This window comes from Peromyscus eremicus, chromosome 8a (genome assembly GCF_949786415.1).
Source record: "Peromyscus eremicus chromosome 8a, PerEre_H2_v1, whole genome shotgun sequence".
Lineage (NCBI taxonomy): Eukaryota > Metazoa > Chordata > Mammalia > Rodentia > Cricetidae > Peromyscus > Peromyscus eremicus.
In genome coordinates this window covers 35,099,736-35,160,683 of record NC_081423.1, presented here as the reverse complement: position 1 = coordinate 35,160,683, position 60,948 = coordinate 35,099,736, and the positions used below count along the sequence as shown (strand labels likewise).

Genomic DNA, 60,948 nt, shown 5'->3' with positions numbered 1-60,948 from the left:
TGTTTTTACTCTCTACATTTGTATTGCAAAAAGCTAGAAGTAATTGAGGTAGATTTGCATTGGGGTTTAGATGTGCTTGTGATGCAGTTCCTCAGTGATGGCTGGCAGAGAGCTGCCCACACGGCACTGTTCCCAGTACTTCGTTTCTTTACAGATCAGGCAACTAAGTACACACCAACAAGGGGTCTCACTCGGGTCAACCGGTTGGAAATTAGATGGCCTTGGAGTAGTTTGACCCTGGGACCATTAAGTAATATTCAGGGGAATTTCACTTGTGGAGAAATACTTTGCTTGATAGAGAGCTACACAGAGACTATCCAGGGCAAGTTCTCTTTGTCCTCGTTTTCCACCTTCACACACATACCCCATGTTAAAAAGTCTGGATATAGGAACTTCCCTGGTCTCTATATAAAGGACCAGTTTCTCAATAAACCATTTCCCTCCTCCAGGAAATACCCTTGAGTTGAGCTCCTGAAGCCTAGCCCTTCACAACAAAATGGTTCCATTAATGTAAATAACTCGAGTGGCTGAGATGACTTTAGCAGGTGAAGGTGCTTGACACCTGGTGGCCAGAGTCCGATCTCAGGGACCCCGTGAGTTGTCCTCTGACCTCTAACCATACATGGTAAGTGCTTTCATACACACAAACACAAAATCAGTGTAATTTAAGGTCTTTGAGGACTGATTTTAAACTCTGGAAAGTGATGAGGAAAGCTAAGAGTGATACTCTGATTACTAATGGTCTGTTTTGTGCTCAGTAAACAGAGTACCCACCTACTCAGTGTATTGTTTTCTGGTGGAACTGAGGATTGAACTAACGTCCTTGTGAGTGCCAGATAAACACTAATACTGATGAGCTACACACCTAGTTCCTATTGGCTAGTCATGGAAATAACACTGGAGGCTGGAGAGATGGCCAGTGTTAAGATCACACAGTGCTCTGGCAGGGGACCTGAAGCTTCTGACCCGTGGGCACCAGCACTCATGGACACATACACACGTGAAGATTTTAAAACAATGGGTATAATAATACGTGTGTGGTATGGTTCATGTCTATAGCTCAGTATTTGGGAGGCCAAAGCAGGAGCGTTACCATGAATTTGAGGCTAGCCAGACTACACAGAGTCCCTGCCTCTAGAAAGAAACATTTGGACTCAAATTTTAAGGTACTGGAAGTCAAAATGGCCTCAGGCACACTAGGCAAGTGTTCTGTCAGAAAGCTGGATTGTCTAGCCCCAGGATGGTTTGATGTTTCAATTTTCCTAATTTTGGGAGTAGACTGTGGATCACAGTTCTTTCTATTGTGTCCAGCCATGGGATGTGCCGTATGGGTTAAGTGTGTAAACAGAAATCTAGTAGTTCAAGCTGTTGAAGTGCAAAATTGTCAGGAGAGAGACTTGTGCCAGGGTTATGCTTAGTTCCCATCTAGTTAGGGAGGAAAGGAGCTGTTATCCAATAGAGATTATTTTCTGTCCCAGTATATGACAAAGCAAAGATAACAGAAGTCTTCCTCTATCATTTGAGGAAAGAAGAGATGATTGAATACATGTGCCATTTTTAGTAAATCCTTCACATCATTATGATAACTTAGAATAATCTTAGTAAAGTCTTAGAAAAATAATCTTAGTAAAGTCTTGAGGTTTTAATGTTTCTTCTGCTCATACAAAGGCTAGGGAATTTTTTAGTTGGGTCAAAAAGATGAATGGCCTGATTCCTTTACAAATGGGTATGTCAGCAGTCCACACACAGCTTGTCGTTAGCTCCAGGCATCCTCTTTGGTATCTAGAAGGTTCAGACCTGGATGAGGAACTTGCCTGTGGAAGGACTTAACTGCCGTTTATTACATAACTAACGCTCTGGCCACATGGCACGTATCTGACAGTGACTTGCTGAGAGCAGATAGCCAGGCTTACCGGAGAAAGAATTTACAGAGTGAGGGTTACACACCAACACCTGTGGGCTGGGTGTGTGGGTCGGCGCTGGAGCAGCACCTGCTGTAGCTAGTCTAAGGATCTGGGTTTGGTCCCCAGCAGCCTACACACACTACGCTGCTTAGCTCAGATGGAAGTCAAGCCCTAAAATGTGGTTGGGCTGGGAACGGAAAGCGGACCGGAGTGTCTGGGAACTGTTAGCCACCAACCGTAGAACCTGAGAAGGACTTCACCATGTCTTGAAAGCTGCTGGAGTTGGCATTGCTCTTTGAGCAGAACTCTTCAGAGCAAGGGCTTCCCTACAGCTGCTGCCTTTCTGAAGCCCGGAGGAGAAAGTTGCCCCTTTACGAACAAGATCTTTTGCCAAGAATACCACTGCCCACCAGCTGAATTGGCACAGTGGCACGTCTAAAGAGTGTCAAATAAAGAGGCTTGAAGCTCTGGTTGGTCCACACAAAGACATTTTTAGAAAACAGAATTGGGAATTTTCTAACATAAATGTCTCTAATTTGGTTCAGAGAAAACCAGAAACAGGAAAGCCCTCACCTACCTACCACCTCATTCCAAGCCTGAGAGTTACTCTCCCTTTCTGTAGAAAAAGATGCGTTTGCTTGACCTGATAACTTACACACCACCAGAGACAACGGAGGCCTCTGGAGAGGCTAGACGGTCACCAGCTTCAGCTACATGCTTGTATCAAGAAAAGCTGTCGGGACTGGAGAGATGGCTCAGAGGTTAAGAGCACTGGCTCTTCTTCCAGAGGTCCTGAGTTCAATTCCCAGCAACCACATGGTGGCTCACAACCATCTGTAATGAGATCTGGTACCCTCTTCTGGCTTGCAGGCGTACACGCAGGCAGAACATTGTATACATAATTAATAAATCTTTAAAAAAAAAAAAAAAAAAAAAAAAAAAAAAAAAGAAAAGCTGTCATTCGGGAGGCAGAGGCAGGCAGAGCTCTGTGAGTTCGAGGCCAGCCTGGTTTGCAGAGCGAGTTCCAGGACAGCCAGAGCTACACAAAGAAACTCTATCTCCAAAACTAAAAGCTTAGAAAAGAAAAAAACGAAAGAAAGAAAAGCTGTCGTCCTACTGTGCTGTAACAGGCCTTCGTCCTGGAAGTGCCCCCTTGTATACACACAAAGATGAGGTGTCAGGCAGAATGGGAACTGAAAGGTTTCCTTTAGCAGGAGGGCTCTTCCCTGGGGTCCTCTGCAAGGCAGCAGCACCTGCAAGGCCAACACTGATGCTCACTCCCGGCTTTGCCATCACACATTTATTTGGGTATGTGTGCTAGAAACAGTCTCCTACAGTCCAGGCAAACCTAGAACTCTAGTCCAGGATAGCCTCAGACTTAGAATCCTCCTGCCTCAAACTTCCAAGTGCCATCATGATGAGCTACATGGCTGTTTTTACATGTATGGGTATTTTGCCTGCATAGATGTCTTTGTAACACTTGTGTGCCTGATGCCTACAGAAGCCAAAAGAGGGCATTATCAGAGCCCCTTCAACTGGAGTTACAGACAGTTGTTAACCACCATGTGGGTGCTGGGAATTGAACTCAGGACCTCTGGAAGAGCAGCTAGTGCTCTTAACCACTGAGCCATCCCTCCGGCCCCACTTTTTGTTGTTTTTTGAGATAGTCTTAGCCCAGACTGGCCTTGAACTTGGTATACAGTCAAGGATGACCTTAAATGCCTGATCCTGGGGCTGGAGAGATGGCTCAGCGGTTAAGAGCATCTGGCTGCTCTTCCAGTGGTCCTGAGTTCAATTCCCAGCAACCACATGGTAGGTCACGACCATCTGTAATGAGATCTGGTGCCCTCTTCTGGTGTGCAGGCAACCTTGTATACATAATAAACACTGCATACATAATAAAATCTTTAAAAAAATAAAAATGTGTGATCCTCTTGCCTCCCTCTCCTAAGTGCTAGTATTGTAGGTGTGCACCACCACACCTGGCTTACCTACCCACTGCTGGGGATGAACTCAGGGCAGCTTGAAAAGTAGCCACCATCAGCATCAAGGATCTGGTATACCAAAGGAAAATGAGGATCGCTTGCTTTGCAGCTGGCCTCTGCAGGCACAGACTTGGCTGGACAGGAAGCCTAGAAGACGGCAGAGGATCTTTGGGGTCCTTTTAATCCTAGCACTCAGGAGGCAGAGGCAGACAGATCTCTATGAGGCCAGCCTGGTCTACATAGTGGGGCTCTATCTCAATACAACAACAACAGAATTTAACAAGTTATAAAGATAAATAAATAAATAAAAAAGTAGAGGGTACACAAATCACCGACTTAGCACCTGAGATGCTGAAAAACGATGGTTTAAGCACAAGTAGGGTCAGCCCAGAACTCTAGCCAGGTGTAGCAGGAATCCTAATTAGTCTTAATAAAAATCGGGAGCCAGATATCGGGGTAAATGCTGAAAGAACAATAAAAGAGCCAGCCACTAGAGAGACTTCTCACCTCACCAACTCCTCAGCTGAAAGGACTGAGTTCCTGTCTCCTCCCACCTTACATTCCTTTCTCTGCCCAGCCATATCACTTCCTATCTCCCAAGTACTGGGAGCTGGAGAGATGGCTCAGCCATTAAAAGCCAGGCTCACAACCAAAAATATAGGAGTTCAGTTCCCAGCACCCATGGCTGTCGCTCCAGCCACCATAAGAGAGAGAGAGAGAGAGAGAGAGAGAGAGAGAGAGAGAGAGAGAGAGAGAAAGAAGAAGAAGAAGAAGAAGAAGAAGAAGAAGAAGAAGAAGAAGAAGAAGAAGAAGAAGAAGAAGAAGAAGAAGAAGAGGAGAGGGGAGGAGGGAGAGGAGAGAGAGAGGAGAGAGGAGAGGAGAGAGATCCCAAGTGCTGGGATTAAAGGTGTGTGCCACCACCGCCTGGCCTCTGTGGTGAACTACTGGCCAGCCTTGCCCTCTGATCTTCAGGCAAGTCTTATTTGTTACAGCAGGAATGACACATCACCCCAAAGGGAAATCTGGTGTTTTGCAGGACTGTGTGGGACAGCCCTCCTGTCACAGGCTTGTGCACACAGCGCAGGGCAGGAGCATGCTGACACACCACCGGAGCTCTAGCTCCTAGACCCAGAGCTATCGGGTCCCAGGATACCCAGGGTTTGGAGCTGGGGACCGCAAGTGGCCACCAGAGCTTTAGCTAAGACCTGCCGCTTTGGAGGGTTTGTGTTTGGTGGTCGGCCTGTTGCTCAGTACCTCCCACCATCTATCAGCCTCAAGTGTCTGAGGCCCACATACATGCTACTCCCGCTCCAGAGAAAGGTCCTTCCTCTTGCAGCCCTGCGGTGGGGGTGGGAGAGCAGGGCTCCTGTGGAAACTTGTTTTTCTTTTGTGCGAGCCCAAGTTTGTCAAAAGCTTTGGTTCCAACGTGTTGCAGCTTGGCCTCCACGGAAACCTAGGACAGGACAGAAGCAGAGATACACTCATGCCAGGCCTGTGCGGACACTGGTTTCCCCAGAACCCTCCAATAAGGGGAGTCCTACTTGGCAGATGCCTCCACCAAGGGCACTGCCAATGGGAAGTGTCTACAGTCACACTCACTGTGGACAGCTGAACGAACCTCTGATGAATCCCACCCTAACCACGTGGGAGGCTGAGGCAGGTGGAGCACCAGGCCAGCCAGGGCTATATAGCAAAGACTCAAACAAAAATGGTCGGAGTGAAGAGGACACAGCCCAAGATTAATACATTTGGATGTCAATTTGAACAGCAAAGCTGCTAAGTCACCAGCCCCACATAGTGCAAGGGTGACCTCTAATTACTCCTTTATTAAACCAAGGGAAGTAAGGCTGGCTCAGTGTTTAAGAGCACTGGCTGCTCTTCCAGAGGACCTGGGTTCAATTCCCAGCACCCACATGGCGGCTCACACCTGTCTGTAACTCCAGTTCCAGGAGATTGGATACAAGGATCCAACACCCTCTTCTGACCTCCAAGAGCATCAGGCATGCAAGTGATACACAGACATACATGCAGACAAAATATCCATACACACACACACACAAAAAAAAAAATTTAAGCCAGGCAGTAGTGGCACATGCCTTTAATACCAGCACCTGGGAGGCAGAGGCAGGCAGATCTCTGTGAATTGGAGGCCAGCCTGGTCTACATAGTGAGTTCCAGGCCAGCCAGGTCTACATGGAGAAACCCTGTCTCGAAAGACAAATAAAATAATAATTTTAAACCTGAGATGGGACTTAAACCCCTAACAGTGGCAACAGTGACCTCCCTCCAGGCAAATGAGATTGGAAGGCCACAGTGAAGGATTTTTTTAAGCCTTAGCCTACCAAGGCTGGGATAGCAGAAGAGCTGATGGGCTGTATTTAGAGGCATCCCTGTCTGGCTCACATGCTCACTTCTGGAAAAAGGAGCACAAATCCACAGGAGCAGCAGACTCCTCATTAGTTTCTAGTCTGGTTCTGCCTGACTCTGAATCTGATCAGATGACGCAGTGGAGGTCCCCTCCATCACTGACGTCTGGTTCTGCCCGACCCTGAATCTGATCAGATGACGCAGTGGAGGTCCCCTCCATCACTGACGAGCACATGCCACAGACTGCCCAGCTGCAGGCAGCCACCTTTCCTCCACCTGGCCCCAGAGTATGATCGTTCAGAAAGGAAGAATGAACTTGGAAGTTCATTTCTCACACGCACACATACACACAAGGAAGAGGGTCCTTTTTTTACTGTGCACTCGGCATTTGTTGAGGGAAGCAATTTCTCTAGACTAGCATCTGGTTTGTAAGTTCTGAAATCGTTGTTTCTCAAGATCCCTGTGTACTCTCCCAAAGTAACTGGCATCACTAAACATGTCAAGAGCAAGAGCCGTGCCTGGGGTTTCATGACGCACACAAGCCTCAGACAGCAGGCTGAATCTCCATGATTGGTGCCACCATGACTAACGCCCATTCATTGCAAAGAATTCGCTGATAGTTATTTCTGCCATTGCTCAGACAGGTGAGCCAGTAGTCCACATCGACCCTAGAAAAGCTCAGAGAGAATCCTTACCTTTAACAACATCATCAGGTAGACTCTTTTTTTTTTTTTTTTTAAGACAAGGTCACATTCAGGCTAGCCTTGAACTCAGTATCAGCTGAGAATGGCCCGCACTGGTGCTGAGACTACAGGGATGCACCGTCATATCCAGTTTATGAGGTGTTAGGGCTCACACCCAGGGCTTCCACTACTGAGCCACACGCCCGGCCTGCACTGCGCTGCGCCCCAGGCTTCTCTGGCACATTGGAGAGAGCAGCTCCTGGGTGCAGCACGGCCAACCTGAGCGCCTCTCAAGCTTTGGTGCTCACTTCCCATGGCCTGATACACACTCTCAGGGCCAGTCCTCTCCTGGGCGTGCTCTGTACAGCTCACACATTCTCACTTCAAGTTTGGGAAGAAATACATAAAGAATAAAATACAGCCAATGGGTGGTAAAAATAAAGCAGAAGAAAGGCAGGCAGCCTAACTGAGAAAATGGGGGAAACTCACTATAATCAGAAAATTTAACCTGGGGGGCCTGGGGATTTAGCTCAATGATGGAGCCCTTGCCTTGCATGTAGAGGCTCTAGGTTTGATCATCAGCACCAAAAACAAAGAAAAGAAAAAAAGAGAAGGCTCGAGGGAGGAACAGAGAATGCAAGGTGACAGAATTGTGCTATGCTGGCCCCCAACTTCATGCCTGCAAGCCAGCTCCACTTCCCAGATCCTGGCTGTCCACCTACCTACATGTAAGTCAGGAAACTGAAGGGGCACAGGACGAAATCATACAACTCAAGCTTCATTTAAGGAAAAGCTGTTTTATTGGGGGTTGTACACAGAAAATAAATCACCAAGCTATGGAAAGTGCATTTTAAAGTGAACCATCACAATTGTTCATTTTGTTTTAAGCCTCACAAATCTGACAAATGATTAGAATGGAAGAGGGCAAGGATGCATTTGAGGAGGAGACAAAGCTAAGTCTCAGTGAGTACAGAGCTCAGCTCTATCAGTCACTACCTTGCCAAGGCCTCTGTAACTGGTGACCTGACCTCCATTGCCTGGGAGAGTTTGTCCAAGGTTGCAGATCAATGATCTTGATTCCTGATCTATCCTGGTCACTGGGGACTGGAGTTAGGAACCACACAAAGATGTGGCCTTCATCTCAAGCCACCAACAAGAATGTCGTCCCACTGCTCTGACACCAGATACCACTGGCCCCAGCTTCTGGGTGTCTAATTTCCTGTATCCAGAAGATAAAGCCAAAGCAGACCCCACTGTCTTACTGACCATAATGGGCCTGCCATTGATAAGTCCTGCTGTGGTACTGTTCCACTGCTGCCCACAGTTCGGGCATTTACCTGATGGGGAGACTAAGTAGAAGGAACTGGAAGGGGGTTCAGAACAGACGGATCAGCTGTCAGGTGGAATATCAATACATCTTAGAGCAAAGCAAGACTGCACTACAATCTAGAGGCGATGTGCAAGGCAGTTCAAGTCTGAAAGCCTTCTAGAAACAAAGAGAATGCAGGCATGTGAGCAGCCTAGGAGACCTAGAGTCTAGAAATCAGCTAGCCGGCTGAACAAAGCTGTATAAACTTCCAGGCATTTGTCATCTGACTAGCTATTTCTCTCTCTCTACAATACTGGGGACCAAGCCCAGGATCTCAAGATGCTAAGCAAGCACTCTCCCACTGAGCTACATCTCTGGCCCTCAGTGAACTGTACAATGAGGCCAGATGATTTCGTGTGAGCTTCCTCCTTCCTATGAGCTAGCTTGGCTACTTCAGGCCTGTAGCATGACTCCCATTTCCTACACAAAGATCTGAGCATCCAGCAGTGGGGGTGCTCCAGTGACGCAGTTGGTTAGCGCACAGTCCTTCGGTGGCCATCGGCAGTGAGGTACAAGTATAGAGTGGGTTCAGATAGAAATAAGGAGAATCTGGCTTACCTCAGGGCAAAAAATGGGTGGGGGTGGGGCAAAAACCAGAATTACATTTAAAGGTACTCTGCTAAAAAAATCAAATTATAAAAGTCATCACCTGTCATTATTATAACAACATAAAAGGCATTTCAAACAAAGTCTTGGCTTGGACGAAGCTGATGAAATTTCGGAGAGTTCGCCATTTATAAATACATCAATATGCATATGTATTTTTACAGCAACAGCTTCTGGAAGAACCAAGACGTCTTTGGAGCCCTTGTAGACACATCCCTTTCCATTCCAGCTGCTTCTATGATGCAAACACCAGGAATTCAAGAGCTGCCACGGTTCAGTCACCTCCACCCCGGCCTCCTTTCTAAGCCTGTCCCTAGGGGTGGCAATGTGACCTTAGCTCTGATGCTGGGGAAAAGAGAGAAGAAGAAGTTACACAGCCATCGAGTCCCATGAATCAAGTTTATTTTCACACATTCAAATAAAGCAGTAATGGAATATTTATGTTCGACCCAGATGGCAAGTCTACTCAGAAATTATTAATATTTTACTACATAAGAATATGCAGCTAAACATTGACCGCATGATCCATTTGGAAACCAGAACCTTCCTTCCCTGACTTGTGTTCACAATTTAAAGTGATAGCGGAAATACTTAAAGTGCTACTCCTTTCACTGGCCTCTGCTCTCGGCCGGATTCAGGGGGGTGATTTGCAGCGCTCCACAGAGTCAGGGCACTTAGGAGATGTGAAGGTTACATATTTCTGGAGTTCGCACGATTAGAAACTGTAAAAATGAGTCTGCAAACCGGTGACCTGGAGCCCAGATTCCTTCCGGGCGCTCTCTAACACTCGTGGTAAATTTAAACTTAGCTTCAGAAAACTTTCAAGGAGCGTGTGACGAAATCACTGACTGTCATCCTGTGTTTGAATGGATTCCCTTAACACTGAGCAGCGTGAGGGAAGCAACAAAGTCTTTTTAGTAATCAGAGATTTCAAGGTATGACCTATTTTCTTTTTTTTTTTTTTTTTTTTTTAAAGATTTATTTTTATTTATTATGTATACAGTGTTCTGTCTGCATATACACCTGCAGGCCAGAAGAGGGCACCAGATTTCATTACGGATGGTAGTGAGCCACCATGTGGTTGCTGGGAATTGAACTCAGGACCTCTGGAAGAACAGGCAGTGCTCTTAACCGCTGAGCCATCTCTCCAGCCCCATGACCTATTTTCTAGCTAAGCCAAAAATCCTCAGCAAAGATAAAATACCAGTCTTTCTCCTCTCAGGAGAATGCAGTATGACCAAAGAAACGTCCTGCAGTCCAGGGGAGACTCACTGAGCCATCTCACTCAGGCTTTCTTTTTAAACATTATGTATTCCACGGATATAGGTGTTGCCTATCTGTGCACCATGTGTATGCTTGAGAAGGTGCCAGGAGAGGGAGTTAGATACCCTGGGATTAGGGTTACAAAAGATTGTGAGCCACCATGTGGGTGCTGGGAATTGAACCCGGGCCCTCTGGAAGAGCAACCAGTGCTCTTAACCACTGAGCCATCTCTCCAGCCCCTTGCTCAGATTTTCAACTGGACAGACCCAGGCAGGCTACTGTTTTTTCCACACAGTGCTGTCAGGTGATCCACCTATCCTGGACTCAGCACAAGACCGGCCCACAGGGTCGGATCTAGTTCTTCTTCCTTCTCCCTCTCCCTTGACCGGATCTACACAGCCCAGGCTTGTCTCCAGCTGGCTTTGTAGTCAGCGATGACTGTGAGCCCCTGACCTTCTCACCTCTAACTCTGGAGTGCTGGGGTTAAAGGTGTCGACCCTCATGTCTGGTTATGGCTTTCATGAAAACACGGCCTCAGAGCTGGCCAGGACTGCATAGAGCCCAGAAGAACCTCGTGACATGATTTTCCCATTGTTACCTATGGTCACTTTCATGCTGTTGTCTTTCCTCATGGGATACAGATGTTCTCAAGAGAAGAACCACATTGTGAATTACTAACAACTTCTGCTGTGAACCAACAATGACGGCTTCTTTGTCCATCACTCTTGGTTTGGTTTTACTTCTTTTGAGACAGGGTCTATGTAGCCCTAGCTGACCTGGAACTAGATATATAGACCAACCTCACGTCAGACTCACAGAGATCGACTTGCCTCTGCCTTCAGAGTGCTGGGACTTAAGGCGTGGCTACCACACCTGACACCTCAGTGACAGGGCTGCAGGCTCCAGGTGAATCGTGGGGTGGTATCTGGATGGCCAAGGCATCTGCTCACTGTACTTGTGCCAAATGCCCCTCTTTCAGAAAACAGCACACTCCAACTGTTGAGCAAATCCTGTCTGTCACACTCACTCCTCAGACTAGAGAAAGAGAGTTGGACAGACAGACATACACCTGCCCAAAAGCTGCAGGAGGGAAAAAGTATTTTTAAAACTTTACTCCAGAGAGCTTATGTCTAAGTCATCATCTTGTCTGGCGCCGAGGTGCCAACGATGCTGTGTGACTCAATTCTACACGCCAGCTAACTCTAAAAGCCAGCGACCTCTAATTTTAGAGCTAAGGATCAATTCTGGCTGGCACAATGATGGGGCTTTTAGATCTCTGGCCTACTACTCCTCAGCTTCCTCTGACATGAACTGAAGGACATACTACTTGGAAGACCCTGGGCTCTCTGCAGAGGACTCTCAGGGACGGCTTCAATAGCATGCAAACCAGTCAGTGTACAGACGACTTGTCTCAGGAGGCCTTATCTACACAAGCTTTTGTTTTGTTGGAGTTACTAGAGAGTACCACACCTAGGCAAGCACTCTATTACTGAGCCACATCCCCAGCCTCCTAGAAGAATCTCTTGTTTAGTTTACACTGTTATTATTTGTTTCCAAGTGTGTGCTCATGTATGTGTGCAGGCCACAGCACATGTGTGGAGGTCAGCAGACAACTTTCAGGAGTCAGTTCTCTCCTTCCACCATGTGGGTTCTGGGTATTGAACCCAGGTCATCAAGCTCGCCAGCAAACACCTTTATCTGCTCAACCATCTCACAGGCCTAAGACTGACAAAATTCCCACTTTGTCTCCACACACTGTCTCCTTCAAAGCCCTGGAGTCCAAGTGTCAAGTGTGTTTGTACAAACACGGCTTTCACATGTGAGCATGAGTCCACCCTTTCCACATTACCCGTATCCACAAGATATTGACTTGCTGTTCTGTGTTGGGGCTTCCAGGCTCCAGACAGATACTTGAGATGCCTCTGGGAAGCCCCAGGACACAGTGGCCTGGGTTCACACTAGCTAGGTCATCATGTCCCTCTGCACTAAGTTAAGAACAAGAAGCATGTGGTGGGAGCACTGCGTAAGGTCAAGGTCAAGTTCACTAGCTGCCAGAAAACCCGTATCCCACCAAGTGGGGCTTTACCAAGTTCAATGCAAGGAACTCTGAAGACCTGGTGGCTGAAGAGCAGGTCAGCAGCCACATACATCTGTGGCATCATGGCAGGTCCTGAACTCTTGGTTCCTACATGGCTACACTATCTCCTGAATGATGCTCAGCAGTCAATCTTATACTCTACCCAAATAAATAATTTGAAATTTTATATAAAAGGCCTGGATAGATACCAAAGGGACTTTAGGAAACAAGGCAGCAATCTACTGCCTGAAGAGTCCAGAGCAGATGTGAGAAAAACGAATGTGCTGGGGTACTTAACTGGGATAGACAGCCCCATCCTCCAAAGTTCCTTCTGCCTCTCCCTGGTCCCCAGGGATCCATGATCCAGACATAAGACTCTAGGGCAAAGCTCACTGTGTACAAGGCCACAGCTATAAGACTAAGACCTGAAGAGCAGAGCATAGCTGTGGTGTCTGGACATTACATTACCCCACCACATTCCTTATCAGCAAGTCAGACAGTCCACACTAGTCTGGTCCAGCCCTGACCTGCTGAAGCAGAGATACTCTGTATGAATTAGTCTAAAATGAAGGACTTCTAACTTTAGCACTCTAAGCAAGATTAAAAATAAAAAAAAAGCAAAAATAAGCCAAATCTGGGGGCTTATTCCTATAATCCCAGAACTAGGTAGGTCGAGGCAGGAGGATCATACCAAGTTTGAGAACAGCCTGGTGCACACATCGGGTTCCAGGCCAGCCAGGGCTGTGGAGCAAGATCCTGTCTCAAAAAAACAAAACCAAAACAAACAAAAAGAACTGAATGAATGAATAAATAATGAATACGCTAGCTAGCTGTTCCTGGTGGCCAGGCCATGAGGGAGGCAGAGGCAGGAGGACTGAAGCTCCAGGCCTGCCTGGCTAAAGGACAAGGTCAGCCTGGACAAAACCCTGTGTGAGAAAGTCAAAAGAAAAGCTGTCTGTACAGCTCAGGGGTGGAGCACCTGCCTCACACACACAAAGCTCTAGGTTCAATTCTCATTAACACGAAAGTAATAGTTGCACTTAAACCTACATTTTACCTCTGAGGGAAAACATGATGCTTGTCTTTCTGAATTCTAGCTTATTTTGCTCAACATAATGATCTCCATTTCTATCCATGAACATCCAATTTCATCTTTCTTCACAGCTGCACAGAATTTCACTGTGTGTATATCCACTCGTCTAGTGATGGACACTGAGGCTGGTTACTGTGAAGAGCACAACAATAAACCCAGATGTGTAAAGTCTGCTACGTTCCCTCAGTCTGTCAGGAGCAGTACAGCTGGAAAGTGCCTTTCGTTTTTTGAGGATCCTCCTAACTGAGTCCCAGTTTATCTAGAAAAGGACCTGAGTCCAATCCCTGACACCAAGAGAAACGTGTTCTAGACAAACCAGAGGCTGAGCCTGTGTGTTACTCCACTGACAATGCATAATTTATCACGCTGAGTTGTTATCTAGTTATGAAAAGGTTTATACCAACTGTGAGGCAATAGTGAAAAGGGCTTAAGGCTGTGGAGCAGGAAACAAGAATGCTCAAAAACAACATGATCCAGTGTCAAAGCTGGGACGTCATCTCTCCTCATTACCTTTTTCATTAATTCACTTCTGGTTGTAAACTGTGGCAGGTCATCCACTTCGATCCCATCAGCCATTTCCATCACCTTGTCCAGAAGGTCTTTACTGTAACTGCACAATAAAAAGCAGTAAGGTAAAACCCTGGGAAGATGCACTGTCATGGGTTAATAAGAAAGTGTCAAGGCAATTCCTAGACTACAGACCCGTTTGATCGTTGTGAGGTCACACTATGCCATCTGAGGTGTAAGCAAGGCTCCCATTAGCCTTCTTAGTAGCTGGGACTACAGACACACACCACCATCAAGTTCTGCAAGTTACTGCTTTGCTAAGGCAGGGGAACCTACCGAGCTCGGCACAGGGTTAACAAGTGGCTTCCCCCTGCCTGTGGGTGCAGAACGAAACTTGAAGAACGCCAATATAGCACATGTTTGAAGAATTATGAAAACAGGGACTGGAGAGATGGCTCAGCAGCTAGGAGCGCTTGAGGCTCTTGCAGAGGACCCGGGTTCAATTCCTACACAGCTATAATTTCAGTTCTCAGAGATCTGATGCCCTTTTCTAGAGTCTGAGGATACTGGGTACCTATCTGTTATACACCCATACATACAAAATAAAAAGTTGGCTTTTTTTGTTTTTTTTTTGTTGTTGTTGTTTTTTTTGAAATTACAAAAACAGGAGCAGTTAAGAGCACTTGTTGCTTTTTCAGAGGATTCAGTTTCGATTCCCAGCATCTACATGGTGGCTCACAATCATATGCAACTCCAGTCCCAGGGAGTCCAATGCCCTCTTCTGGCGTCCACCATCATCAGGCACTCATGTGGTACAGACATACGTGTAGACAAAACACCCATACATATAGAATTTAAAATAGCTGTAAAAAAATAAATAAAATTACAGGGCTGAAGAGATGGCTCAGAGGTTAACAGCACTGACTGCTCTTCCAGAGGTCCTGAGTTCAATTCCCAGCACCCACATGGTGGCTCAAAACCATCTATAATGAGATCTGGTGCCCTCGCCTGACCTGCAGACACACATGCAGGCAGAACACTGTATACATAATAAATAAATCTTAAAAAAAAAAATTACAAAACAGGAGCACCATACATCTGGTAGTGCATATTCATGGACGAGATTTGAGGGCCAAAAATTTGATTATTTTTAAAACACACAGAATATTGGTCTAATGAAAACAACATCATTTATTCCTTTGTTCAGTTCTGTTATTTGTCTGAACTTGGCTCCTGTACACTAGGATTTTAGAGGGCACCTAAAAGGCAGAAGGGAGGATGGGCATATGTGCATGATGGGTGTGTCTGGCAGAGTTTCCCCACATCTTGTTCTAACAAATATCCCAAGATCTGAAACCAAGTACCCTCAGGGCTGGAAGTAGCTCAGTGGTAGAGTACTTATTTGATATCTGCAAGGGCCTGGGCTTCATCCCTAGCACAAAACCCCAAAAGCAAACCAAGAGTTTGTCCTGGGGGGGGGGGCATGTGACCAGCCAGAGGATACAGAAATCAGGTCCGAGTCAGGTTATCCTATTTTAACACAACTTCAAGAAACTCTAGAAGCCTATAGGAGCTTGGAGATGCATGCATAATCTCGGTATATGGAGTTCCAGCATTACCTTGGCTACATAAAAACTGGAGGCCAGCCTCAGTTATAAAGGACGATTGCCTTAAAAGTTAAAAAATAAAAAATGAAAATGAAATAAAAAACCATAAGGGAGTGTAAAAACCCTGGTGCTTTTCCCCGGTGTAGTAAAGGGAACACCTTGCCAGGAATCTCAGGGCCAGGTTCTTGCCCTCCTGGTGTGATCAAAAAGGTTCAGGGGGCTTTGGGACAGGAACAAGAAGAAATCGTTACTTTCTTAAGAGGGAAAACAAAGAGGAAAATGAGGAGGAAAAGATTACATCCTGCCTTAGCGGTGAAATCCACCAACCAACGGTGCAATATATCACATCCTCTTGCTAGGTGTCTTCACCTAGAGGGGGAGGGTAAAGTCTCAGTTTCTGTCTGCACTTTTGCCACGTGGGTGACAGGAACTAATGACTTCAAACACACTCTGCAAAGGCAATCTTCTGGGCTCATAAACAGGAATAAAAAATGACCACAGCAACACATCCTCCTCCGAGCCCACCTACACTGCACTCTGCATCATTTAACTGCGGCAGTCATCACAACCACTCCTTCACCAGAGGAAAGCGGGGCTCAGAGAAGAGATCCATCTTCCCCGAGGGAATGCAAAGGGGGATCAGCCAAGGCCGTAGGAGGCTGGGTCGCGTTCAGCGTGGGGCAGGGTATGGCCAAACTGAAAGTCGGCAGATGGGGACAGGGTCAGCCGGCCGGCGGGGGTCCGCACCTGCAACCCAGGAAGAGGTGGTTGGCCCAGACCATGGATAGGGACAGCAGCTGGTCCAGGCGGCCGCCGCCGTCGGGTGGGTCTCGGTAGTCAGGCAGGTGGCGCAGGATGAACTCCATGCGCGCTTTCCATTGCTTCTCGCTCTCCGAGTAGGAGCGGAACTGCTCGGCGAAGTCGGCCGCCTGCCGCACCCCGGAAACGAGCTCCTCCACTGAGGCGGCGGCCTCGCCACCCACCATAGCTCCCGCCGCCGCCGCCACCAAAGGTGGCACTAGCCCGCCGCCTTCCCGACACGCCCCGCGCCGCCACCGCACGGCTAGAGCGGCCGCGGCTGAACGCGACTGCTCCGGAGGACTGACTTGGAGCGCCCTCGAGGGGCTCGGAGGCCTAAGTGTGACCCAGGGCTGCAAGGGCCGATCCTGGGTCCACCGTGTGGACAACTGCTGGGGAAACTGAGGCCCACAAGTACCGAGTCGGCAGCTGGGTGCCCGCTGGGGCTCTGCGGTACCCCTTTTGCCCTGGGATGTTCCCAAGGCACCTCTCTATCCTCAGCCACAGCTGAGGCTTGCCTTAAGTTCTGTGGATCTCCCTGGAGAGTGATGTCCTCTCTTTTATAGATCTACTGTGGTATCAGTTCATGCCCTGCCTTCCTGCAGAGTCATCCATCCAATGAGTACCTACCTACCAAGCACTTTGATGCTCAGCGTGCCTCGCTCTAAAGAACGTTCGTGAAAGAATTGCCCAAGTAAATGGGACTTTGGCAAATCATAAAAGAACTCAGATTGCCATAGCCTGAAGAAGCAAGGGACTGACTAGAGCAAGACTGCTCCAGTCTTGGAGGTATGGAAATGGTGGTTGGAGAACTGAAGAGTGCCTGAATTTAATCTCTGGAACCCACATGGTAGAAGGAGAAAACAAACTCCTGAAAATTGTCCTTTGACCTCCATATGCAAGCTGTGGTACGTAGGTGTCCACACACACACAGGAGAGAGGGGGGAGGGAGGGAGAGAGAATAAACAAACAAATAAATAAATGTGAATATATAAAATATAAAGTTGGGTAGAGAGGAAAGCCTAGAATCCAGGATCTCAAGCTCCAATGAAGGTCTTAAGTGGTGAATGGGCCCCAGGGTAAGAATTCATTATTAAGCACAACCTTAAGATCCTTCTGCCTCAGCCTCCTCAGTGCTGCTATTTTAAGTGTGCTCCTCCGTGATATTGACTTTTGATATAAATTTTAGCATCTCTTTGTTGACTTCTAGAAAAACAGACTGTTGATATTTCTTGGGGGATTATGTTAAATATATAGATCAATTTGAGGAGAATTAAAATTTTATCATATTGAATCTTCTAGTTTACAAACATGATAATGATATAGCTCTTCATTTATTTAGGCTTTGTGTGTATATAGTTTTCTTTGCTGTTGTTTTATTTACTTGGTTTTTTAGATGGAGGTCTCTTTCTGCAGCCCAGAGTGTCCTTGAAATCTCAACCTTCCTGCCTTAACTTTCTAAATGCTGTGTAACTATTGTGGGATGTGTGTGTGTGTGTGTATGTGTGTGTGTGTGCACTCTGAGCACTTTTTAAAAGTAGGGTCTTATGTAGCCCAGGATGGCCTTGAACTCCTCTTGTAGCTGAGACTGGCTTTGAAATACAGACCCTTCCACCTCCACGTACCAAGGGCTGGGATTGCAGACATGAGCCCCTACATCTGGCTTTACGGCTGGTTGGTTGGTTTTGGATGTAAGAGTTATTAGCAAACATGATTGGCAGAATGTGGAACTCAGCACAGTGGTAGCCCTCAGGAGTGAAGGCCACCACTTGTCCAGGGGGTCACAAATGGGGATGCATCTGACCCCACAGACATCAGGGATGAGCCGCTTCTCAGCAACCAGGTCTTCACATTTACATGCATTAAACTGGGTGAAGCCCTGCTTCTTGAGATGTGGATCTCCTGGTGGCCAGGGAACTTGAACCTGACCTTTTCCAAAGCCTCAAACACATGTTCCCTATTCTGCAGCTTGAAGCAAATGGACACGATGACCTGGCTTGTGTGAAACTGGCCACTGGGTCAGGTCTGGAGCATAGAGTAGGGACAGCATGAGCTCAGAGACATGCATTTCCACCAGAAAACTCTATCTCAAAGGCCCACTGGGGCAATCCAAACAAGGTTCAGGTTGCACACTCCCGAGGAGGCTGCACACTCCCGAGGAGGCTGCTGCCTGCAACGCTGCACACAGGCCCCACGAGGAGAAGAACCTGCCTGGCTGAGTTGGCTGCAGAGGTAGTGTATTTTGATAGTCTCATGAGCCATTAGACTGACACACCCATTCCCACTTTGTTCGTTATTCCTTACATATCTTTTACACCATCTGGTTCGTTGTCTTTTTTTTTTATTCAAAACATCTATTTACTCACTGGAAATGATCAAAGTAGGAAAAGCAGTAATGTATCTTTTTTTTTTTTTTACACGATCTTCTTAAGTTCCATTACATTAACGAACAAAGTAGGCTTAACATGTCACTTAAGATAGTCAGCATTAGCCGGGCGGTGGTGGCGCACGCCTTTAATCCCAGCACTCGGGAGGCAGAGCCAGGTGGATCTCTGTGAGTTCGAGGCCAGCCTGGGCTACCAAGTGAGTTCCAGGAAAAGGCGCAAAGCTACACAGAGAAACCCTGTCTCGAAAAACCAAAAAAAAAAAAAAAAAAAAAAAAAAAAAAAAAAAAAAAAAAAAAAAAAGATAGTCAGCATTATCAGTTTCAAAAGAAGAATCCTTAGTAACAAATCAAAAATACGGAAGACTTCACAAATTTGCATGTCACCCTTGCACAGGGTATGCTAATCATCTCTGTATCCATTCTAATTTTAGCAAATATGCTGCCCAAGCAAACACAGCTTCATCTTCTTCTTTCTTCTACTTTTTAGGGTTTCTTTGTGTAGCCTTAGCTATCCTAGAACTAGCTCTGTAGACCAGGCTGGCCTCAAAGTCACAGAGATCCACCTGCCTCTTGAGTCCTCGGATTAAAGGCATGCGCCACCACCCCCCAGCTGGTTTTATCTTCTTTATACTTGAAAATTTAATATTCAAACATCCTTTTAATCACAACACTCAGAAGATAGAGGCAGATGGATCTCTGTGAGTTCAAGACCAGCCTGATCTACATATGGTGTTCTATGCCAGAAAGAGGTTTTTAAGTGAGATCCTGTCTCAAAAACAAAATTTTAAAAAAAATTCTTACTTCCTTTACTTATTTAAATTTAATATTTATTTTAAGACAGGGTCTTATGTAGCCCAGGCTAGCCCCTAACTCACTGTATAGTAAAAGCTGACCTTGGACTTTGGGTCTTGCTGCTTCTACTTCCCAGAGCTGGGGATTCAGATACATGCCACCACTTGGTATGTAGTGTTCCCCTGAACTTTTGGCTTCACCAGCTTTGGGGTTTTTCTTTTGTTTTGTTTTTGTTTTCCTTTTCCTACTCCTTCTCTTTTTTGTCTTTCTCTTTCTCCCAAGTTTATCTTCTGGAATATTCTCACCAGTTCTTTGGATTGCAGACCTGAAAACCCAGAGCTAGTTCTAGGAGACAGATTAGAAGCTGATCTTGTTCTCTCTCGGTCACACTGTTTATTGCTGTTTTTGACATTTGGTGGCATTTCACACACAGGCTTCTTCAGAATACAAAGTTTTGGACTTCATTTTTTTTTTTTTTAATTTTTAAAAATCTTGTTGCGTATGTGTGTTTGCTTAAGGCAGAAGACAATGTCAGATCCCCTGAAACTGGAGTTAGAGGCAGTTTTGAGCTGTTATGTGGGTACTGGGAATTGAACCTGGGTTCTCCATAAGAACAAGTGCTCTTAACTGCTGAGCCACCTTTCCAGACCATACTTCAATTTTTTTTTTAAAGATTCATTGCTGAATGTGGTGGGTGTCAAACACTATCAGTCCCAGCACTTGGGAGGCAGAGGCAGGCAGATCTCTGTGAGTTCTAGGCCAGCCTGGACTACAGAGTGAGTTAGTTACTTGACAGCCAGAGGTACATAGTGAGACCCTGTCTCAAAATAAAATAAAATAAACCAAAACATAAAAATAAAAACTATTTGTTCTATCCGAGGTTTCTGGGTCATCCAGCTTCTGGGTCCTGGTGCTCCAGGTAGTGTCAGGGGTGGTCTCACTCTTGTGGCATGGGTCTCAGGCTGGACCATTAATTAGTTGGCCACTTCCACAATCTCTGTGCCACCCTTAACCCAGCACATCTCATAGGCAGGACAGACAAGTCAAAGGTTATATGACTGGGTTGGTGTCCCAATCCTTCCACTGGAAGTCATGCCTGGTCACAGGAGATTTACAGTTCAGGGTACATATTAACGGTTGATAGGAGTCTTAGCTGGGTTCATCTTTGTAGATTCCTGGGAGTTTCCCTTGCACCAGGTTTCAATCTTGACCCCAAAATGCAGCCCCCTTTCCTTTGTCTTTCTCCTCTCTGGGGCTGTGGACTGTAGCATGGTTATCCATTACTTTACAGCTAATATTCACTTATAAGTGAGTACATACCATGTTTGTCTTTCTGGGTCTGGGTTACATCACTCAGGATGATTTTTTTCTAATTCCATCCATTTGCCTGTGAATTTCATGATGTCATTGTTTTTAACAGGTGAGTAATATTCCATTGTGTAAATGTACCACATTCTCTTTATCCATTTTTTGGTTGAGGGACATCTAGGTTGTTTCCAAGTTCTGGCTATTATGAATAAAGCTGCTATGAACATAGTTGAGCAAGCATCCTTGTGGTATGATTGAACATCCTTTGGGTATATGCCTAAGAGTGGTATAGCTGGGTCTTGAGGTAGATTGATTCCCAAATTTTTTGAGAAACTGCCATATTGATTTCCAAAGTGGCTGTACAAGTTTGCATTCCCACCGGTAATGAAGGAATGTTCCCCTTGTTCCACATCCTCTCCAGCAGGAGCTGTCACTTGTATTTTGAACTAAACAAAACTGGAGGAAAAAAATGTCAATGTAAAGATACGTAACAATATTCTGCTATACTAATAGATTGGTGTCTAGCCCAATTGTCATCAGAGAGGCACCATCTAGCAACTGATGGAGGCAAATGCAGAGACTCACAGACAAACATTAGGTCGCGCTTGGGGAATCCTGCTGGAGAGAGGAAGGAAGAATTTAGGAGTCAGAGAGATCAAGGACATCACAAGAAAACCCACAGAAACAACTAACCTGTTTTTGCTTTTTGTTTTTGTTTTTTTCTACTCTTTGCTCTTTGGGGGCCCACCACCCACCTCCCAAATAAATACATGGAGGCTTACTCTTACTTATGAATGCTCGGCCTTAGCTTGGCTTGTTTCTAGTCAGCTTTTCTTAAATTATCCCATCTATCTTTTGCCTCTTAGATTTTACCTTTCTCTATTCTATTTACCTTTCTTTCCTTCTTACTCCGGGCTGGCTGTGTGGCTGGGTAGCTGGTCCCTGAAGTCCTCCTCTCCTTCTCCTTTTCTCTCCTTTCTCTTCTCTCTTTGATTTATTCTCTGTTCCTGGCAGCCATGCCTATCCCTCTCCTGCAAAACTATTGGCCATTCAGCTCTTTTTTAGACCAATTAGGTGTTTTAGACAGGCAAAATAACACAGCTTCACAGAGTTAAACAAATGCAACATAAAAGAATGTAACACATCTTTGCATCATTAAACAAATATTCCAAAGCATAAATGAGTATAACACATCATAAAATAATATTCTACAACAAACCTAGGCTCATAGGAGCTCACAGAGACTAAGCCAACAACTGACCTAGGTCCTCTGCACATATGTGACAGTTATGTAGCTTTGTCTTTTTGTGGGACTCCTAATAGTGGGAACAGGGGCTATCTCTGACTCTTTTGATGGCTTTTGGGACCCTATTCTTCATACTGGATTGCCCTGTCCAGCCTTAACACAAAGGGAGATGTTTAGTCTCACTGCAGCTTAATATGCCATGTTTTGTTGATGTCCATGGGAGATCTGCCCTTTTCTGGATAGAAATGAAGGAGTGGATGGGAGGTGGGCAGAGGGAAGGTGCGGGGAGGGGCTGGAAAGAGAGGAGAGAGGAGAAACCAGTTGGGGTGTAAACTAAATACATATTTTAAAAATCTTTATTTATTTTTATGTGTATGAGTGTTGCTTCTGCACACACATACGTGTGCTACCTGCTGTGCCTAATGCCTGTGGAGGAGGCCATCAGAGGGCACTGGGTCCCTGGAATGGATTAAAGGCCGTGCTGAGTCACCATGTGGGCAATGGAAGCTGAACCTGGGTCCTTGGCAAGAGCAGCCAACGCTGAGCCATCTCTCCACAACCCCCTGTTGTTTTGTTTTGGAGAAAGGGTCTGAGCTGGAACTTGCTGTGCAGACCAGGCTAGCCTTGAACTTACTTCAGTCTTACTGTCTCTGCCTCCCAGGTCAGGGGTCACAGGTAGGAGACACCATGCCTTGCCCCTTTTGTTGTTGCCACTGCCATGGTTTGAGACGGAATCTTCTGGAACCCAAGCTGGTCTCAAACCTGCTGTGTAGCTGAGGGGAGGGGAAAAAACCAGAATTTTTTTTTTAAGTTTTGTTTTGTCTCAGAAATAAACAAAACAAAACTTAAACCATCTGTAAGTCCACTTTCAGGGGATCTGACGCCCTCTTCTGACCTCCGCAGGTATCTGCACTCACATGGCACACACACACACACCCCACAACACAATACGTGTAAACACACACACCCATATGCACATAAATAAATTGTTTAAAGGTGGAAGACACAGCGATGGCTCAGGGGTTAAGGGCACTTCCTGCTCTTTCAGAAGACCCAGGTTCAGTTCCCAGCAGCCAGGTTGGTGCACTTGCAATCACCTTGAACTTCAGTTCCAGGTTATCTGGTGCTCTCTTCTGGTTTCTGAGAACACCTGAACATACATGGCACAAACACACACATACACACACACATGCATGTAAATATATATTTCATTTGTTTAAAGTTGAAAAGTAATAAGCAAGCAGGGTGTGGTGGCACATGCCTTTAATCCCAGCATTCATGAGGCAGAGCAGATGGATCTCTATGAGTTCAAGGACAGTGTGGTCTACATAGTTAGTTCCAGGACAGCCAGAAACAGAAACAAAACAAAACAAAAAGTAAACAATTTAAAAAGAGAGAGAGAGAGAAGGGGCTGGAGAGATGGCTCAGGGATTAATAGCATTGAGTGCTCTTCCAGAGGACTCAGGTTCAATTCCCAGCACCCACATGGCATCTAAAAATTGTCTTTAACTCCAAGATCCAACACCTTCACACAGACATACAGACAGGCAAAACACCAATGCACATAAATAAAAATAAATAAATAAATTATTAAAAAAAGAGAGTTCTTTTTTTTTATGGGCCTAATGTCGCAACACCAGGGGGCAGCACAGAAGGGGATCTCTTGGCCGACTCAAAAGTATACCAAACAGCCTGCTCACACCGCCAGAAAGGGGGTGGGCAAGTGTTTGCAGTGAGGCACAATCTTTCATGCAAATGAAAGACTGTATTTGCACCAATCACGGCACAGTCCGTTCAGATGAAAGACCATGATTATACCAATCACAAGCCTTCTTCTATGCCGACAGGAAGCATTGACCCTCTAGCTTGGGTACAAACAATTGAGAATTCACCAAGGCTTGCTGTGGCGAAGAGTCTGGCGCAAGCTGTCTGAGGCAGAAGTATCTGGAGCAGTGCCTTTTGGAGCTGAGTTGTGCTTTGGCAGCAAGCAGCTGTGGTCACAGTGTAGCTTTCTCAAGACATCCGTGAAGTGTTCAAAGCAGCCTGCTGCCATGAGGGCTGGCCAGCTGGCTGCCAGATAGGGGCTGCTTGGCTAGCAAGCCTGGGCCCAAGGCAGCCTGGGCAGAAGGGAAGCTTCTAACAACTGTCAGTTAGAGAGTCAAATTGCCCTGGCCACAAGCATCTTAGTGAAAGAGAGAGAGAGAGAGAGAGAGAGAGAGAGAGAGAGAGAGAGAGAGAGAGAGAGAGAGAGAGGGAGGGAGGGAGGGAGGGAGGGAGAGAGAGAGGGAGAGAGGGAGAGAGAGGGAGAGAGGGAGAGAGGGAGAGAGGGAGAGAGAGGAGAGAGAGAGAGAGAGAGAGAGAGAGAGAGAGAGAGAGAGGCATTCAAAAGAGAGCTAACAATGAAGGCCTATCATTACCATTAACAGTGCCTATTTAACTGTATGCAGCAGTCCTAGTAAGGCCCAACTCCTGCTCTGATGCCCCAGGGAGAGATGAGTCCCTCTGATCTTCAAGAGTCAGGGAGGACCACCCTTTGTTGTCTATAAAGGACTTTTTATACATTTATTTTCTTGTCCTTATTTTCAAAATACTGATCAGAACCCACTTGGAAAGAATGGTTTATTTTGGCTCATGGTTCTATAGGGCCACAGATCATCCGTTATGGCAGGGACAGCCAAGCATAACACATGGGTTCTTGGTGGTAGTAGCTTGTAGTGGTAATAGCTTTTTATATCTTGACCAATTAAGAAGCAGAAAATGCCGGGCGGTGGTGGCGCACGCCTTTAATCCCAGCACTCGGGAGGCAGAGCCAGGCAGATTTCTGTGAGTTCGAGGCCAGCCTGGGCTACCAAGTGAGTTCCAGGAAAGGCGCAAAGCTACACAGAGAAACACTGTCTCGAAAAACCAAAAAAAAAAAAAAAAAAAAAAAAAAGAAGCAGAAAACTCAGTGCAAAACTAGAAACTAACAAAACCTTCAAAGGTTTACCTCTAGTGACCTGCTTCCTTCAACAAGACTCCATCTTTTAAATAGTGCCAGCAGCTGGAACCAGTGAAGCATAGGCTAGGCCCTATGCCCAACCCCTAGTACTGCAGAAAATAAATAATGATAATAATGATGATGATGATAACAGGAATAATGGGGATCACCACCACCACCATTATCATGACCACCATCATCACCATCACCATGACCACCATCATCACCATCACCATGGCCATCATCATCACCATCTCCATGACCACCATCATCACCATCACCATGACCACCATCATCACCATCACCATGGCCATCATCATTGCCATCATCAACACCATCACCATGACCATTACCATGATTATCATCATCACCATCACCATGGCCATCATCACCACCATCACCATGACCACCATCATCACCATCACCATGGCCATCATCACTGCCATCAACACCATCACCATGACCATCATTATCACCATCACCATGACCACCATCATCACCATCACCATGGCCATCATCACTGCCATCATCAACACCATCACCATGACCATTACCATGATTATCATTATCACCATCACCATGACCATCATCATCGCCATCATTAACACCATTATCAAGACCTCTGTGATTCATAGTTTCAACTACATTTCTATGGATACCTACTGAGTATTTTCTTCCTGATAAATTTGGTTTCTCTCTGATTTAAGAGAGGGTATACACTTTCAAAGCTTTTACTATGTTTTGACAAATCCCACTTTAAAAAGCTGATGCCAGTGTTTCCATAGCTATGGACTGTGGCTTTCCCTTTAAAGCTGGTGAATAGTTACAACAGTCACTGGTCTCGTGTTCTTGACCATCCAGGGACGTTCAGCCTATCTTCTCTTTTGTGGCCCAGAGGCTCTAACACTGAAACATGAGGCTAGCTTGCTTTTATCTATCCCCAGTACTTTCAACTCTTCTCTATTTTCTGCTCATTTGTTTGATTGTTTTTACTCGATTATCTACTCCTTACAGCACAGGTCTGAGGTTTGAATATGAGGACCCTCTGCCAGCAACATTCTGTAAAGCATTGTTTACTTTCTAATAAGATGTTATTTTTCAGGGGCTGAAGAGATGGCTTAGAGGTTAAGAGCACTGGCTGCTCTTTCAGAAGACCTAGGCTCAATTCCCAGCACTCACATGGCAGCTCAGAACTGTCAGTAACTCCAGTTCCAGTGGATCCAACACCCTCACACAGACATACGTGCAGGCAAAACACCAATGCACATGAAATAAAAATTTTTCTAAATAAAGATGCCATTTTCAGTATCAAATTGGTCGGACATTTGGTTCAACCTTTGCAAATGCAAGCTTAAGTGTCTTTCTGTTGCATTACACAAATCTCTCTCCACCAGAACCCCACAAGGGTGTTCTTAGACGATCGAGCTGGTGGCTGCTACTGCTTCCTCATTCTTCCTGGTGATCAGAGGGAGTGAAGCTGCCTTACTGTTTTGCTTGCCTCGGGCCGTACCAGGGGAACTTCAGACTGAGTGCCTTATTTTAAGCACAGCACTGATGAACTGAAGTACTCAGAGGAGGGGAAACGGAGCTGGCTTACGAGCGGGCAGAGGACCTAATGAGAGGAGCTTTGAAGAGCTGTCCGTTCTCCATCACTCCTCAAGGCAGGCATAGGGCCAGCGCATGCTCTGTAAAGCCAGATCTTGTCTCTTCCTTTCTTCCTCCCTCCCTTCCTCCCTTTCTCCTTTCCTTCCTGGTCATGGTGTGGAAATCAAAGTCAAGGACTTCTGCATACTAAGTAGATGATCTGCCACCCCCCACCATCCCCACTTCCTGAGTAGCCTATATCTTTATAATTTATTTATTGTTTTGAGGCTGTTTGTTTTTTTGGTTGGTTGGTTTGGTTTGGTTTTTAGAGACAAGGCTTCCTCTGTAGACCAGGCTGGCCTCGAACTCACAGAGATACACCTGCCTCTGCCTCCTGAATGCTGGTGTATGCCACCTTGTCTGGCTTTTGTTCTATTTTGTGGCAAAGTCCCATGTAGCCCTGGCAGGCCTTGAACTCACTGTTATTAGAAATGAGTCTGAAACCAGAGAAAAGAACTATACTATCCAAACTATTTCAGCAAGACAGTGTGTTCCTTCTTCAGGAGCCTGCAGGGCTATACTTCAACAAGCAAGCACACCCAGACAGCAAGCACACCGTGACAGCAAGCAACCAGGGGAGGGTCCCACTGGGTTTTATTCCTATAACTCCTGAGCTCCTGAGCCTCACTGACTGGTCAGAGCCCTGCCCCATCCTCTTCATGGTTGGCCAAAGGCAGGACATTCCATTCTACATTCCCCATGCTTTGTAGCCCAGGTTGGCCTTGAACTAGAGGGTATGCCCTGCTTTAGCCTCTGTAAGCAGTGGGATCACAGGAGAGCATCAACCCACATACCCACCAATATAAAGAGACTTAAACAACTATAAACAATTAGAACTGTCCAAAAATACAAAATGACACCTACATTGAATTTACCCCTACCCCCCACTACACATACCCCTCACCCTCAATCCCCACTTCCCCACCCCTCTACTGCCCCATTACTGGGAAGATTCAAATAGTGTTAACCTGCAGTTCTGAAATAAACGCATACTAGAAGTAGATCTAGGGGCTGGAGAGAGGTGGCTGCTCTTCCAGAGGAGCTGAGTTTAGTTCCCAGCACCCACATGGCAGCTCACAACTGTCTGTAACTCCATTTCCGGAAGAACTGACTCCCTATTTGGCCTTCATGTCATGAACATATATACATATAGGCAAACATACAATTTTTAAAAATTAATTTAATAAACACTAAAGATGCTTCACAGTTGTGCTCTTCTGCTTGTTTGTTTTCATTGCTTTGTGTGCTTTGAGACAAAGTCTCACATGTGTGTGTGTATGTGTGTGATGTGTGGGGAGGCATACATGCCAAGGAGTGCAAGTGTTGGAGGACCGTTCTCACCCTTCATTCTCATGTGAACTCAGGTCTTGAGCTTACATCATAGGACAGCAAATGCCTTTTCCCACTGAACCATCTTGTTGACCCAACTTCGAACTTCTGATCCTCCTGCCTCCACCTCCTAAGTGCAGGGATTACACCCGTGTGCTACAATGTTCAGTATGAGTGGTTCTGGTATCGAACCCAGGGTTTCATGTATGTAGAAAAGCACACTGGGAGCTGAGCTACAACCTCAGCCCTCTTCTGTGTTTTAAAATATCAAGCCGGGCCGTGGTGGCGCACGCCTTTAATCCCAGCACTCGGGAGGCAGAGGCAAGCAGAGCTCTGTGAGTTCAAGGCCAGCCTGGGCTACAGAGTGAGATCCAGGACAGCCAGGGATACACAGAGAAAGGCTGTTTTGAAAAACAAAAACAAACAAAAAATTTAAATATTAAAACAGAATAGATAAGTGAATATTCCCATCTCCTATAATGAAAAGAAAATGGTCAATGCTTCTTAAGCTATAAGTCCAACAAAATAGCAATATAAAAGCAGAGTTTTAAGGGCAGGCATGTCAGCACACAGGTTTGATCCCAGCACTCAGGAGGCAGAGGCAGGCAGATCTCTGTGAGTTCGAAGCCAGCCTGGTCTACAAATCAAGTTCCAGGACAGCCAGGACTATTACACAGAGAAACACTGCCTTGAAAAAACAAAAACAAAATCTAGATTGTAGCTGCTTCTCTGGCTGCATCTACGTTTGCATCTATGTAGTTCCAATGCACGTTTTTATGTATTTTAGAGATGGTTTTGTTACCCAGATCTCACTCTGTGCCCTCATCATTCTGGTCCAGATTTCCATCCAAATAATTCAGACAGCTAGGCATGGTAATGTATTCCTTTAATCCCAGCACTCTTCAGGCAGATGGATCTTTCATTCAAGGTTAGCCTGGTCTACAAAGTAAATTTCAGGCTAGCCAAGGCTGCATAGTGAGATCTGGAAAAAAGAAAGCTGGAGAGATGGCTCAGAGGTTGAGAGCACTGGCTGCTCTTCCAGAGGACCAGAGTTCAATTCCTAGTACCCACATGGCAGCTCACAACTGTCTATAAGTTTTGGACACCCTCAAACAGAGATACATGCAGGCAAAACATCAAGGCACATAAAATAAAAATAAATACATTATTTTTAAAAAAGGGATGTTAAAGAGAAAAAAATCCCGGTGAGATACACAGTATAGAAAACAGATTCTCAGGGTGAGGGTGGGTAATGGGTAAGTCTTTGTACCAACTCTATTTAGGCAGGCTTTACATTTTTGTTAAAGTTGCTAGAATCGACAACTTTCCTAGGAAACATTCTCTTCTCCAGGAGATTGACAGTCCCATTTGCCTTAACTCTCTTAAATTAAGTGTGTGTGTGTGTGTGTGTGTGTGTGTGTGTGTGTGTGTGTGTGTGTGTACAGGGTGCAAACTCCACATTGTGCACATTTGCCTTAACTCTTAAGGGAGGAGACAAGGTATGCCTCCTGCTAGGTTCAGATCTCCAATCTTTTGGACTGTTCATCTCCACCCAGAACCTGAGATACAATTCACATGCCCCTGTTTTGTCCAGCCATCAAGTCCTGCTGTTTTAGGGCCCCGGGTTGGTTAGCCACTGATTGCAAGAAAGGGACCCATCCTAAGGACCTTCACGTTGCTGACGTCTGACTAGCCATCTGGCTTCATATATTCAGAGGTATGTATGTCTGTCTCCCCAGACTTTCACCCCCAGGATGCTGGAGATTGGATCCAGCCCCTTACACAATGTCAGGCAAGTGCTCCAGCACTGGCCCCCATGCCCAACTCCGATGTTTTGTTGATGGGAAGTCAGCAGTGGCTCTTGTGGTAGGAGCTAACATTCCGGCCACAATCCCAAATCACCATCAACTCGTGACCAGGAAGTGTGGTCAGTTTCTGTCCACATCTCTCACATTGTGAGTATTTACTAGAGTGAAACTTTGCAGTTTACTATTGTCTTTTTGGTCACAGTTCTAACCTGTGGGGCTAGTGAAGGCATCCCCTACATTTAAGGCCCTGATGTATCCAGTGCGACTACAGGATGGGCTTTAGGGACGTCACTCAGTAACAGATTTCCCTTAGTGTCGGTTTCCATCACTAACACCACCCCTGCCCCTCCCCAAAGAAAAACACTTCAGCTTCTTTTCTTCTTCTTTTTTTCTTTTTAGGGACAGGATCTCTGTCCCTAAATGTGTTGGATCTCATTACATAAATCAGTCTGACCTCAAACTCACAGAAATCCACCTGCCTCTGTCTCCTTAGTACTGGGATTAAAGGCGTGCGCCACCATGCTTGGCTCAGTTAATTTAAATTTAATTTAATTTGACTTTTTTTGAAGCAGAGTCTCACGGTGTAAGTCTATCTGTCCTGGAACTCACTATGCAGACCAGGCTGGTTTCTCTACCTCACAGAGATCCTCCTGACTCTGCCTCCCGAGTGCTGGGATTAAAGGCATGTGTCAGCATGCTTGGCTCAGTTAACCTAAAATATGGAACACTTCATAAATTTCTCTGTATCATTTCAACTGAAGTCTACATGCTGCTGAAGCACAGTTAAACTTGAATTTCAGATAAGCAGTGATAATTTTTTTAGTGTAAGTAATATCCCAAGTGTATTTTATCTGGCAACGTTACCTCATTTTCCAGTCAAGATTTAGTCTTTGAAAGAAAGAAAATAAACAGAGACAGAGATGTTGACGTAAAACAGTTCTCACCCCCAAAGGGAATATAAGAGATTTCACTCTGGGCCAAAACTGAGTGACTGTGGCCCTGAATGAGGACCCGGGTTTCTCTAAATAACACAGGCCACCACAGAAGCAGTCACAAGAACTTTTAGGTCACAAAACAAAAGAAAACCACGTATTGAGGCATTTATCAAATATGTTGGTAGGGACCTGGTGCAGGTCACAGCAGAGCAGGGAAGTCTCTGCTGTAGGTTGCAGATGCTACATTTTTGTGTTGTTTTGTCTTCTTGAGGCAGGGTCTCACTTTGTAGCCCAGGCTGGCCCCCAACCAACAGTCCTGCCTCAGCCTCTCAAGTCCTGGAGCTGCAGGCATAAGACACCATTGCTGGCTACAGACACTATCTTGAAGCCTGGTTTGGTAAGAAGACATTCCAAACGTTTTCACTTGATAATCAAAAGGATGTTAGGTTAGATGCAGATCTGGGCAATAAATGGCTATTAGGAAAACTTCAGATGGCCCAAGATAGTGTTGGCTCTCCATGTGGAACATTCCAGGTCTCCTCAGTCACACAAATTCTAATCCATCCATCAGACTGAGAGAGCCCTAAAGCAGACAGACAAGGTCAGCAGCAGAACACCAAACTAGAGATAATTAACTCACAACAATCTCTTTAGGCCCCCCCTTTTTTTCTAAGAAAATTAATTAGGGTGAGGGGGCGGGAGATGAGGACTAACCCCAGGGCTTTGTGTACATTAGGCAACTATTCAATTAATTTTTATTTTAAAACTGACATTTTGGGCTACCTCTGTGGTAGAGTGTTTACTTAGTGTACCCAAGGCTGGGTTTAATCTTTACCACTGTGTGGTAGGGGGAGAAAAAGTAAAAAAATCACTTATGAAAACATTGAATAGTTGTAAGAGAGAGAGAGAGAGAGAGAGAGAGAGAGAGAGAGAGAAAGAGAGAGCGAGCTGAACTTCACTAAAAGCACACAGTAGGACAGTAGTTTCCTGTCCCGCCAACTTGGCACTACCTCTGATCCCCAGAGATGCCCAAGTCAGTACTCAACCATTTCAACTATTTCCCTCAGTTTTAACCTTCCTCTCTTTTCTAAATATGGTGCTTTTCTTTTCTTTTTGGTTTATTGAGACAGGATTTCTCTGTGTATCCCTAGCTGTCCTCAAACTCTCTCTGTAGACCAGGATGGCCTCACACTCAGAGATCTGCCTGGCTCTGCCTCCCTGGAATTAAAGACCTGCCCAACCACTACCCGGCTGTACTTTTCTTTTCTTTAGAACAGGGATCTCAGTTTGTAGCTCTGACTGGTCTATAGACCAGGCTGGCCTCAGATTTCCAAAGATCCACCTGCCTCTGCCTCAGAGTGCTGGGATCAAACGTGTGCACCCACATGCCTGACCTTAAAACTCTACTTTTATACTACTATTTTGTCAGACTGACAGCTTAAGAAACATTGATCATTTTCTTTTCATTATAGGAGATGGGACTATTTACCTATTTATTCTGTTTTAATATTTATTTATTTATTTATTTACTTACTTACTTACTTACTTACTTACTTACTTATTTATTTATTTATTTATTTATTTATTTATTTATTTATTTATTTATTTATTTATTTATTTATTTATTTATTTATTATGTATACAATGTTTGCCTGTATGTCTGCCTACAGGCCAGAAGAGGGCGCCAGATCTCATTACGGATGGTTGTGAGCCACCATATGGTTGCTGGGAATTGAATTTAGGACCTCTGGAAGAGCAGCCAGTGCTCTTAACCACTGAGCCATCTCTCCAGTCCCTGTTTTAATATTTTAATAATTAAATTTTGTTTGTTTGTTTTTGTTTTTCCAAACAGGGTTTCTCTGTGTAGCTTCCGGAGTGCTGGATTAAAGGAATGTGCCACCACTGCCTGGCCTACTTATTCTGTTTTAAAGAACTTATTTTTATGTTGGGTATTGAACCCAAGGACTGTGTCTGCCCAGTTACTGAGTTACAGTCCCAGCCCCCATCTGTGAGAATCCGCTGCCCTCCCAACGTTGTCCACTGCCGTCTACGGTGAAGTCGATGTTACCGGCCATGCTGTGGATCGAGCCCAGGGCCTTGTGCATGCCAGTTAGACCCCTAAGCTATGTCACCAGCAAACTCACTTCTCTGTTTCCTTGATCATGGCTGTGGTTTTTTTCCGTATTTTTACACTGCACGTATTTTCCTCTAGACGGTAGGTGTGTTGGTGTTACTGGTAGGTAGGGATGGCCTCACTTTTGGTTTTACTTTTTGCATTTTTGAGACAGAGTCTTGGTTTGTAGCCCTGACCTTGAACTCTTTGTCATCCTCCTGTCTCAGTTTCTCGAGTGCTGGGATTCCAGGTATGTGCCACCAGGGCCAGCTCTTCTTTCCTTCCTTTTTAAAAAATTATTTATTTATTTATCTTTTCTTTTTAGGGGTGTGTGTGTGTTGGGGGGTTGTGTGAGGCTGTGTATCCCTCATGCACTGAGGGATCCTGTGGAGCAGACGAGGGCATCAAATCCTCTGGAACTGGGGTTACAGAGGGCTGTGAGCTGCCATGTGAGTGCCGGGAATTGAACCCAAGTCCTCTGGAAGAGCAGCCAGTGCTCTTAACCACTGAGCCATCCCTCCAGACACCCTCCCCCTTCGTTTTTTTTTCCTTCTGTGCCGGCTTTCCTTCTTCCCTTGAATTTGGGGGGCAGGCATGTGAACCCCAAAGCTCACGTTCAGTCAGAGGGTAGCTTCATACGCTGGTCCTCACCACAGCTTGTCTGACAGAATCTCTTCTCCACTGCTGTGTACACCAGGATGGCTGGCCCGTGAGCTTCCAGAAGATTCTGTTTCCCATCTTGCCAAAGTTCTGGGATCACAGAGATGCACTACTGTGTGTCTGTCTTCATGTGGGTTCTGGAGGCCTCAGTATATCACCCACCAGTGTTCTTTCCTCTCTTCTCTTAGGTCTTTCCTGTTTTGAGGCAGGGCCTCCCTGTGTAGGCCTGGCTGTCCTGGAACTCGCAATGAAAATCAGGTCTTTTTTTTTTTTTTCTTTTTTTTTTTTTAATCCCTGCTGTTTTTGATAATGAACCTTGAGATGTCCTATTGTCTCTCTGAGGATTTTATACCACTTTGAAGTTTTCTTCCAGAAGTTATGAGTTCTTCCTCTGTTGCCTCCACTGTTCACACACAGGCACACCCCTGGCTCTCAGGCATTCCTGAAATGTCTGGAGATTCCGGCCCTGGCCACATTGTAGGACTGTGTGGTGAAGGACTGGATGGCTAGTCTCCTGGGGGGAGCTTGTCTGATGGGGCCTTCTGGCCAAGGGCAGTGATCTTCAGTTTATTCTTCCATTGTGGACGTCACGAGTCTGTCCCCATAGGTCTTTCCTGGAGCCTCCTTGGTTTTACAGAAAAGGGCTCTTTGGTCCTGCAGCCCAGAGGAGGCACGAACAGGGATGCAGGGTGAGTTTTCAGTGCCTCCATTGCCCTCAACCACCCCTGCCCCCTCACGGGGCAGCACCTGATGTACAGATCCCAGTTCCCTAGGGAGCAGCCCCCTGCCATTCTCACTTGGCCTTCCCAACCTCCACCAGCCCTCTGTTTACAGCCCTGCTCCCCCTTTCCCCAGCAGCTTGGCCTGAGTCCCCCACAAACCCCTCTGCAGACCACAGGCCTCTGCTCCCTCCTAGATGCTGTGCTTGTCACTACAGTGTGGTGTCCCCTTCCTACATCTAAAACTGGATTGACATCTTTCCACCAGCTCTTTTTCTATTTTCAAAGGTCATGTTTAGTTCTCTTTTGATTCCTCTAGGATTGTTTTTTTAGTATGGTTTGGGGACAGAACAGTCAGATTCACAGGGCACACTTCTGCTATATTTAATTGAAAGTTTCTTTCTTTTTTTTGAAACTGAATGAAAAAAGAAAAAAGGGGGGGGATCCCCCCATCTGCCAAAAAAAGAAAGATAAGGACTTGACTGGTCCCAGGATTTCAGCAACAGATGAATGAGAAAAAAAAAGGAAGGAAGGGAGGGAGGGAGGGAGGGAGGGAGGGAGGGAGGGAGGAAGGGAGGAAGGAAGGAAGGAAGGAAGGAAGGAAGGAAAGAAGGAAGGAAGAGGAAAAGGAGCCTGACTGCTCCTAGGTATGTGGAGGAGACAGTTTGTCACAGATATGTGGGAGAGTATAGCCAGAGGCAGGGACATCTGACAGAGTCCAGAGTGGACATGACCAGACTGAGCTGGGCCGTGTGGGGGAGGGGAACCAGGTGCAGCAGCCAGAAAGCCCAAAAGAGAGTAGACGGGGGACGGGGGAACGGGGGACGGGGGGGACGGACACGACACACACACACACCAGGTAATCAACATGACTGGTTATATAGAGAAGGGCAGTCCAGCCCCAGAGCTGGAGAATTCAGGGTAGGAGGCGAGATGTTCCAGCCAGGAGGGCCCTGGAACAGGTAGGGACTGAGGGATGCTGGGAGAACCTGGCAGCCAGCATCTGCTTTGATATGTTAAATAGGCACTTCAACCATTTGTCTCAGGTCTGAAACCTAACTGAAACAAGTTTTTTTTGTAGCTCGGGATGATCTCAAACTCTCCTACGTAGCCAAGGACAACCTTGAAATCCTTATCGTGCTGCGTCCACCTGCAGAGTGTTAGGAGGATAGAGCTGGACCACTACACCTAGTTTCTGAGGTTCTGGGGAGGGAACCTGGGCTTCATGCCTGCGAGGACTCCATCACTCTTCCAAGGTCCTGGCCTCTTATCCGGAAGTTCTTTAGGGTCAGTTTGCACTCATTTCACAGAGATCATTTCCAGGACCTGCTGCTGTGCAGCAACTCTGGCTTTCAGCCAGCAAGGCTTTTCTCTTTTCTTTCTTTCTTTCTTTCTTTCTTTCTTTCTTTCTTTCTTTCTTTCTTTCTTTCTTTCTTTCTTTTCTTTCTTTCTTTTTTTTTCTTTTTTTAATGTTGAAACAGGGTCTCACTATGTACATACCCCAGGCTGTCCTTATACTCAAACAGAGATCTGCCTGTTTCTGCCTCCTAAGTGCTGGGCGTAAACACCAAAATGCCAAGCCTGTAGCAAAGTTTCTCTTTCATTCTTCTGGGTAGATGTCTGGTAATGGCGCCAGTTACTAATGGTATTAGAAAATCACACAACATTTTGGACAACAGTAACAAAACCCAACAGTGGCTTCCACCTGAGAAGAGGAGGAGCTTGAGAAGGGCTTTGAAGTGGGAGTGTGGAGAAGGCCCAGGTACTGTGGAGTCCTTTCCACACACCCCCTCTCCTGTGTTCATTCCTGCTCTCATGCCTTGTCTGCCTGGGGAGTCCCTTTGATCACGTGACTCTAGACTAAGGAAGAACTTTTTTTTTCTGTTTTTGACAGGGTCTTGCTATGCAGCTACCCTGACCTTGAACTCCCTGTACATGTCAGCCACACTGGCCTCAGCCTCCCCAGGGATGACATCATAGGCTTACATGCAGTGCTCAGCACAAGGGTATTTGTGCAGTGGTTCCTTACGCCTTGTACCGAGGGCTCAGAGTTTTAGAAGGGAACACCAGTGTTCCACTGTACACCACCTGTGCAGTGCAGCCTGGAGCCTAGAGAAGTTGGGGAGGGAGAGGAGAGCCATGTGCTCTTACAGGGAAAGGATGCTGGCATGCAGAACCCAGCTCGAGAGGCTTGGAGGAGAGAGTGAAGGGCCTGGAATGCCACGCCAATGGCTTCGGTTTACCTTCGGGTGGCAGGGAGTTACCCAAGCCATTTGACAAGACAGCCTGTTCTTCAAGAAGGTTCTACTGGACCAGAGGGTTCCGAATGGGAAAGACCGGGCTTAGAAGGGCAATTAGATAAAGGGGTTTCCTGACTAGACAGCTCACAGGGCCTTTTAAAGATCCAGACCCTGGAGCTGAGGAGATACCTCGGCTGGCAAACTGCTTGCCAAGCAAGCATGGGGAGTTTGATCTCGAGTACCCAGGAGTGGTGGTGGACGCTTCTAAAGCGTGCGCGGGGAAGGTGGAGGCAGGAGGATCCCTGGGGCTCCTGGCCAATAAACCTAGTCACATCAATGAACCCAGTGAGAGCATCTGCCTCAAAAACACAATGTGGGTGTTTCCTGAGAACGACACACCTCCATGAACACAGGTACACACATGGATGTGCACCTGTATGCACTAGTGTATCCCCTACACCAACACAAGTGTACACACGCAAAGAGAGAGACACACAGACACAAGGATCTGGATCCTAGTTTCTACCTTTTGAGATTTTCTTTCTTGTTCATTCTTTTCTTCTCTCTCTCTCTCTCTCTCTCTCTCTCTCTCTCTCTCTCTCTCACACACACACACACACACACACACACACACACACACACACACTTTTTTTTTTTTTTTTTAATACAGGGTCTCACAATGTTACCTTGGCTGACAGGTACTTACTTTGTGGACCAGAATGGCCTCTCTCTCATGTAGACCAGGCTGGCTTCTAACTCATAGAGATCCACCTCCCTCTGCCTCCTGAGTGCTGGGATTAAAGGTGTGCGCCACCACACCTGCCTGGCGCTGCTTTGAGATTGTCTTGCAGGTGGTCTGGAGGAGACTAGGAATCTGCATTCTGGAAACATCTCACCTCAAACATGGGGTGTGACTCTGGATAGGAAGACTGAAGCCTCTCCTGCATGTAAAGACAGAACAAAATCAAATGTGGGAGAAAATGATGATGTGGGTCATTAAGGATGCCGAGGTGGACTGGATGAATCTGTGGGCATCTCATTTCCACTTGCAGTCATGAGTGTGTGGAACTCTCTGGGGTTCCTCACAGATGGACACACACAAGCCTCATCCCCAGGAGGTAGAGAGGATGGCAGCTCAGAGCTCAGGTCTACAGCTGGATTGCAATGTTGTCTGTGAGTGAATGAGTCACCTGTACGAACAGCAGATTCTTCCCTGCACAATGCAAAGTCTACAGGCTGTTAGCTTCATCCGGCTTTTGTGATGATTCCCTGAGATGCCGAACTGGATGCTGGGCATGGTGCCTGACCCGTAGGGAGTACCCTGCACGGTAGTGCTAGGAAGGATTCTGAGAAATGTCATGTCTCGGCAGAAACCAGAGTCATGTCTCTGTCGTCCAGCACTAGGAGAGAAGTCCCCAGGAAATCATAAACCCTTCCTTCCATTTGTTCCTCTCTGTCTGTGTGGCTTTTTCTAGGTGTAAGTTTGGTGACTCCTCTGCCTTTGATTTCCAGGATTTGGAGAGAAATGACAGTCCCTTGCTGCTGCATTTAACTGGTGAGGAGCACACAGACCTGAGATTGTAATTATGACGTTTTAAAATGTCAAGCTCTTCAAAAGTCTGCTGTTGCCCTTGCTGTCACCCTGAACCCAAACCCTGCCTCCCAAACCTAGAGTGTGCCCCGAGTCTCCCAGGCAAGCTTCACCTGGGAAATCTGAGTGACAGGTGACGTGCAGGCAGCTGGAAGACGCACAGTAAATGGAGCCTACGATGAGCTCAGAAGAGGTGAGTTGATGATCTGCTATTTATAGCCCCACTAAGAGGCTCTGGCCGCCAGCTCCATGTGAGGCTGGGTGGAAATGATGCCTTTGCAGGCTGAGAGCACAAAATGAAATTGGTGATTCATGGGCAGCCGCCAGCTGAAATCCAAACACACTCCTGCTTCTCCAACCCCACAGGCCTTTCACACCCATTGGGAGGAAGGCTGAGAAGAACACGGCCACAACCTAGGCTGTCTGTGCCGGTTCTGTGCAGTTCTGGGGTGGCTCTGGGGACCTCAGCTCATCTCCTCCAGACACTGGGGCTAGAACCTGGGTATAATTGAGAGATCATCCCAGAGGAACAGGGCAGGGGAGACAGAGAGAAAGGGCTCCTGGTTTTTGTTCCCTCGAGTAACACAGGTTACAGAGCATCCTGTAGAGCCCTGTAAAGACTGAACACACAAACATGTACCAAACCGTTTTCCAGTTCCACAGCCCCGAACCTGTCACCCGAACTCGCTTGTTTACTGCCCTCGGTCACCTCTCCCTCCCAGGTCAGTGTCTTCCTGGAGGCCCCCCTCTCCTTCCACTCTTCCCACACAACATGAGGCTCCAGTGGAGGACTCTCCCTTCCCTGCAGCCAAGATGATGTTCAGAGGGCCAAAGAAGGATAAGGAATCACAAACCAAACTCAGAAACCAGAGCGAGGCGCGGAGCTGGACTCCTGGAACTCAGCTCTCTGCAGGTAGAAGCCAGAGCAGTGCCATGCTTTCCAGCACAGCCTGAGCTACAATGGGACCATGTTTCAAAGAAAAGCTGAGGCTGGAGAGATGGCTCAGCAGTTAAGAGCACTTGTTGCTCTTCCAGAGGCTTTGAGTTCAATTCCTAGCACCCACATGGCAGCCTACAACCATCCACAGCTCCAGTTCCAGGTCACCTGACACTGTCTTCTTTCTTTTTTTTTTTTGTTTTTTTTTGTTTTTCGAGACAGGGTTTCTCCGTGTAGTTTTGGTGCCTGTCCTGGATCTCACTCTGTAGCCCAGGCTGGCCTCGAACTCACAGAGATCCGCCTGCCTCTGCCTCCTGAGCACTGGGATTAAAGGTGTGCACCACCACCGACCGGCCTGACACTGTCTTCTGTCCTCTACAGGCACACACGTGTACACATGCAGGCAAAACACTCATACAAATAAAATAAATAAATAGATAAATCTGAAGATCATTAAGAAAAACCGAGTCAAGCCGGGCACAGTGGCAGTGGGCCACCATGCTAGCACTCAGGAGGCAGAGGCAGGTGGATCTTTGTGAGTTTGAGGACGGTCTGGTCAGTGAGATCCTCAAAAAAAGAAAAAGAAAAAGAAAGAAAAAATAGATTCAAACAGCTATGCTTTTTTTTTTTTTTTTTTTTTTTTTTTTTTTGGTTTTTCGAGACAGGGTTTCTCTGTGTAGCTTTGCGCCTTTCCTGGAACTCACTTGGTAGACCAGGCTGGCCTCGAACTCACAGAGATCCGCCTGGCTCTGCCTCCCGAGTGCTGGGATTAAAGGCATGCGCCACCACCGCCCAGCTCAAACAGCTATGCTTTTATCTATTTATGTTTTTGTTGATTATATATATAATTTATTGTTTATTTACTTATTTGCTTGTTTATTTATTTTGGTTTTTTGAGACAGGGTTTCCCTGTGTAGCCCTGGCTGTCCTGGAACTTGCTCTGTAGACCAGGCTGGCCTTGAGCTCAGAGATCCACTTGCCTCTGCCTTCTGAGTGCTGGGACTAAAGGCATGGGCCACCAATGCCAAGCCTTAATTTTTCTTTAGGAAAAAAAAAATCCATTCTACTCAGGAAGCTGAGGCAGGAGAATCACAAGTTCAAGGCCAGACTGAACAAATTAGCATGATGCTGTCGGTTTCCCCCTCACTGGCACAATGGGAACAGTTCCAAACCTACCATACGGGGTTGTGGTAAAGAGAAAAGAGCAGGTGGTGTGGGATGGTGGCCCAGTGGGTAGAGCACTGGCCACACAGGCAAGAGGACCTAGGCCTGAGTCCCCAGAACCCAGATGAAAAACTAGGGGTGACTGCATGTGCCTGTAACCCCAGTGCTATGAGGCCTGAGAGAGAGATTTATGGGGCTTGCTGGCCGCAGTGTAGCTGAAAAACTGCAACCTCCAGTTCAGGGAGACAAGTCTCAAGGGGATAAGCCAGAGGACGACTGAGCAAGGACCTAGTGCTGTCCTTTGGCTTCTGTGCATTCAAGCACACACACACACACAGACACACAGACACACATAGACACATACACACACACACACTAAATATATGTACACATACACACAGGCACAAACACAGACACACATATACACATACACACATGCACACACATACACATACACAATACACACACATGCATAATAAATATATATACACATACACAGACACACATACACACATACACACATGCACACACATACACAATACACACACACACACACACACACACACACACACACACACACGTGCTGGAAGTGTATAGCACAGGGTCAGGCTTGATGATGGGGCCTCAACAGAGACTTGACCTTTACACCCATGTCAGGCTGCCTGACACACTTGGTCTATCCTTGGCTTTGTAGAAGAACCAAGTGCCTGTCCCCTCAGGTCTGTGTTTTGTCTGGGGTTTACAACCCACTCTTCTGCTCCCCTAGGTCCTGGGGCAGCTTCTACTGTTCACCTGAGGGTTCCAGGTGCTCCCTGAGTTCTGTAGGCAACACAATGTCAGCCAGCAGAGGATCTAGAGAGGGCCAGGAGGAGCCCACCCCACCTCTAGCTGGGTACACAGCATGAACTGCTGATTCATGGACACTCGTGAGGCCTGGGCTGCTCGTACATCCTCTCATCTCCAGCTGTCGGCCAAAGCATAATTGTAGCTGTCACTTTGGCAGCAAGATGCTGTGATGTGTCCTAAAACAACTGCCTCTGCTCCGCAGCAGAGCTCTTGGGAGGTGGGAGGGATCTGCAGCTGCTCCCTTGGAGAGAGCCATTCTGGAAATCAATCTGCATGAGATTTGTCCAGGTGCAGTCCCAGGGCAGTGTGAGCCCCAGGGAGGGGCCCTGTGCTGGAACCAGCTGGGTGCTGCCTACGTCAGCATCTTCCGGAATGCCGTCCTGATGGCATCCATTAATAAGAGACGGGCTGCCGTTGGAGGAGGCATTGCTGGCAGCTCTGAGGAGTTGGAAAGCAGCCTTTAGACAATGCATGAGTTGGACTCCAGGGTGAATGGATAGTTAGACAGTGGTGGAGGGAGGGAGTGCCAGAGACAAAGCTGGGACCAAATTGAGAAAGAAGCGAGGACACTGAGGGCCAGACCTGCAGCTTGGACTGCATCCTGGAAGCAATTGAGAGTCTCTGGAAGCCTTATAGGAGAGAGTGACGTGGTCAGATGATGGGGGTGGCGGGGTGGAGGTGGCGGGTAGGGTGGTCTGGGCTCCAGTATTTTCGAGGAGTGTCTGCAAGTTTAGGACTCTCCCTCCCCACACATTTTGCACCATTCCCTGGGCTAGGAGGTGATGGAGGCTCTGTACTCCGTGGGTCTTTGCATCGGGGAACCTCATCATGCCAGCAGAGAGCAGAGGCCAGCAAGGGTAAGTCCTGGGCCCATACATTCTTGCTTTTTCTGTCTGCTTTGACCAAGAGGACTTCATAATTGAAGTACCTATAACCAGAGATGCCGAATGTGGGTGGGGCAGCAACACACAGAGGTGGAGAGAGGCTTCTTCTGGGGGGCGGGGGTCTCGCTGCTGTGAGTAGAGCTAATTTCTCAAGTTGCTACCCACAAAGAAAACAGCAAAGGGGCTGGGGATGTGGCTCAGCTGATAGAGGTCTTGGCTGGCACGCACGCAGCCCCGCACAAACTGGACATGGACATCAAGAAGCAGGGAAATCAGAGGTTCAAGGTCACCCTTAGCTATATAGAGAGTTGGAGGCCAGCTAGGCTACATGAGACCTTGTCACACACACACACACACACACACACACACACACACACACACACACACACACACAAAGGAGATGTGGTCTAGCAGTTAAGAATGTTTGCTGCCTTTCAGAGGACCTGAGTTTGGTTCTCAGCACCCACATTAGGCAGCTCACAACTGCCCATGACTCCATCTCCAGAGGATCCAACTTCTTTTCTGGACTCCTTGGGTAGCTGCACACAGTACACAGAACCAGGTACAGACACAAATGCACACATGTAATTAAAAACAAAACGGAAATCCCTTTTAAAAATTACATTTAAAAACAAAACAAGGGCCTGGAGAGATGCCTCAGTGGCCAGGAGTACCAGCTGCTCTCCCAGAGGACCTGGACTGAACGTCCATCACCCACATGGACGTTCACAACAGCCTGTAACTCCAGTTCCAGGGCATCTGACACCCTCTTCTGACGTCCTTTGGCACTGGGCCTGCAAGTGGCATACAAACATACATACAGGCAAAACACATAAAAATAAAAACAAATTAAATCTTAAAAAACAGAAATATATATAAACAAGCCAGAGCAAGCATACAATCAAATAATGGCAGAGACAAAGAGCATGTCAGCTTGTCTGATGAAGAAATTCCTGGAAAGAGGGAAGGTGTTCTTTTTTTTTGAGACAAGGTCTCCCTCTCTCCCTATGTAGACCAGGCTGGCCTAGAACTCACAGAGATCCACCTGCCTCAGCCTCCCAAGTGCTGGGATTAACGACGGCAGCACCCCGAGTGACTCAGTGAGTCTCCATTCTTAGAAACTAAAATAAATACTGTCTTGTGGGTTGCTTAGGAAGACCGAGGACTAGGAAGTGTTTGGAGCCGTTCCCAGCCGCTGACCCAGCCCCGAGCACGGATGCCAGCACATATCTGGACCATCGTGTAAGTCAGGAGGAAGACACAACTCAGTCAACAAATATTTGGTGTACCTCCTCGGAAGTGAGGGGTTGCGTAAGCAGCGGTTTGGCAGTGATTCTCCCGTTCAGCTGCAAGCAGCTCAGGCAGGATGCCTTTCAGGAGGGGGAGGGGCAGGTGGAATCGTCTTCCCACTCCGGTGTGAGCCTCTGTGGGGTGTTCCCTGCTCTGGGCTGCCAGTCACTAGGCCAGTACTGAGCAGTGAGGAAATCCTGCCACCACAGTAGCTCATTCAGTAGGGTTACCGTCGGTGGGCAGGGCCTGAGCCTCTCTCCAGAATTCAGGCAGCATGTCACAACATGTAGTAGCCCCCTGTGACTGCCATGGCCAATTTGGAGCAACATATCAAGATGTAGTTTTGCCTATTTGGTACATTTTTCCCTTAAAAAAAAAAAAAAAAGAATCACAAGATTTTAGAATTGGATGCAGTGCCTTGAGACAGGGTCTCCCAGAATCTGTCTCTGTTTTTTGTTTGTTTTTGTTCTACGGGACAGGGTTTCACTGTGTAGCCCTGGCTGTCCTGAAATGCACTCTGCAGACCAGGCTGGCCTCGAACTCACCTGCCTCTGCCTCCTGAGTGCTGGGATTAAGGGCGTGCGCCACCACCGCCTGGCTTATCTCGGCTTTTCAGTGCAGCCATGACCAGCTTTCTTTGTGAATGCTGAGGATTCACACCCAAGTCCTCATGCTTTGTCTTACCCACGGGACTGTCTCCTTAGTCTCTTGTTGGGTTTTGAGACAAGGTCTCATGGATGGCCTGGAACTCACTATAATATCAGAAGATGACCTTGAACCTCTGATCCTTCTGCCTCACAAGTGTTGAGATTACGGGCATACTCTACCATGTCTGGTTTTATCCAGTGTTAGGGAACGGAACCCAGGGTTTTGTGCATGCTAGGCAAGCACTCTACCAACTGAACTACATCCTCAGGTGTTTTGGAGACTGGGTCTCACAATAGAGTTGAGACTGGCCTCCAGCTCATCATTCTCCTGCTTCAGCCTCCTAAGCACTAGAATTGCAGCTGCAAATACATTTAAAAAAAAAAAAAAAACCTAAACAGGCCTTCATCTTAGAAACACTGAGGCTTCCATGTGCTATGGACAGAAGGATGGACAGAAGGGTGGCTGAGACAGCCCGTCAAGGGTACTTGCAGGTGTGAACTCTTAGAAGTTTACAGTGAATATCACCCCATATAAATAGAAAAAGAGTGACAGAAACACAAATCAATGTCTGTGAAGACAGAGGGGTTTACTTCTCACTAAAAACCGGGCTGTGGTGGCAAGGGTGGGGATAGAGATGGCTTGCCACCAAGTCTGATGACCTGTATTTGATCTCTGGGACCCACATGGTAGATGGAGAGAAGAACTGATTTCTTTTTTTTTCTTTCTTTCTTTTTTTTTTTTTTTTTTTTTTTGGTTTTTCGAGACAGGGTTTCTCTGTGTAGCTTTGCGCCTTTTTCCTGGAACTCACTTGGTAGCCCAGGCTGGCCTCGAACTCACAGAGATCCGCCTGGCTCTGCCTCCCGAGTGCTGGGATTAAAGGCGTCCGCCACCACCGCCCGGCAGAACTGATTTCTTAAAGTTGTAGTCTGACCTCTAGACATGTGCTGTGAGTGGCATGTGTGTAGGGACATGCATGAGCACACATGCACAAAATAAGTAAATAAATATATGTAATTTAAAAAAAAAAAAACCCTGCTGGAGAGAGGGCTCAGTGTGTCAGACACTTGCTGTGCAAACGTGAGGACCAGAAGTCAGGTTCTGGGAATCTGCACACTGCCAGAAGCAGCAGCATGAACACATGACCTCAGCACTCCTCCCAGTGCTGTGAGGTTGTCCCCAGAACCTCACAGACCGGCTAGGCTGAGTGTGCAGGGGAGAACAGAAGACCCTCCTGTCTCAACCAAGGGGGAAGGCAAGGACTGACTGACACCCAAGATTGTGCTCTCACCTCCACACGAGTGCCACGGCATGCACGTGCCCAAATTCACACACACACATGCATGCACACACATATCATATGCAAACACACACACACACACACACACACACACACACACACACACAGAACTTGGGAGGTAGAGTCAGGAGAATCAGGAACTCAAGGTCATTCTCAGTTACACAGTGAGCTCCAGGCCAGCCTGGGCTACAGGAGGTCCTGTCTCAAAACCAAACGCCTCTGGTGTGCGCTTGGGTGTGGTTTGGTAGCAGAGCATTTGCCTAACATGCACCGGCTCTGCTTCCATCCCAGCCTGCAAAAGAAAAGAGCGCTTCAGTGGCTCCAAATAGGACCAAACATCACTAACCTCACTTCCTGTGGATCAGGATTCGGAGGTGACTCAGGCACCTGTGTGTGTGTGTGTGTGTGTGTGTGTGTGTGAAGAGGCTTCAGTCAGAATGGGGACTGTGGTCATTTGAAGGCTTGAGTGGGGCTACAACATGCTGAGAAGTTGGTCTTTGCTGTTGGCAGGAGCCTGGGTCCCCTGTGACCTTCATCCACGCATTCACTTGAGTGAACCTAAAGCATGGCCCCTGGCCTTTGCTGGCCTAGGGCAAACAACCCGAGAAAAAGCAAACCACAATTAATGTATTTTATGATACTGTTACAGAAGTAACATGCTCTACTTCCTATGGCTATCTTTCTGTGATAGCTCAGGTTATTGTTTACACAGGCCAGTCCTACTGAATGGAGAGGAGAAGGGAATAAGAAAGAATATCAGGAACCGAGGGTCACCGGGAGTCATCTTAGAAACTGCCAACCATATTTGCTGTCCTCAAAAAGAAGCTTCTACGTAGAGTTCCAAGATGGCAGCTCTAATTCCAGCTGTCAGTCATAGACAATGCTTTGCAATTAAGGTGAACAAGGAAGAAGGAAGGCACGACATGACTTTTTTTCTCTTAAGGATGCTTTCTAGATATTGGACACAACATTCTACATGTATCTTATTAGTCAGAATTTGTTCACATAGCTGCAAAGGAGGCTGGCAAGTTTAGTATTTATTCTGGGAGAGTCTATGTTTAGCTAGTCCGTACACTAGAGGACAAGTGCAGCCTCTGCCACACTGGCACTGTTCCAGAGTACATTACAAAGGTTAGGGGGTGGGGGACAGAAAGAACATCACAGACCTTGGGTTTCTGACCTGGATAAGAACTTATGAGCTTTCTTGGCTGGTGTGTGTGTGTGTGTGTGTGTGTGTGTGTGTGTGTGTGTGTTAGAGAAGTACGTATTAGTAATTCATGAATCTCAATGTAAAGAGAAAGCTCAGGAGACAAATGAGCATGAGAAACAAACTCAGGGGAGGGCAAGATGACTCAGAGGACAAAGGTAATTCTGACAATCCTGAGGACCTGATTTTTTTTTTTTTTTTTTTTTTTTTGGTTTTGGTTTTTCAAGACAGGGTTTCTCTGTGTAGCTTTGCGCCTTTCCTGGAACTCACTTGGTAGCCCAGGCTGGCCTCGAACTCACAGAGATCCACCTGGCTCTGCCTCCCGAGTGCTGGGGTTAAAGGCGTGCGCCACCACCGCCCGGCGAGGACCTGATTTTAATCCTTGGGACCCTCACGGTGAAAGGAGAGAACTGACTTCTACCAGTTGTCCTTACACTTCCAAGTGGGTGTTACGGCATGTACACACACACACACACACACACACACACACACACACAATGAAAACAAAGCAGACCCAGTTCTTGAAGCCCAGCCCAGGGTGGTCCTAAAAATGCAGCAGATCCCCAAATGAAAGCCCATCACAGGAGGCCTGGTGAGAGCAGCTTCCTTGTATACGCACAACTGCAGGTTTAAATAAATTCCAGGCTGCCGAGTAACGGATCCAAATGCAGAAGCACAGATGGGCAGTTCCACCAGCTGTGTTTTGAAAAAGATCATATGATTCCTGATCAATGAACCAAAGAGACCAAATGCAGGCAAGCTCAGAGCTGAGCAGCAGTGTTGCCCTGAGACCTCCTGGAGGCCACAGCCAGGACCCTAGCAGCCTGACTCCACCAGGAATCGTGTGAGACACCGAAGCCTGGCCACACAGAGGATGAGCTCTCTATTTCTCTGACAGCTGGAGGATGACCAGGTTCTGGCTTCACTGACTGGCCAGTGACAGCAACCCCCTGGCTTAGAAAAAAGCAAAATCTGCAAACAGAAGACTTAGTTTTGGCACCCAAAGGACAGCAGGGTCTCTGACGAGGCCATTCTGGTGGATCGGCTGGTTGTCCTGCTATGGGCAACATGGACATTGGGAACCTAACTGAAGATGGGGATGAAGAGATTGGACTGAGTGAGGACTCTGTGATACTCATTGTGTGGAAGGTAGTGTAGGGTATTCTACCTACCTGACTGTGCCCACGCTCCTTGTCCATGATTGAGGGAGGTGGCCCAAGCTAGATGAGGTCCTGGGTCCTGTATTCCCAACTGGCTATCTATGTCAGGTCCTGTGTTCCCCTGCTTGCTTGGGTCAAACTTACACTTCCCAACACACTGGGCTGTCAATCACCACAGCAAACATTCTTCCAACCTTCCTCCTCTGTCTTGCTCAGTGTCCCATGTTCACCAACAAGGTTTGGAGGACCTCTGTGGACGTCTCATTAGACTGCCCTTTCAAGAGAGATCACTATGGAGGCTGGAGCTGAAGCTAAGTTGGAAGAGGGCTTGCCTCAATTGCACTAAGTCCTGGGTTCTATCCTGAGCTCCACATGAATGGGGTGTATGCCTGTAATCCCAGCACTCAGGAGCTGGGTGTAGGAGTATCAGAAAGCCAAGGTATCCTTGGTTACATAGCAAGCTTGAGATCAACCTGAGCTATATGACACAGAGAGAGAGAGAGAGAGAGAGAGAGAGAGAGAGAGAGAGAGAGAGAGTCAATGGCTGAGTCCAGTCTCCAACCTTGTGGAGAAGGAAAACAGAAGGTCGTAGGGTGACTGAGTTGGCAGGGTGTTGCGGTTGAGCTATGGAGAAGGAGAGCAAAGTGAAGAGCCCAGACTGGCCTTTGCTGTCTACAGCTCTGTTGCACCAATGTTTATCCAGCCCCTGCTCAATCATAAAGACAATAGCCATATCCCATATCCTGGGGACCCAGAATAGAGGAAGACTCTGTGACATCATCACCACAGACACATAAACAAAGGAAAACAGTAGAGAATGTAACATGTAGAGGTGGGTTAAGAGCAAGGCCCCCCAAATGATGGATCTGTACTGGGGAAGCTGCGAGGGAAGGAAGCCCAGAGGACGTGACACCTGCAGGAAGGACCAGGCATCTAAGGAAGCATGCATCCCTGCACCTGCAAACTCCCCAGGGCAGAGGTTAGGGGAATCCCAGACCTGCTGTGTTCCTTGCTCTCTGAAGTCTCTGGCTCCCTGGGGGTAAGTGTGGCCTTGATCTTTTGCCATGGAGCAATCCAGCAGGGTCAAGGGAGGGGCAAAGCTGAAAATGGTCTGCCATTATCTGCTGGGCTTCTTGTTGTCTTTGGATCTTTGGTATCGGACCGTGATGGTGGAGGAACCTGTAAACTGAAAAGGTTGTGGGATGAATCTGTCCTTGGAGAATTTTCCTCAGTTCTAGTCCTTCTCCATAGAAGTCACCCAAGGGACCTAGGCAGACTCTCAGGCCCAACTGCACAGCCACCTCTAGTGGTACAGGAGACAAAGCTTGAAGGTGTATTAGATGAGCCACTGTGGCCTATTTCTTGTCATCAGATCCAGTCCCCAAGATCTCTGGGTCCTTTAAGAAGCCATGCAAACCCCCTCATCACCTAAACACCCACCTGGCCCCTGCAGCCAGTTCTATGGTACAAAGAGGACACGTTCGTGCTAACGCACTCTAGCCTTATACGCGGTGCAAGCTTGCTTTCCTTCTAAGACCCAGGAATGTGAGATGCTGGTAAGTGATCAGATGGCTTCAACCTGAAAGGCTTCTCAGAAATCATTCTAGAGAATGAAGGAAGCATGGGCTCCATGAGGTCCAGAGGGCCCCAGGTCCTCTGAGAGTCAAGGTGGGCATGTGAGACCAGAGCCACCCTTGGACATCTAGAAAACCTCTTTTGGCTGTTGTTCTTCTCGCTGTGATGTGCAGTCAGTTTCTTGGCAGCCCTGGGCAGGTTCTATCCCCCTGGTTCGGGAACAAATTGAAGGCCTTACCTGCTGTCCTATGAACCTCACCAGTACCCCATATTCTATTTCTGCAGCCCAGTGTGTGCCCATTGTGGTGTGAGTGTGTGTGTGCGCACACACTCACACGCGCGTGAAAGCAAGTGTGTGCACAAATGCATATGGAGAACAGAGATCTACCATGAGTAGCTTCTTCAGTCACTCTCCACCCTTTTCCTTGTTTTTTGAGATAGCGTCTCTCATTTTTATCTGGAATTTCCAATTTGACTAGGCTGACTGGCCAACCAGCTTTACATATCCACCTATCTCTGCCTTCCCACTTCTGGGATTACAAGTACACACAACCACTCCTGGTTTGTTATGTGCACTCCAGGGCTGGACTCTGAGCTTGTGTTGACTGAGCCAGGCATTAACTTTTGTTTGTTTGTTTATTGTCCTCCCCCACACACACAAGATCTCCCATATTCACCCAGAGCCCTGGATTTCTCTTTTGTCGCGTCCAATTGCACTGTTGTTACTGTTGGCATCAATTGTCCCACCTGACCAGGCCCAGCTTCAGCGCTGTCTCACCTACCAAGTTTTTCTTGTCATCCTCTGTCCTCTGAACCCATGGCCTAAGGGCTGGAGCTTTTATTGGATTTGCATCTTTAATTACAGGAGCCATACATGCTTGTAAAAACATTCCCACATTACAGATGCGTGCTCAGTAAAACAAGTGTGTCATCCTGACCTCCTTTTCCCTAGGCTCACTGCAGTTAGCTGGATATACACATGGGGACTGGTGGTCTCTTGGGGACCTTCCCTAACTACTTGATGTGGGATGACAGAGTAGGTGGAAGTGATCAGTCAGTGGAAGCTTCCAGAGTGTGGTGATATGGGTTGACTTAGAAAACCCTCAAGGTCAGTCTGTGGGACCTCTTGATTTCTTTTACAAGACAGTTCAAAGCGCAGAGCCCCAGGGAGGCATTCCTAGCTCATGTGGGAATAAGCATTCTAATTCACCCAAGAGCCAGAAACTCAAGTTCAAAAAGCACACAGGTCTCCAGAGAATGCCCTTGGCCTAGTGTAGCCAGCCAGAACAAGCCTAGGCAGAGCTGACTCTAAGTTTGGCCACTTTCTCATTGTGGTCACTTGGTGAGATGGAGAAAGGCAGGTTGTGAAGCCTTGCCTTCCTTAGGAGAGGTAGTAAGAACCATAGCTGTGCTGGCATGTCCTTCTCCAGGGAGAAGGGATTGAACTGTATTAATACCATATTAGGTCACTCTACCCCAGCTTAAAGATGGCCTGGAAGGCTCAACCAAGGTATTAGCATCTCAACTAAAACTTAAAAGAGAAGTAAGCAGAGTGGCCAAGAAGAGGGGAGGATGATCTGGTGGTGGTGGTGGTGGTGGTGCATGCCTTTAATCCCAGCACTCAGGAGGCAGAGGCAGGAGGATCTCTGTGAGTTTGAGGCCAGCCTGGTCTACAGAGTGAGTTCCAGAATAGCCAGAGCTACACAGAGAAACACAACAAAAACAACAACAATGAGAGAGAGCGAGAGAGAGAGAGAGAGAGAGAGAGAGAGAGAGAGAGAAGGGCAGCATCTCCTGCAAGAGAGGCCACAGACATTATAGAAACTGAAAATTCAGGATGTGATTAAGTGGAGTTAACTATTGGGGTATGTAGACCTTCTCTGCCAAGCCAAGAGGTCAAACCTTTGTCCCAATGATCAAGATGCATTAAGAAAAGCTTGACAAGTTTAGGTAAATGATAGTGGTGGCCAAGACCAGGGTCCCAGCTTAGAATTCAATATAGCATGCAAGGGAAGGGGGAAAATGAAGAGGATTCAGGCTTTATGGGTGAGGGTGTAGATCCTAGACCCACAGAAGCATTAAGCAAATATTTCTATGAATAGTTCTATGTTTAATGTATCATATCATAATTGCATTTTGACCAATTGTATTTCTCAAATGGACAGTCATACTTGTGTAATAATGTTAAAACAACCTTCTATATGTGTGATCCATGGTTTGATGATAAGTGATTGAAGAAATGAAGAAAGCTTTAAGCAGGTAGAATCATGTTGCTGGATTAGTTATAGCAGGAATTGCAGCTCTTGCTACTATGCTTGCTACTATTACTGTTGCTTCAGTGGCTTTGTCTCAATTCATTCAGACAGCAGGGTTTGTTAATCAATTGTCTATGAATGTTTCTATGACATTAGAGATTTAAGAAGACATAGATGTAAAAATGGAACATAAATTGAATGTTTTGTATGATGTGGTACAATTTCTGGGAGATGAGCTCCAAAGCCTGAAAACTAGAGTACATTTGAAATGTAATGCTAATTATGAATGGATTTGTGTTAGTCTTCTGCGTATAATGAAAGTGCTATTGGATGGGAAAGAGTCAAGACACATCTTAAAGGAATTTGGCATGATTTTAATGAATCCTTAAATTTGGATATATAACATCAAGAGATTATAGAAATGAAAAAAGGCTAAATTGGATTTTGATGCAGTTAAAACAGCTGAAGATGTTCCAGAACAAGTCAAAAGGGCTATCCCATCATGGTCATCATTTACTTCACTCTTAACTAGTGTTGTAGTTGTTGGAGCATGTGTCTTAGTAGGCATAACCTGTTTGCCTATGATTTTCAAGCTGATTTTGAACTTGTTATGGAGAATAGGCTCAGAATTCCATTCAATAAAACTCCACACAGTCCTCTGACTTGACACCAGAGGCTGGTAGCCAAAGACGGGTAAGTTTTCTTTGCCTCCTTTCAACCTAAGACAGGACATGAATGATGGAATTCATGCTCCCAAGACAGGTAAGATTGGAGTGTGGTAAGGAAACACCTAAGACAGGCATGGTCATCTGAGAGACTCAGTGGAATCTTAAATAAAAAGAGAGGAATTGTGGGAGCCCACAACTGACTCAGTTTCCCAATCTGATCTGAAGTCTATTCTGAGTCAACAGAGTTCAAGCTTGTTTACTCCAGGGCTGGGAAAATGTCCTGATTAGCCCACAGAGTCTCCTTGAAGGGCTGTGAGAAAGTCCTGATTAGCACACAGGAAGGACCATACTATCTAGCTACATGTAGGCTGCTGATGCTGGCCAGAGGTACATCAAGATAGAAAATGAAACTGCCTGCTCCTTGATGCAAGGCAGGATAGATAGTGGTTGAGTGTCTGTGCTGTGCATTGTTCTACCTCTGTCCTTCAAAACTGTATACAAGCTGGCTATGAAATAAACTCGGGGTGTCCGGCATTGACTGGCAGACCTCTCAACTCTTTTCTGTCCTCTCTACAATCCACACGCCTCTACCCAGCTACTCAGCTGACTGGTTGGCAGGCTCTAACAGATGCTGTCTGAAAATTGGGGCTGTGAGTATGGTGAGGTATATGCACTGGAACCAAAAGTCTCCAAGTCTCTAGTGCCCTGAGTGACTTTGACATGGCTTTCCTCTCCAGGCCTCTACCTCCAGCCCCAAGGCCTTTGCTCACACTCTCTACCCACTGTCTTTCTCTTCTTTGTCTACAGGGTACCTGCTTATCCTTGCCTTTTGTGCTTTTCCAAGAAAGAGCTCACTGGCTTCCTAGGTCAGAGTCTATGAGTCAAGAGTCCCACATTCTATTACTTCCTCCCATTCACCACAGTGGTCCACTGGCTTGCTACCTCCCCAAACAGCCTGCAACCTACTCACCTCTGTATCCCCAGCACCTGATAAGGGGTGAAGACGTTGAATAACTGAGTAAATAGGTAAACCAAAGGACAGAGTACATTTGAGAAAATAAAAAGGCTTGGGCCAACAAGCTGGCTCAGCAGGTAAAGGCACTTGCTGCCAAGCCTGAAGATCTGAATTCAATCCTTGGAATCCACAGGGTGAAAGGAGAGAACTGAGAAGTGGTCCTCTGACCTCCTCGTGTTTGCTGTGGTGCATGTGTACATACAACTCCCCCCCCAAAAAAATCCAAAAATGTAAAAAAAAAAAAGAAGAAGAAGAAGAAGAAGAAGAAGAAGAAGAAGAAGAAGAAGAAGAAGGGAAGGAAGGAAGGAAGAAAGAAAGAAAGAAAGAAAGAAAGAAAGAAAGAAAGAAAGAAAGAAAGAAAAATTAAAGAAATATTAAGTTGAAAAAAAAAAAAGAAGACACTGCACTCACAAACTCACAGAAGCTGTGGCTGTGTGAAAACCTATAACAAGGTCAAGCCAGGGAAGAAGGGGGTCATGAGTCCCCACCCCTAACCATGGAGAAACAGGTGATGGCTTCTGAGGGAGGGAGTGATCGTTTTCTTTAAGGATGTAGCCCCCAATAGGTCCAGCACACTCCGGTGGATGCCCCACACTGAGGAGGGTATGGGCAGTACAACGGGATTCAATGGATTATTGAAAATAGAGGATACAGAGTTGGGGATGGGGTGGGGAAGTGGGAGTGGGTCTGGAGGGAGTTAGGGTAACTATCATAAAAATACACTGTGTGAAATTCTCAAAGGATTAATTAAAATATGTTAAAAAGAGGAAGAGGAGGAGAAGGAGGCTGGGTGTGGTGTGCACTCTAATCTCAGCACTGAAGAGGCAGAGGCAGAAGCAGATGGATCTCTGTGAGTCTACATAGTGAATTCCAGGCCAGCCAGAGATACACAGAGAGACTCTGCCTCAATTTAAAAAAAAAAAAAGTGGGGGGAAAGAAAGGAAGAAAAGAAGAAGAGGAGGAAGAGAAGAAGAAGAAAGATGAAAGGGAAACAGAAAGCTCAACTGGACACATTTCTTTCCCCCCAACTGAGAATTTTCTAGATCTGCGTTGTGTAGCAGGCTTTCTTTTGGGCTACCAACCAGTTTCCAAATCATTACATGGAGACTTATTATTAATTATGAATGCTTAGTCTTATCTTATGCTTGTCTCATTAGCTCTTATAACTTAATCCACATTTTGCTTTGGGGCTTTTTACCTTTCTTTCATTCCGTATATCCTACTCTGTATCTGCCTGGCTGGCCAGCGCTGGGCATCTCCTTTTCTTTCTCTCTCGTTCTCTCTTCTCTCTCATTCTCTCCTCCTACTTATTCTCTCTGCCTGCCAGCCTCACCTATCCTTCCCTTGCCTAGCTATTGGCTGTTCAGCTTTTTATTAGACCAATCAGGTGCCTTAGGCAAGCAAAGCAACACATCTTTACACCATTAAACAAATGCAGCATAAACAAATGTAACACATCTCTGACCAGTTAAACAAATATCTCATAACATAAGCAAATATAACACATCTTTACATAGCTAAAGTAATATTCCACAACACCGTTGGTTCATTCTGAAATGGGGAGAATGCTTGCGGCTCTACTTCTGTGTCTAAAATAGCTGGAACTCTGATCTTTACACATCCTGGGCAAGCACTCTGAGACTGAGTTACGCCCCCAGTCTCATGGTGTAGGTCACGGACCTCTGCCTCTTAAGTGTGTGGCTGTGATGCAACTTTTCTGAAGCTGAGCCAGAGGTCTAGCTTAGGGCCTGGTGAGTCATCTCCCAAGAGTATAGGGTATACAAGGCCACCTGTGGCAACCTTTGCTTTCACTACCGCAGGTAAACCTCACCTAATGAGATCCTACAAGACACCCCAGGGGCTGGGGGTGTAGAGCTCCATGGTAGTAAATGTCTAGCAAATGTGAGGTCCAGTTGCATTCCTGGCATGAAAACACACACACACACACACACACACACCATGATGCTATTACTTGTCTGATTCTTCAGCAAGTGATTCTTCCCGGCTTACTCTGTCAGGGTTAGGAGCTGATAGTGCGCTCTCTCTCTCTCTCTCTCTCTCTCTCTCTCTCTCTCTCTCTCTCTCTCTCTCTCTGTGTGTGTGTGTGTGTGTGTGTGTGTGTGTGTGTGTGTGTCTTCATCCTGTGCCAGAGATGGAATCCAGGACCTTTCACAGGTAGATTAAGTTTTCTCTCATCAAGCTACACACCAGCCTCCTCCATTATCTTGAGGAGACATGCAAGGCAGCTGGCTGACTACAAGAATGACCTAAAGGTTAGAGGTATCACAGAATGTCCATCCACTTCAAACACACTGCTAGAGTCCCTGTTGTGATTTGAGTGTGAAGGGTTGCCCACAGGCTCACACAGTTGAACACTTGGTCCTGCTAGTAGTCCTGGCTTTGGAGGTGATGAGACCTCTGGAGAAGAAGGTCTGGTTGGTGGAGGTGAATCTCTAAGGGTGAGACTTTGAGGGTTATGGTCTGTGGTGGTTTGAAAGGAAATGGCTCCTAAAGGGAATGGTACTATTAGGAGGTGTGGCTTTGTTGGAGTGGATGTGACCTTGTTGGAGGAAGTGTGTCACTGTGGGGGTGAGCTTTGAGGTCTCATATATGCTCAAGCCACACCCAGTGTCTCAGTTTACTTCCTGTTGCCTGCAAGATGTAGAACTCTCAGCTCCTTCTCCAGCACCATGTCTGCCTGCATGCTGCTATGTCCTGCCAGGATGATAATGGACTGAACCTCTGAACTGTAAGCAAGCTCCAATTAAATGTTTTCCTTTGTAAGAGTTGCTGTAGACATGGCGTCTCTTCACAGCAATAGAAACCCTAGCTAAGATGTGACCCAACCTATCCCCAGCCCAAATATTCTGATTCCTGATCCATCAACATGTGAGAGCTCTAAGTCACACACTCTTGCTGTCAAGAACTCTACCATGCCTTCCCTGCCATGGTGGACTATGCACTCTTAAACCATGAATGCAAATTAAGCCTCCCTTGGAGCTGCTCCTGTTAGGTATTCGCTCACAATTCTGAGGAAAGTGACTCTGCTCCTGAGAGCCTAGACAGGAAGCTCTCGTTCCAACAGACCAACAAGGGACACAAAGAGCTGCAGAACTGGATAAAGGGAGAAAAATGGTAAGCACACAGTGTTCATTATACTGATGACAATCTGCTGGCCATCTCCCACCCCTAAGCCCCTTTCTGATGGAGGAAGTCTTGCAAACCCCAGAGGTTTGGGTATCTTAAAGGGCAGCCCTTTGCTATCACACCTTGATGTGCCAAGGCTGAACCTTCCCCATCTGCTCAGATCACAATCCATCCTCGTTTCTCTCATGTTTCACTCGGTACTTTGGAGTACTTTAGCTAGTCCAGGCCCTCCTTAAAACTGCATAGGTGAGTATTATCACTGTCAAGTCATTGTCAAAACCCCAAAAGCAAACTGGGCATCGTGGTGCACTGGAGGGGCAGAGGCAGGTAGGGTCAAGGGTTCAAGGCCCACCTAGGTAACTTGAGACTCTGTTTTAACAACAAAAACAAACACCAAAAAGCTCAAGTTTTCAGAAATGTATAATTCCATCTTAAAATTTGGGACTAAAGAGATGGCTCAGTGGTTAAGAGCACTGGCTGCTCTTGAAGAGGACACTTGGGTTCCCTGAACCCACGTGGTGGATCACAACCACCTGTAACTCTAGTCCCAAGGCATCTGGTGCCCTCTTCCAGCCCCCACAAGTGCCAGCCATGCACATGGTGCACAAACATGCAGGCAAAACACTATATACATAAAATAAACATTTAAAACAAATTCTAAATCCACATAACATTTCAAGAGACCCTATTTAGTTTCTGCCCTCTGACTTCAAGCAAGCTTTATTTGTCTGAACACAATCAAAATATCACACAATATTTCCCCCTTTTTGTCTAAATAAAAAGTGAAAGTTTTAACTAACATAGAAAAACTATATACAATAAGTACAATAGCTATATACAAACATATGCAGGCAAGAATTACATTAACAATGTCCAGTCCATTTGCATTTGACAAAACAAACAAAAAAAGAGTATATACAGTCATATATTAAAAAATATAGCTGGGCAGTGGTGGCGCATGCCTTTAATCCCAGCACTCAGGAGACAGAGGCAGGTGGATCTCTGTGAGTTTGAGGCCAGCTTGGACTACAGAGTGAGTTCCAAGAAAGGCTCCAAAGCTACACAGGGAAACCCTGCTTTGAAAAACCAAAACCAAAAATATATATATATAGTTTTAGTCGGCAGTGGTGGTGCACGTCTTTAATCCCAGCACTCAGGAGGCAGAGCCAGGCAGATCTCTGTGAGTTCGAGGCCAACCTGGTCTACAGAGCAAGATCCATGACAGGTATCGGGGACTACGGGGGTCCAGCCCCTCGATAGTCCCCTCCCAGGGTCTGGGAAGAATCTACAACCAGCTGATAATTAAAAGAAATGAATCTATGTACACGAAACTCCTTAGTCCATACACTTTATTCTTCTGAGTCAGTTACAAGCTTATATTCTGCTCTCGTATTTAGCTCATTTCTAGCCTGATTTCTCTCTACACTTGTCTGCGGTCCCCTCTAGGTTCTATCTTAATTCCTTCATCTAGTTCTGCCCCTTCTAGGTTCTCATCCATCTTGTTCCTTCCCATATCATCTTTTCTCCCATCTCCTTCTCTCTCCTCATCTCGTTCTTCCTCAACTTGTTCTTCCCCATCTGGCTCTTTCTCATCTGGCTCTTCCTCATCTTCCATCTCGTTCCTCTAGTTCTCTCTTCTAACCCTTCAATCTAGTTCTTCCCCATCTCAGTTTGTTCCTCTCAAGTTCTTACCCGTCTAGTTCTTCCATTCTCTTTTCTCTTCTCCGTCTCCCTGTGCCCTGGAAGTCCTGGTATATAAAGCCAGGCTTCCAGGGTCAAACGGAGGGGTGATAAGAATCACATAGGGAGCCAATAACCATTAATTATCATTTGCAACCCCAAAGGGAAGTGACCAATGGGGAAATGAATTAACTAAAGGCTAAATTCGGGTAATATCTAAGAAGAAGGAATCTTATGTGCTCAACTATAGTCTTAAACGTGATTAGTAGAAAATGTTAAGAATCTATAAGTTGCTAGGTCAATGGGAGAAAATAAAACTGTCTTCTTTTTTCCTGTGGCTCCTATCTGTCCAAGCTATCTGCTGTTTTTCTGCAGGGTGGGGGGAAGTGTGCTCAGTCGCTAGGCAACCTGTGTACAGCTGGATGCCTCTGGTGATAGTTAAAGGGAGATCTGGAACTGGAGGTAAGGTTTGGGAAAGGAGGAAGTAAGGCTTAATTGGCACATCCGCCAGGCCTTCTCAAACAGGTAGCCTGGATGGTCTGTTCTTAGAGAGTACAGAGGTATCTCTGATAAGGTACTTTCCTCCATCTGGTGATGGACCTGGCCGGATGCTGCCAATAATGATAATTACAGGGAGGCTTGAACTGGGGTTCTGGCTGAGCATAGCTGTCAGCGCAGAAGGTTATCTAACTATTCCTAGAAGTGGTTAGGTAAGGAGTTAGTGGTTTATAAAGTTAGTAAGGCTGTAAGAAAGGAGGATCCGAGCTGAATTGTGTAAAGCTATTACTTAATGTCCACCTGACCTAGGTGGTATCTCCTTGTGTAATTTACCTTAAATCAGGAGACTTGCATGTGGACTGTTATTACTGCTAGTCCTTGAAAGTGGCCAAGGGAGATATCTGATTCCAGAGAAAGCCTTTCCTGAGGCTGTTCTCCAAATACCTGGAATGTGTATGTCCAGAGAGTGATCAGTCCACACTGTTAGCCCTTCTTAGGGAAAAGTCAATTGTGAAAACTATGAAGGCACACATGATTTTCATAACAGAAGACAGCTGGTATATAACAAGCCAAGTAACACCAAAAACTCCTTGGGATTTGGCTTCCTCTGGAGGAATTCCCTGATTCCTCCAGGTAGTGACTTTGCCATAACCAGCTGAGTTCTTATAATATATTCCTGCGGCCCGCAGCAGACAGGTACCAAAACTATATGGAGAAACCCTGTCTCAAAAAACCAAAAAGAAAAAAGAAAAAGAAAAAAAAGAAAAGAAATAGAATAATAAGAAATATAATAAACCATGTAAAGATGGAAAATACACAGTCTGGATACTGTACATGTTTCAATTTTTTGACTACTAATGAACAAATAATAACTGCTAAGAGACATTTGATCATGAAAGCTGCTAGATTAAACCAACCTATCTATTTAAAAAGTATCTTGACCTCAAAATTTAAGTCAAAAGATATGTTATTTTTGGAAAGAGGTTCTGCTTTTATTTCCACAGGAAATGAGGGGCTCTGGATTCATTCTGGGTTAATGTTTGATTGAGGAAGATCCCCTGCATAATCTCCAATGGTAATGGATGGCCCAGAATATTCAATGTTTCAGAGCACCTCTGTTGCAGTTTCCTCTGAATTCTGTATCCAGAACAACTTCAAAGCTGCTGGCTGAGATGATCCAGCCTCACAGAATATTCCACTCAGGACTTGACCATAATCCTAAATTGTCTCAGGGTCCCCCAAAGAATACCAGCACCTCCATTCAACAGAACGTAGTCTAGAGAACTACACCCATGTTCCCAAAAATAAATTATGAATGTTTGTCATCATTTAGGGGCTTGGTTACAAGTTGTTATGGATAATGGCCAGGAAAAAAGCTAAACAAAGGAGATTAGATTCAGGGATATTGTTCTGAAAAGAAAAAGAGGGATATAGAAATGATAGGATAAAAGAGTAGATTACTTTAATTCGAAAAACAACTATTAATTTACATATTTTACATTAGTATGGATTTTGGTTTATTGATACAAATTCAAAGTTAATTTTGTTATACTGTATGTATATTTCTACTCTAGTTTAGGGTATTACGTTTATTCAGCTCAATTAATATATAATTAAGAAACACAGATTAATAGTCATCTATAATGGCAATCTTATAGTCATGTTAAGTTTTCTAGGTATACATAGATATATTTCAGATAGATAGGCAATCTTCAAACACTTCAAAGATCTACAGAATATGTCATTTAAAATGTTTTAAGAATTTAGACTTTTCTTGACAGTGAGACACATCTGCTCCTAGCAACACCAATTACTTCAAAGAGGATGATGGGCACTGAAGAAACTCCATATGGAGTTTGTTTTCTTTATGGCAAAAGCCAGTCATGTGGACAAAGAAACTGCCCTTATCTCAATCGCTGACAGTTACTGTCCAAACTGGACCAGCAGGATGCAAGAAAGATGACTGCCAAACTTTGTCAAGACAAGGCAGTAACAAGTCTTTCAAAATTCCCTGCTTCACAAGAATGTCTGTCAGATATGCTAGGCCTATACACCAGAGTTGGATGCCCCAGTGTTACAGAGGAACTTTGGGTGACTGTCCAGGTAGCCTGATGTCCCTGTCATTAGGTAACATTTCATCCTTCTGGGGTCTTTGATGGAGTTGAAGACTAAGTAGTTATAATTACAGTTATTCTTAGTCATAATAGGAAGTAAAATTAGATACAAAACTTTAGACTCACCAAGATAAGATAGATAATTAGAAATTTTCTCTAATTTTGCTTAATGCAAATGGATTGGATATTGTTACTGTACTTCTTATCTAATAACTGTTTTTGTTGTATATAGTTTTACTGTAGTAAGGTTCCTTTTTAATTAGACATAAAGGGGGAAACGCTGTGGAACAATCCTCTTTTACACTATGAATATGTATTATTCTCACTGGTTAATAAAAAGCTGACAGGCTGTTAGCTGGGCAGGAAGTTAGGTAGGAAAGCCAAACTGAGAATGATGGGAAGAAGGAGGGTGGAATCAGGGAGAGACACCAGCCAGCCACCCAGGAAGCAAGACATACTAGAGGACAGGTAAAGCCATGAGCCATGTGGTAATACATAGATTAATAGAAATGGGTTAATTTAAATGTAACAGTTAGCTAGTAACAAGCCTGAGCTA

The 60,948-nt window shown here is 46.2% G+C and overlaps 1 protein-coding gene, 1 non-coding gene and 1 pseudogene across 2 annotated transcripts; all 3 read right to left on the bottom strand.

Moving 5' to 3' along the window:
* Positions 1–8,807: 8,807 nt before the first annotated feature.
* Cdkn2aipnl (CDKN2A interacting protein N-terminal like) lies at positions 8,808–16,492 on the bottom strand. Its single transcript, XM_059270501.1, has 3 exons — positions 16,209–16,492; positions 13,858–13,957; positions 8,808–9,259 (listed from the first exon to the last, which is right to left on the bottom strand). The coding sequence occupies exons 1-3, from the start codon at positions 16,445–16,447 to the stop codon at positions 9,248–9,250; spliced, it is 351 nt and encodes a 116-aa protein (XP_059126484.1). The 5' UTR covers positions 16,448–16,492; the 3' UTR covers positions 8,808–9,247.
* Positions 16,493–18,340: 1,848 nt separating this feature from the next.
* On the bottom strand, positions 18,341–18,489 carry LOC131918119 (small nucleolar RNA SNORA70; annotated as a pseudogene).
* Positions 18,490–18,994: 505 nt separating this feature from the next.
* On the bottom strand, positions 18,995–19,096 carry LOC131918095 (U6 spliceosomal RNA). Its single transcript, XR_009380844.1, has one exon. It is a non-coding gene; the product is annotated as a U6 spliceosomal RNA (small nuclear RNA).
* Between the last annotated feature and the right edge of the window lie 41,852 nt (positions 19,097–60,948).

What these genes read in the sequence shown, in the direction of transcription:
- Cdkn2aipnl (XM_059270501.1), bottom strand. Translation starts at nt 16,447, where the DNA reads ATGGTGGGTGGCGAGGCCGCCGCCTCAGTGGAGGAGCTCGTTTCCGGG. An exon ending in CACCTCTTCCTGGGTTGCAG is followed by an intron (nt 13,958 to 16,208) that starts GTGCGGACCCCC and finishes TTTATTGTGCAG; the next exon opens with TTACAGTAAAGACCTTCTGG.